Genomic DNA, 72,089 nt, shown 5'->3' on the forward strand with positions numbered 1-72,089 from the left:
AGTGGTTGTCATTCACCCTTTAACCAATGCGTAGGAATCTGGATTTACACAGGGGCCACTGGACTGGAGCAACGTGGTTGTCTGCTGGCCGGTGGTGCAGGCTGGCAGAAGTGGTCAGATCCCCTAGCACCAAGCTGTGTAGATTCTGCAAGTGTGGTCCAGGGCTCCACTTCCACTGGGATTGAATCAAGCACTCAAATAAATTAAGCTCAAATAGGGTGATGTTAAAATGGCCCTTTCATTGCGTCTCCACCTAAAAGTACATAAAGTGCGATAATGGCGACGTTTCAGCCGGCTACTGACCTTTTTCCTGCCATAACCACTATCGTCCACATGTCGGATTTGCGCATCATATCGTAAGAACCACAGTTCACAATTTGAACAGCCGCAGGTCAATCAATGGGGTAATTTGTGTCAGGTTTTTCAAGTTGCTTTTCCTGTGCAGATTCTGTAGAAATGCTGCTTTATCTAACTAATATTTTCCATCCCATATGAATTTCACTGCCAAAGACTCCTTCACATACATAGTTTGCAGATTGTCATCTGTGCTAACAAGGTTTTCAGTTTGGAATCTGTAGTAAAATTTGTGTCATAACCTTGAATTTGAGCATGAAACTATATAAAATCCTTGGCTGGCGGGGTCAGGGTCACACGTTCTTCACAGCACAGGGCCATGATCCTTAGCTGTCGGTTCTGCTCTGTCTTCCTCTCTCTGCTACAGACTGTCGCTCCCCTTCATCCATCTGGAATATCTCATTACCCCCTGTTATTTCTTATCGCCCCATTATTATCCTTTCTATTTAACCTCTTCTCCGCCGTGTGATTTTTCCATTTTTTTAGTTTTTTTCCTCCCTTCTTCAAAGAGACATAACTTTTTTATTTTTCCGTCCACATAGCCGTATGAGGGCTTGTTTTTTGCTGGCGAGTTGTACTTTTCAATGACATCATTCATTTTACCACATAGTGTACTGGAAAATGGGAAAAATAATCCAAGTGCTTTGAAATTGAAAAAAAAGTGTAAATCCACAATTGTTTTTTTGTTTACCATATTCGCTATATGTTGAAACTGACCGGTCAGTATGATTCTGCAGGTCAGTGGAGTACGAGTAAGTGCTGAAAAAAATTCGGAAACTTGTAAAGAAAAAAAAATTGCTTTTGTCCCCATTTTTCAAGACCTGCAACGTTTTCATTTTTAGGGATATAGTGCTGTGAAATGGCTACTGTATTTTTCGGACCATAAGGCACACCCCAAATATTGAGGTGGAAAATAGAAAAAAAATATTTTCTATAAGATGGGGACCCGTCTTATAGTCTGAATAGGTACGGTATCTAACCTGGGGGGCGGTGGAGCGAGGTTCACAGGAGGCAGAGTCCCTCAGAAAGCCGACGGCTTCAGCAGAAGAGGTGAGAAGCTTTGGAGCCTGTGCCGGGCCGGGGCCTGTGCCTGGCTGGGCCCTTAGCCTGGCCGGTTCTGTGCTGGGGCTTGTGGCTGGGGCCGGGGCCTCTGGCTGGGGCTGAGGCCGGGGCATCTGGCTGGGGCTGGGGCCGGGCCGAGGCCTCTGGATGGGGCTGAGGCCGGGGCATCTGGTTGGGGCTGGGGCCGGGCCGAGGCCTCTGGCTGCTGCTGAAAAGAAAGGAAGTATGAGTCTAATACTAAGCCTCTTTGTCAGCGTGAAAATTACAAGATTTCTATTTTTTTTTTTCAAATGTAGAAAGTAATTTGAAAAAAAAAAAATATATATATTATAGGGATTTGTACTCACTGAGCAGCGTTGAAGGTAGGCTCAGGTTCCCACAGTGATGCAGTCCACGGGTTCAAACAAACTGGTGGTTTATTTAGTGTCCATACACCAGTGAAGAAACAAAAGTATCAGCCTTTTACTGGCACAAAAAGGAATAACAGAACAAAGCTCAAAATAACAAGTCCATGCAGCACGGCCTCAGCCGTTTAAACAGAGTGCCTTCCTCTGCCTCCTGCAGAGTCTGAGAAACACATGCAAGGTCTGCTCACCTTGCCCAACACACACAAACTGCCAGAGACAGGCGTATATGTCTTAAATCAGCCTTCCAAGACCTGGACTGGAGGTAAGTGAGCAGCTGTCCTCACCCCCCCCCCCAGGTTTTTCAGGTGCTCGTAAAACCCGGCCCTATAATCCGGGGCCCTTAAATTCCTCTCAGCACTATGTGTGCTGGAGCCTGCTTCTCCGGGACCTACATCACCGAAGCTTGGCACTTTGGGGACATGTGTGGCGCCCTGCTGCGCTTGGTGCCACAGATCCTAGAGGGGTGCATGGACGGATTCCTCCACAAGAGGCCCTCATAGCACACACACACCTCCACCTTCCACCTCAGCCCACCAGAGGGAGCCCGTTAGGGATATAAATAGGGAAGGTGGAGCTAGGCAGTTGAGTCTGGTCTGGAGTCTGAGAAGAGTTCCGCAGTGGAGCACGAGGCTCCTGCAAGCTAGACTCATTGAGCTCAGGTTAGTGAGCCAAAGGCGTGCCCACGACATAAGAGCGGTGAAGCGCGGCAAGCTGCCGCTAGTGTGTATAGCCTAGTGAGGGCCTCGAGCGAGGCCGAAGGCTAAAGGAGTGAGTAGCGTTGGGGGCAGAGGAGCTGTACAAGCTCACCCCAGAAAGCATATACCGGACACCGGGTCCATGTCTACAGAGTCGTATACCCCCTGTAGAGACAACTGGAGACCCCTGGAAGACTTCAGGTCCCAGGATCACCCAAGAGCTGATACGTACCAGAGCCAGGAGTCACAGAGGCGCCGCAAGCTGGGAGCGTGTACTCCAAGAGAAGGCCCTACCACAAAGTCAGCCGGTGCAGGATAGCGACAAAGTTAGGCATAGCTCCAGGCAGGTGAGAAACTTATAAACCTATAAAAAGCGTCACTCAAGGTGACCACAACCCAAATCAATGAGTATACCAAGAAAAAATTGTCATTCCCGAATCTCTAATATAAACAGCAGTATGTCTCAAAACACAGAGAATTAACTAAACTGTGGAGTCAGTTTATGCAAAGGTGATACATTTTATTTTTAATAATACATAATAACAAAAACAGAAAAACAGGTCAGAAACTTACTACACAAAGGCAAGAAACTGGAGGCCCTATACCCGCTCACTGGGGAGGATCCTGATATGCACCATTCACCCTACAGTGCTCCAGGATGTGCCTGAGCTTCCATCAATAAAAGGTACTGAAGTGAACTGTGCGTTTGCCTATCCTTCTGCAGACCCAGCTGGGTCTCCTCCGTCCTGCATCCCTTTTCCTATGCTGCCCTGAGGCCTAGCTCCGCCTGTGGGGAGCTATACCACCCAAGCTGCCTTAACACCGGCCTCAATGGGCTGCCGCAGCGCTGGTGATCCTCACCAGACACCACAGGTGGCGTCACGAACTTCCACATCATTTCCATCCCTTTTAAAAGAGAGGCCCATGGTACGGGCCCGGGAGCCGACAACCACGACATCCCCTACAAAACTAACAACGAGGCCTGGGCGCCGAGTCCTCCCCATCCCATGGGCGCGACATGTGCCTCCCGTCCACGAACTGTCCGGCAGCCACCTTACATATCCCCCCCCTCTGCCCAAAGCCTGGGGGCTTGGCACCTTATGTCACCATACAATAAACCCTTGACAAGGCATCAGCATTCCCATGTTGTTTCCCAGGCCTATGCTCTACCCGGAAATTAAAATCTTGTAGAGCCAGGAACCACCTAGTCACTCTGGCATTGTTCCCCTTCTTTTCTCGCATCCGCCTCAGTGGGGCATGGTCCGACACTAACCTGAACCTTCTACCTAACAGGTAATACCTCAGAGTGTCTAACGCCCCCTTAATGGCCAAACATTCTTTTTCTACAATGGAGTAGTTCTTCTTACAAGTGGAGAGCTTCCAACTGAGGTATATTACAGGGTGTTCTTCTCCGTTAATCTCCTGGAACAAGACTGCTCCCAGCCCGACATCCGATGCATCCGTCAGGACCACAAACTCCTTTCAGAAGTTGGGCGCCACCAAGACTGGCTGTTTACAGAGGACCAGTTTCAATTCCTGGAAGGATGCCTCTGCTTCCGGGGACCACTTGGCCATAGCCGACTTTGTCCCTTTCAGAAGATCCGTCAGTGGGGCTGCTATCAGGGCAAAGTTAAGGACAAATCTTCGATAGTAGCCAACAATGCCTAGAAACGCCCTGACCTGCTTCTTCGAGAGGGGCTGTGGCCAGTTCAAGATCGCCTCGACCTGTTTTATTTGTGGTTTTATTTCCCCTCTACCAACCACATACCCTAGGTACTTGACTTTCTCCATCCCCATGGCACATTTTTTCAGGTTGATAGTAAAACCCGCCTTCCTTAGGGCATCAAGTATCGCTTGAACTTTGTCCAGATGACTTTCCCAGTCCTGGCTGAACATGACGATGTTCTCTAGGTAGGCCGCTGCATACTTTTTGTGGGGTGCTAAGATCCGGTCCATGGCTCTCTGGAAGGTGGCCGGAGCTCCCTGCAACCCAGACGACATCCTGACGTATTGATAACATCCGTCTGGCGTCGAGAAGGCTGTCTTCTCCTTGGCCTCTTTGGACAGGGGAATTTGCCAATATCCTTTGGTGAGGTCCAGAGTGGTGATGTACCGAGCGGGTCCTAGCCTTTCGATAAGCTCATCTACCCTAGGCATTGGGTAGGCATCGAACTTCGAGACCTCGTTCATCTTCCCATAGTCGTTGCAAAACCGCCATTCCCCATCTGGTTTCGGCACTAAGACTAAAGGACTGGACCATCCACTTTTGGACTCTTCAATGACTCCCAGTTTAAGCATTCGCCTCACTTCTTTTGAGATCACCTCTTTCCGGGCCTCGGGGATCCGTTATGGTTTTAGATTGACGCGAACATGAGGCTCTGTGAGAACCTCATGGTCTATGACCTGAGTGAGTCCTGGCAACTCCGAAAACAGGTCTTGATTTCGCTGTAGCAACTCTTTGCACTGTTGCTTTTGGGCACGTGACAGTGACTCTGCCACCTTGACCTCTTTCACATCGGCCTCAGCCACTAAACAGGGAGCTTCCTCAGTGTCTCGCTGTGACGGCATCCAGATGAGCCGAGTTCATGTCCAATGAACTCAGCTCACCTCTTGCACGTCACTGACAGCGTGGGAGAATCCTCCTGCGCATGCTGTAAGCTCAGGAGAATTCTCCCACGCTGGGATGGCATTGAGATGACAGGCTGGATCGCAGCTGAGCGCTGCCATCCAGCTTGTCATCCTTCATAGACACTGCAGAGCGCAAGCAGGCCTGTGCTCTGCAGTGTCTATGAAGGATGGCATGCTGGATGGCAGCGCTCAGCTGCCATCCAGCCTGTCATCTCAATGCCATCCCAGCGTGGGAGAATTCCCCTGCGCTCACCGCATGCGCAGGAGAATTCTCCCACGCTGTCAGTGACGTGCATGAGGTGAGCTGAGTTCATTGGACATGAACTCGGCTCATCTGGATGCCGTCACAGCCAGACACTGAGGAGCGCAAGCATGCCTGCGCTTCTCAGTGTCTGCGGCATGGCAAGCTGGATGGCAGCGTTCTGCTGCGATCCAGCCTGTCATGTGAATGTAGCAGAGCTGGAGCCGTCCTGGGAACCATGGAAAGGTAAGGATGATGTTGGTTTATTATTTTACTTGTATTGCAGAAGACATTGGCTTCAGCTGGAATGGGCGTGATGGTAAGTATGGTTTAATTTAGAACAATAAAGAATTGTGTGTTTATTTCAATTAACTGCTTCCCGACCGCCCACTGTAGATAAACGTCCGCGCTGCCTGGGCTCTGTGCAGTGTGGACGTTTAAAAACGGTGGGTGGTCTCGCAGCGCTCAGGACCCCCAGGGTCCTGCAAGCGCTGTGGGAGCGGTGCAGAGCGATAGCTCTGACAGGGAACATCATCGGGACCTGATTAGATCAGGTCCCAGTGATGTTAACCCTTTGCTGTCTTCTATATACCGCGATCTATAGTGATCGCGGCATATAGAAGACAGCAGGAGGAGAGGGGGTCGTCCACTTACCTCTCCGACGACCCCTGATTCCTTTTAGGACCTTGGGTTGCTATGGCAGCTGGAGGTCACATGACCGCCTCCAGCTCTGCCATATATGGTGTCCTGCCTGGCTCAGCATGCAGCTGTAGCCTGGCAGGAGACTGACTGTGTGAAGATCTCATGTAATGTAATATATGTCTATTACATTACATGAGATTAGGGATCAGAAAAATAAAAATTAATGTCCCATACAGGGACTAAGTAAAAATGTAAAAAAAAGTTAAAAAAATGTTTTGAAACTGTTAAAAAAAAAATACAAAATAAATTAAAATAAATAAATAAAATATTAAACCGATAAATCCATATATTTTTGCAAAAATAAAAAAAGTACACATATTTGGTATTGCCGCGTCCGAAACAACCCGAGCTATAAAACTGTCACAGTAATTAACTCCTTCTGTGCACACCGTAATAAAAGTAAATAAAAAAGGAGCAAAAAACTGCTTTTTCCTCATATCGCCAAACAAAAAGTGGAAAAAAATGCGATCAAAAAGCAAAATGGAAATAAAAATGTTACCACTGAAAACGTCATCTTGTTCCGCAAAAAACAAGCTGCCATACAGCTCCATCAGCCGAAAAATAAAAAAGTTATACCTCTCAGAATAAAGCAATGCAAAAAAAATATTTTTTTCTATAAAATTGTTTTATTGTGTAAAAGCTCCAAAACATAAAAAAATATACAGTACGTGTAGTATCGCTGTAAATGTACTGACCCGAAGAATAATGCTGCCTTATCACTTTTACCACACACAGAACGGCATAAAAAAAACCCTCAAAAAACAATTCCTGAATTGTTGGTTTTTGTTAATTTTACCTCCCAAAAAACGGAATAGAAAGCGATCAAAAAATGTCAGGTACCCAAAAATGATACCAATAAAAATGTCAACTCGTCCCGCAAAAAACAAGCCGTGACATGACTCTGTCGGCCGAAATATGGAAAAATTATAGCTCTCAAAATATGGCGATGCAAAAACTAGATTTTGCAAAAAAAAGCGTCTCTTAGTGTGTGACAGCTGTCAGTCATAAAAACCCGATATAAATCTGGTATCTCTGTAATCGCACCGACCCGAAGAATAAAGTAATCTCATCACTTATACCGCACGAGGAACGGCGTAAAAAAATAAATAAAGCCAATTCTTCACCTGCTACTGATTTGTTTATTATGTCTCCCAAAGATCGCAGTAAGGCTCTGCTCACATTTATCCTGCGCTCTGCGCTGAGCACTTACGCCAGAGTTTCCGTGTAAATCTCTGAAATATGTGATTCAGCCGGAACCCATGACGGAAGATTCCCTGTAATGAGGCAGATATAGGCCACTGTGGATGCCGGCTGGCCTGTGATCCCACGGTGTCATTTGTTTTAGGCGTGCATAAAAGTGCGGTTGGCCACAGTTTTGTGCACTTCTGAAAAAAAGGACACCGCTAAACAGAGGCCAGATGGAGTCCAGAGTAACTCTGCTGCCTCATTACAGTGAATGGATCCCGCAGGGGTTTCATCTGAATTACATCACTTGGAAATTTAGATGGAAACCCCGATGTAAGTGCTCAGCCTAGAGCGCCGGATAAATGTTACGTAAAATGTTCCCAATAAAAGCTTCAACTCAGTCCTCAAAAAAAGCTAGTCCCAACTCAGGTCCGTCATCTGTTAAAAATATAAGGGACTTCCAAGTTACTGGTAGCAGAAAGGCTCTGGAAAAGCGAAATGGCCCTTGCCCCCCAAAAGAAATTCAGAAAATTTTGTGCTCCCAAATCCAAATGCCTATTCTACAATAATTTGTTCTCCAATTGTCAAATAGCGCTCCGTCCCTCCCAGATCTCGCCGTATGGCTAAGCGGTACGATACAGCCACATATGGGGTATTGCCACTTTTAGAAGAAATTGTGTGACACATTTCGGCACCATTTTTACCCATTGCCCTGTGTGAAAATGTAAAATCTGAGGGTAAAACATTTTTTTGTGGTAAAAATATAATTATGCTTTTTTCACTGCCCAATGGTATAAATTTAAAAATTAAAAAATACTCACTACTTCCCTAGATGAATTCCTTGAGAGGTGTAGTTTACAAAATGGGGTCACTTGTGGGGGTTTCGGCATGTCAGCGACTCTTCAAATGTAACATGGTGTCTGCTGCCTATCCCAGCCAACATAGCGCTCCTTTCTCTTCCGAACCCTGCCGTACACCAAAGCAGTGATTTTCACCCACATATGGGGTATTGGCGTGTTCAGGAGAAATTGCACAACAAATTTCATGGTGCAATTTATCCTGTTACCCTTATGATAATGCAAAATCAGGGAATGAAAAACATTTTTTGTGGGAAAAATGTGAAAATTTTATTTTTATGGCTCAATATTATAAACTTCTGTGAAGCAGCTAGGGGTGCAAGGTGCTCACCACACATCTAGATAAGTTCCCTAAGGGGTCTAGTTTCCAAAATGGTGTCACTTGTGGGGGGTTTCCACTGTTTAGGAACATCAGGGGCTCTCCAAACGCAACATGGCGTCTGCTAATTATTCAGACAAATTTTACATTCAAAAAGTCAAATGGCGCTCCTTCCCTTCCAAACCCTGCCGTGCGCCCAAACAGTGGTTTTCCCCCACATATGGGGTATCGGCGTGTTCAGGAGAAATTGCACAACAAATTTCATGGTGCAATTTATCCTATTACCCTTATGATAATGCAAAATTAAGGGATGAAAAACGTTTTTGTGGGAAAAATGTGAAAATTTTATTTTTACAGCTGATTATTATAAACTTCTGTGAAGCACCTTGAGGTTCAAGGTGCTCACCACACATCTAGATAAGTTCCCTCATGGGTCTAGTTTCCAAAATGGTGTCACTTGTGGGGGGTTTCCACTGTTTAGGCACATTAGGGGCCCCCCAAATGCAACATGGCGTCCGCTAATTATTCAAACAAATTTTACATTCAAAAAGTCAAATGGCGCTCCTTCCCTTCCGAACCCTGCCGTGCGCCCAAACAGTGGTTCGCCTCCACATATGGGGTATCAGCGTGTTCAGGAGAAATTGCACAACAAACTTCATGGTGCAATTTATCCTATTACCCTTATGATAATGCAAAATTAAGGGATGAAAAACGTTTTTGTGGGAAAAATGTGAAAATTGTATTTTTACAGCTCAATATTATAAACTTCTGTGAAGCACCTTGGGGTTCAAGGTGCTCACCACACATCTAGATATGTTCCCTAAGGGGTCTAGTTTCCAAAATGGTATCACTTGTGGGGGGTTTCCACTGTTTAGGAACATCAGGGGCTCTCCAAACGCAACATGGCGTCTGCTAATTATTCAGACAAATTTTACATTCAAAAAGTCTAATGGCGCTCCTTCCCTTCCGAACCCTGCAGTGTGCCCAAACAGTGGTTTTCCCTCACATATGGGGTATCAGCTCGCTCATGAGAAATTGCACAAAAAATTTTGGGGTCCATTTTTTCCTGTTACCCCTGTGAAAATAAAAAAAATTGGGTCTAAAGTAACATTTTTGTGAAAAAAGTTAAATGTTATTTTTTTTCTTCCACATTCCAAAAATTCCTGTGAAGCACCTGAAGGGTTAATAAAGTTCTTGAATGTGGTTTTGAGCACCTTGAGGGGTGCAGTTTTTAGAATGGTGTCACTTTTGGGTATTTTCTGTCATAAAGACCCCTCAAAGTGACTTCAAATATGATGTGGTCCCTAAAAAAATGTTTTTGTAAATTTTGTTGGAAAAATGAGAAATCACTGGTCAACTTTTAACCCTTATAGCTCCCTAACAAAAAAAAATGTTGGTTCCAAAATTGTGCTGATGTAAAGTAGACATGTGGGAAATGTTATTTATTAACTATTTTGTGTGACATATCTCTCTGATTTAAGGGCATGAAAATTCAAAGTTTGAAAATTGCAAAATTTTCAACATTTTCGCCAAATTTCCGATTTTTTCACAAATAAACGCAAGTGATCTCAAAGAAATTTTACCACTATCATGAAGTACAATATGTCACGAAAAAACAGTCTCAGAATCAGGGGAATCCGTTGAAGCGTTCCAGAGTAATTGCTTCATAAAGTGACAGTGGTCAGAATTGAAAAAATTGGCCCGGTCACGAAGGCAAAAACAGGCTCTGGCGCGAAGTGGTTAAAGGACTTTATTCTGGGTGTTTGTGTTTTTTTGTTAATTTTGACTATGGGGTTAGTAATGGGGATGTCTTATAGACGCCTCTCCATTATTAACCTGGGCTTGATGTCAGCTGGCATTATAAGCTGACATCAACCCCAGCCCTATTACCCCACTGCCACCGCTACAGGGCAGTGGGAAGAGCGAGGCTAAGTGCCAGAATTGGCGCATCCTATGGATGCGCTATTTCTGGGGTGGCTGGCGGCTGGTTTTTCTAGCCTGGGAGGGGGCCAATATTCATGGCACCCTTCCTGGGCTATTAATATCAGCCCCCAGCTGTTTGCCTAGCCTTTGCTAGCTATTAAAATAGCGGGGACCCCACGTCATTTTTTTTTTGGGTCCCCCATTTTAATATCTAGTAAAGGCTAGGTATTCAGCTGGGGGCTGATATTAGTAGCCTGGGAATCTCCGTGGGTATTACCCCCTTCCCAGGCTTCAAACATCTGCCCCAGCCGTCTGCTTAACCTCCGCTAGAGACTAAAATTACGGGGAACCACACGCCAATTTTTTTTTAATAAATCCTTTATTTTAACACTAAATGACAAGTACAGTAGCCAACACTGTCACTGTACTTATTATACACTCCCTGACAGAAGTTATGTCGCTTATCCATGTTATGTAAATAAAAGCTTATAACCTTACGTTAAATTCATCCATTGGTTTTATAAATTACTCTTTTGAAAGCTGAAACCCTCCCAAATTTGGTTTAGGTTAAGAAAATAAATTGCCATCAATGCTGAAATATTGATCATTTAATGAACACAGAATGGTCAGATTTTGGCAAGACAAAAGTTTTGTCGCCTGGCCATATAATGCACCCAATCCTAGTTTACATCCTCACCAGTGCTCAGTAAAGGATCGGTTAATTAGTGGGAGTGTATAAAAAGAAACCCAGCACCCCAGACCTTCACTTGAACTGCAACCTCTGTCCTGTGTCCTTGCTTGTACCACATTGAGCATGGAGAAAAGAAAGAAGACCAAAGAACTGTCTGAGGACTTGAGAAACCAAATTGTGAGGAAGCATGAGCAATCTCAAGGCTACAAGTCCATCTCCAAAGACCTGAATGTTCCTGTGTCTTCCGTGCGCAGTGTCATCAAGAAGTTTAAAGCCCATGGCACTGTGGCTAACCTCCCTAGATGTGGACGGAAAAGAAAAATTGACGAGAGATTTCAACACAAGATTGTGTGGATGGTGGATAAAGAACCTCGACTAACATCCAAACAAGTTCAAGCTGCCCTGCAGTCCAAGGGTACAACAGTGTCAACCCGTACTATCCGTCGGCGTCTGAATGAAAAGGGACTGTATGGTAGGATACCCAGGAAGACCCCACTTCTTACGCCGAGACATAAAAAAGCCAGGCTGGAGTTTGCCAAAACTTACCTGAGAAAGCCTAAAACGTTTTGGAAGAATGTTCTCTGGTCAGATGAGACAAAAATAGAGCTTTTTGGGAAAAAGCATCAACATAGAGTGTACAGGAAAAAAAAGAGGCATTCAAAGAAAAGAACACGTTCCCTACAGTCAAACATGGCGGAGGTTCCCTGATGTTTTGGGGTTGTTTTGCTGCCTCTGGCACTGGACTGCTTGACCGTGTGCATGGCATTATGAAGTCTGAAGACTACCAACAAATTTTGCAGCATAATGTAGGGCCCAGTGTAAGAAAGCTGGGTCTCCCTCAGAGTTCATGGGTCTTCCAGCAGGACAATGACCCAAAACACACTTCCAAAAGCACTATAAAATGGTTTGAGAGAAAGCACTGGAGACTTCTAAGGTGGCCAGCAATGAGTCCAGACCTGAATCCCATAGAACACCTGTGGAAAGATCTCAAAATGGCAGTTTGGAGAAAGCAGTTCTTTGGGCTAAAGGTTGTGCAACCAAGTATTAGGCTGAGGGTGCCAATACTTTTGTCTGGCCCATTTTTGGAGTTTTGTGTGAAATGATCAATGATTTGATTTTTGCTTCATTCTCTTTTGTGTTTTTTCCTTGCAAGCAAATTAAATGAAGATAATAAGACCAAAGAATTTGTGATTGCAATCATTTTCAGGAAGAAACTGAGTATTATCTGACAGAATTGCAGGGGTGCCAATACTTTTGGCCACCACTGTATATGTGACTGACATGTTTCTATCTATCTAATCTATGTGTGATGCTCTATTCTTTCTGTTGTAAATTGTCGGGTACCGATGCTGAATTGCCGGCCGGCTTTTTTAAAGAGACGGTGCATGAAAACATTTTTTTTAATAAATCCTTTAACACTAAATGACAAGTACAGTAACCAATACTGTCACTGTACTTCTTATATATGTGACTGACATGTTTCTATCTATCTAATCTATGTGTGATGCTCTATTCTTTCTGTTCTAAATTGTTGGGTACCGGTGTATGCCGCTGATGAATTGCCGGCCGGCTTCTTTAAAGAGACGGGTGCATGAAAATCGGAGGGCACTAGTGTGTTCCAAGTGCCCTACTATGTTTTTCATGCACCCTCCTATATACCCTGCTTGCCTGTCTGCCTATATATTCTGCCTGCCTGATGTTTAATTGAGCACCGTTCCCATCGATTTGAGCAATTTTGGCCTTCTGCAGACCGCCGGGGGGGACCACTAGAAAAATGCTTGAGTTTCCCATAGACTTACAAATGTGCTCGACCCGAGCTTCGAGCACCCGAGCATTTTAGTGCTCGCTCATCACTACTTACTCCCCTTCTCTCTGCCATCAATAACATAACTACCTGATTGGTGTCACCATTACCTAAAAACGCATTAAATACCAATATAACTGTTATACACAAAGAAGGAAAAGGCCCTGCTCAATGCTCTAGTTATTGCAAAATCTCTCTACTTAATGTAGATCTTAAACTTAATACCAGGATCCTGGCAACTAGATTGGCACCTCCGCTAGGAGGCATCATTCACCATGACCAGGCTGGCTTCATGGCTGGCAAAGAGGCGAGAGATAACACTACCAAAGCCCTGAACCTTATTCCTAGAGCCAAATCAGATGATACCGCTTTGATGCTGCACTCCTCGGATGTTGAAAAAGTATTTGATAGAGTTAATTGGGTATCATGGAAGAATTACTAAAGATAATTGGATTACAGAGTTCCGTGTTAAAATGGATAAGGGTCCCTTTATAATTCACCTACAGCCTGTGTCCGGGTAAATGGTTTCCTTTCCGATGGCTTTCCTATTATTATTATTTATTTATATAGCGCCATTGAATCCATGGCACAGTACATAAGGAGGGGTTACATACCAAATATAGATATCACTTACCGTAAACAAACTAACAATGATAGACTGGTACAGAGGGAAGGTGACCCTGCCCTTGCGGGCTTACATTCTGCAGTAACGGGGAAGGAGACAGTAGGTTGGGGGTTGCGATAGCTCCGGTGTTGTTGAGGTGGCAGAGGGCAAGGTCATGGCAGGCTGTAAGCTTGTTTGAAGAGATGGGTTTTCAGGTTCGGTCTGAAGGATCCAAGTGTGGCAGATAATCGGACTGGTTGAGGCACAGAATTCCAGAGGATGGGGGATATTCGGGAGAAATCTTGGAGGCAATTGGGCGAGGAACGAATAAGTGTGGAGGAGAAAAGTAGGTCTTGGAAGGACCGGGGATTACGTAAGGGAATGTATCGGGAGATTAGTTCAGAGATGTATGGAGTAGAGAGGTTATGGATGGCTTCGTAGGTCAGTGTTCGTAGTTTGAACTGGATACGCTGGGCAATTGGGAGTCAGTGAAGGGATTTGCAAAGGGGTTAGCAGAGGAGTAGTGAGGCGAGAGATAGACCAGTCGCGCAGCAGAGTTAAGGATGGACTGGAGGGGTGTGAGAGTGTTAGCAGGAAGGCGACAGAGGAGGATGTTGCATTAGTCGAGGCAGGAGGTGATGAGGGAATGCACAAGCAGTTTACTAGATTCAGGGTTGAGGAAAGGATGGATTCTGGAAATATTTTTGAGCTGCAGGCGACAGGAGGTGGCGAGGGCTTGGATGTGGGGATTGAAGGACAGGGCAGAGTCAAGAGCTACTCCAAAGCAGTGGATTTCCAGTACAGGGGAAAGTGTGATGCCATTTATTGTGATAGAAAGATCAGATGGAGAAGATATGTGAGATGGGGGAAAGATGATGAGTTCAGTTTTGTCCACATTGAGCTTGAGGAAGCGGGAGGAGAAGAAGGAGGATATAGCTGCTAGGCATGCTGGGATTCTGGACAGCAGAGAGGTGACATCTGGGCCAGAGAGGTAGATCTGGGTGTCATCAGCATACAGATGGTACTGGAAGCCATGGGATTTTATGAGCTGTCCCAGGCCAAGGGTATAGATTGAGAAGAGTAGGGGTCCTAGTACAGAGCTTTGAGGGACTCCAACAGAGAGGGGGCGGGGTGAGGAGGTCATGTGGTAGTGGGAAAATATAAATGTGTGGTTAGAAAGGTATGAGGAGATCGAAGATAGGGCAACGTCTTTGACGCCAAAGGAAGAGAGGATCTGTAGTAGGAGGCAGTGGTCAACTGTATCGAAAGCAGAGGACAGGTCAAGAAGAAGGAGTACAGAGAATTGTCTGTTAGCTTTGGCTGTAAGTCATTGGTGATTTTGGTAAGGGCAGTTTCGGTGGAATGGTGGGGGTGGAAACCGGATTGTCAGCTGTCGAAGAGATAGTTAGATGAGAAATGGGAGGAAAGTTCAGTGTGAACGTGTTGCTCAAGTAGTTTGGAGGCAAATGGGAGCAGCGATATGGGGCAGTGGGAAATGGCACGCGCCAAGGTCGTGCCCTTTGCCCTCTTATCTTTATTCTTACCCTCGAACCCTTCATCTGTCCCATTAGAGCTAATCTTGACATTTCGAGTTTAAAGATCCAAGATTAATCATATAAAATCGCTGCTTATGCTGGCAATTTGCTATTTTATTTATATCACTAATCCGATCATCTGCCTTCCTAATCTAATGTTGGAATTCAAAAGATATGCATCTTTGAATATTTTAAGATTAATTTATCCAAATCCGAAGTTCTGAATATTAAGCTCCTAAATAAGACCGTTTCCTCATTACAACATACGTTTACATTTTGGTGGTCATCACAGTCTTTAAAATACCTGGGCATTTTCCTCCTTGCAGATCTACGCTCCACTTTTAGACTTAACTTTTTACCTCTACTCCAGGCTATTAGAGAAGATTGTGCAAAATAGTCTAAACATTTCTTTACTTGGTTTGGGAGATGTAAAATATTCAAAATAAATACCCTCCCTTGCGTTTTATATCTTTTCCAAACTCTCCCTTTTAAAATCTCTAAATTCTTTTTTAAAATACATTGATTCTCTGCAGATAGGATTTATTGGCTTTATTTAGGCAAAAAAACCAGCCAGATTACAGATTATACATTTTTTTTGTAGACCTAAAAAAGGGGACGGGTTGGGTCTTCTGGAATTAAGGGGCTAAAATCTGTCTACCCATGCGTCAAGAGTATTAGATTGGTGTAGACATGCTTCCTTGAAGCTGTGGGTGCAAATAGAGCACAGTTTTTCAGAAGTCTCTTTATCAGCTTTGTCTTGGCCAGCCAACATTAACTTTCCCTCATTGAAGTCTCATCTTACTATTAGTACCACCTTCCATTGCTGCTCCAATTCAGAGATATGAAAACTTCTCTTACCCATCCATCACCTCTTTCTCCTATTGTTGGTTCTCCTGAGTTTCCTCCAAGCTTAACAGAGCCATTCTCTTCCAAATTAGGCTCAATATGTACGTAAAACAACTGCATTTGAAAACATCTTTGTGGGAGAAGGTATAATCCGCCATACATTATCTATTGTCTGTTCCTTGCTTGTTAATCCAATGGATCAGCCACCTCTTGGATTCTTGCCCCAGTGGGAGGATGATTTGGGCACTTCTTTTACCTGATCAAAGGGTTAAGGTACTGTCCTCCTTGGCTCAAAAATCTTCAGTAAGCACACATCTTCAAGAATCGAACTATAAAATTTTGTTCCGATGGTATAAGGTTCTAACTAAATAAAATAAAACGTTCCCCTCGATCGATCCTGTGTGTTGGAGATGTAGACTTCATGGGGCAATTTTTGCTATATCTTTTGGTCCTGCCCAGTTCTACAACCCTTCTCGACTGATTTTAAAAGCATAATTAGGCTAGTCACTGGTTACACTTCAGAGATGGGTCCTAAACTGTTTCTCCTTCAGCTCTGCGAGACTCCTGCTTCCTCCTTTAAACGTCCATTCTTAAGATTCTTGGTGATGGCTGCCAGAGCCTGCATTCTTCTACTTTCAAAGACTGCAAATCCACGTAATATGTCCCTCTGGATTTCCAAGGACAGTGGCTTAATGTATATGGAAGACCTGACGGCTTCTCTTTACAACAGATATGATGCCTTTTGCAAAACATGGTACAAGTGGATTTAGTTTCAACGCTCCACAGAATATGGAAACCTAGCGCTCTCAGGCACCTCTCCCTCACTTAACCTCTTAATTGTTATTGATTGGTTGCATATTACAGTCCCCTACCACTCCTTCCCTTCGCTTTGTTTTTTTCTCCTTCCTCTCTCATCTCTCTCTCTTGCTTCTAATTTTTATTTTAGATTTTTACTCTCCCTAAAAAAGAGAAAATAAGCGAGACTAATCAGTTTGTTAAAGAACCTCACTTATATTATAAATCCCTCATCATATTTTTAAGGGACAAATGTTCTTCCAATTGCTTGATGCCATATAATGTTACTGAACTCCCCAGAGTACTATTCAAAGGTGACACATGACTGTAGAAAGGGGGGAACCCTCAACTTCTGGATCTTCTATTATCTATATTTACATTGAGTCCGGTTGTGTGCCTGGTTTCTTATTACTGTTGGGGGGCAGGAGATTAGGAAAAATATAACTTCTTGTCTCACTGTCTCCTCCTCTTTTTCCTACCAGAAGAGATGGCAGAAGAATTTCCCACCCACCCCTTTGTTTGTTTGACACCCAAAAAAATAACGTGTTGTGTTTTCTATTAGGCCATGTAGTTTTGGTTCATGTGCTAATAATGAGGGTCCATGCCATATCCAGAAGTGATGTAATATGATGTTTTATTTCATTGCTGTAAGTGATGGTTGCAATAGTTTTTTAATAATAAAAAATAAAAAAAGGATAGAAGGATGAGGGCCAGATACCAGGTGATAGTAAAAGTCACATCAGGCGAGCAGTATGAATACCGCGGAGCCAGGTGACAGAGGTGATACATGTCCGGGTAGAGATGTAACAGTCTGAAGGCCACAGTTAGTTGGTGAAGGTCCTTCTATACTGGTCCAGCAGTGATGGTGGATCTGCTGGACTTCAGGGCGCTGGATGCGGAGGTGTCCTGTCTTTTAGATGGTTTTAGGGCAACAGTGACAACATGCAAAAGCACGAGCAGCCCTGGATAATCCACGCCGGCAGGATGATAAGATCCGGCGGAAGATGGAACCTATGAGAAGAGAAGTAAATATAATGTAAGTGATGGGACTCCATATTACATGATGCTACTGTGCGGTCACTGTGGTCGGACGGCAGAGGAATCTTATCATACGGAGGTCAGGGATCATTGTCAGCCATCATACATGTGACAATCACATCACTGACAGATGACATCTGCTCCACATGAATTATTCTCACTGACATCACACAACATGGAGCTGATTCTCACACTTACCTCGTCTCTTTTTCCCCTTTTCTACATTTTCTGATTTTTTTTGCTCTTTACTCAGATTTATTGCAGATTTTCCTTCTTCCTGAGCTGGAAATTCTGATCAGAAAGTGAGAAAAAACCTCATTAATGATATATTCTTATGGGATCTGCTTTGTATCTTTCCTGTATATAGTAAAATTGCTCTAGTCCTGTCTCCTATAGTCCTGGTATTCTGGTATTACATCATAATAGGGCATAATAAGTCCTATATACCACACAAGACCTCATCTGAGGGGCATTAGATGTGTCACTAATATAGAGCAGTGAGCTCTTTGTGTGCCGCCATGTGGTGCATCCCTAATGAGCGATATTCTACTATAGGAGATTATGTTACATTATGATAACGTAGGTAACTGGATACTACAAAGAAATTGACAGAATCCATGAACAAAAAACTGCTGTACAAAATTAGGGAAATAGGGACACAGTACGGGTTCATGGTCAACATAATTGGGATCCATGAAACATGGATGACATAGGAGACCTATTGCAGAAAACCATGTGGAAATGTTGGAGCCTTGAAGTCAGCACTCACATTGTTGGTGCTGTAGACATGTACATACCTGATAATGGGGACGAGGGTGGCAAGATGGTAATATCATCGTCTGTATTAGATACAGGAACCGATTCTTCCTCCCTGTTCAGAAAAAGAAAAATGTGTAAATCACAAGTAATCACAGTAAAAAAAGGGGTTGTCTCACAATAAGAACAACGACTAAAAGGTCTAATAGGACATATGACTGTCGTGGTGGGGAAGGTCTTCTGCTCCAAACTACCTTTTATAGAGCGAAGTGGAAAATAACTATCAAGAATATCTGGCATGTAATACTACATCTCTACTATAGCGTGGGCAGCAGTAAAAAATTCATGACCAGTCACAATTGTGGGCTGTTATCACCAGCGGTTTCTAAAGCCAAAAGCACAATGGCCGCTAACCATGGGGCAGTGGATGCTGCATTTGATATTATGGTTTTTATGTCCTTTGTTTGGTGTTGTGCACATGTATCAGTCTGGAGCTCCCAGTAATGACCCCATAATCTACTCACATTTTTGAGGTGTTTGTGTTTGAGGCCGGGGTAAACTCTGGAGGGGACGTGGGATCCTCATCGCTCATCATCCCGGTAGTGTTGGTACAGAGCTAAATGAGGGCAATAATAAGGTTTGAATTATTTATTTTTCCGTTTAGAGGTCTTTTTTTTACATATTTTAGATTTATTGATCACATACTTACTTTACAAACCCCTTCAGAAGATGGTGTGATTTTTAGGGAGAAAAAGCTCTCATTGTTCTCCCTTGTGCCCTCCTCATCCTCTGAGACCTGATGGTTGATTTTATCAGAGTGATCTACAAGACATAGTTAATGAAGTATTATTAGAGGTTGTCAGTATAACAAAATCACCATTTATCACTAGATTACTGGATGTTACAACATAAATCACAGAATGCTATAACAAAAACTCCTGTATAAAATTAGGGAAATAGGGATAGAGGATGGGCCCATGGTCAACATACTTGGGATCCATGAATCATTGATAACATAGGAGACCTATTGCAGAAAAACCATGTGGAAATGTTTGAGCCTTGAATTCAACATTCACATTGTTGGTGCTGAAGACATGTACATACCTGATAATGAGGACGAGGTTGGCAAGATGGTAATATCATCGTCTGTATTAGTTACAGGAATAGATTCTTCCTGCCTGTTTCAAAGAAGAAAAACTTGTAAATCACAAGTAAACGCAGTATAAAAGGGGCTATCTCACTATAATAACACTGACTATAAGGCCTAATAGGACATATGACTGTCGTGGTGGGGAAGGTCTTCTGCTCAAAACTACCTTTTATAGAGCGGAGCAGAAAACAACCACCAAGAATATCTGGCATTCAATACTACATCTCTCCTACACCGTGGGCAGAATTAAAAATGCATGACCGGCCATATTTATGGTCTGTAAGCACCAGTGATTTCTAAAGCCAAAAGCAAAATAGCCGATAATCATGGGGCAGTGAATGCTGCATTTAAAATTATGGTATTTATGTCCTATATTTGGTCTGGTGCACATCTATCAGCCTAGAGCCAAGTAATGACCCCTTAATCTACTCACATTTCTGAGATGTTTGTGCTTGACGCTGTGGTAGACTCTGGAGGGGACTTGGCATCCTCATTGTTCATCATCCCGGTTGTGATGGTACAGAGCTAAATGCAGACAACAACAAGTTTTTTTTTTTTTTTTACTTTTAGAGGGGTTATTTCTGAATATCTTGGGTTTATTGATCACATACGTACTTTAGGAAGCCTTTCAGAAGATGATGTGAAATTTAGGAAGTCAAAGCTCTCACTGTCCTCACTTGTGCCCTCCTTATCCTCTGAGACCAGATGGTTATTTATATCAGAGTGATCTGCAAGACATACGTAATGAAGGATTATTAGAGGTTGTCAGTATAATACAGTCACCATTTATCACTAATATTAATGGGAACCAATGATCACATATTGGGGAAGACAAGACAAACAGTCGCTTAGTCTAGATGACGTCTCATTTTACTTACTGATAAGAAAGCTGGTGTCCACGTTTGACTCAAGCTGAGGAATGTACTCCGGCTTCTGACTTAGAATGTTGTCAAAGTCCAAGTCACTAAGGAATGGATGACCCTTGATCTCAAATGCTCCTCCTGGAAAAATAAAAATAAAAGTGAGGTGGATATTTTCAGAGATTTCTCCATATCTGACGAGTATATCTTAATCTGAACTCAAGATATAACTGAGCCGACATGAAGAAAATAGACTGAAAGTCTTAGTATGGAGAACTAGAAATGGACAAGCTGATAGAGAAGTGCTGGTCCTCATGGACATGAGTGATATGTCCTTGGTGTTATAAGGGAATATTAATACTACTAGATGGTGGTCCGATTCTAACGCATGTGGTATTCTAGAACATGTATGCGGCCGACCAGGCGCAATCAGCACAGCGGTGTTTAAATCTGGTGCCAAGATCGCTGATTGGTCGCGGCCAATCAGCGTCGTATTAGTGAGGACCGGGGAGCGGCGCTGCCTGTGCGGGTACTTCCGCTGCGAGCAGCTGGGAGATGAGTGGCTGCTCGCAGCAGAATCATCCCGACCGGCGGCGCCGCTCCCCTGTCCTCCGTTCACACTTGCCGTCGGGAGATCAGCGGTCCTAGCTGCTGATCTCCCGATGGTAGCTGCATGGAGGTCAGCATCGCCGCCGGTCAGGGTGGTTCTGCTGCGAGCTGCCGGGAGATGACCGGCTAGCGCCGCTCATCTCCCGGCTGCATCACCGCTGACCTCCGTGCGGCAGATGAGCCGCTAAGGGCCGCCATTTTTTTTCTGAAATCCCGTGTCGCTGATTGGCCGCGGCCGGACCAATCAGCCACGCGAGATTTCCTGGACAGAAGGACAGACAGACAGACAGGATAAGACAATTATATATATTAGATTATATATGTTACCTGTCCCAAGTCTATGCACAGGATTTGTTCTTAGCAGCTCAGTGATGAGATTCTGAGCATCCGGGGGAGGAGCGGGATCACTATCCCAAATTATGTCTCCTGTTGTATAGAAAATAACATGTTTTTAATGGACTGTACTATAAAGCAAAAGAAATAACTAAACCAATGTAACCAGTCAAAGTAAAGATCAAATAATTCTACTTACTAATGACAACATTTTTGTAAAGCCTATTAAGGGAATCCCCATCAAAAGGTACACATCCCACAAGAAATTCATATAGGATTATGCCCATTGACCACCAGTCAACAGGTCTTCCATAGCCTTGCTTCAGGAGGACCTCTGGGGCTGTGTAATACAAGGTGCCACAGACCTGGAAACCAATAGAAAAAGGATGAGATTGATGAAACTATAATTATGACAAGTTCTCGCCATAAAATCGCAATTTAAAGAAAATGAAATCAGAGGAAAAGTTCTCTAGAAATAAAGAACGTAGAGAGAAGACAATACAATGACATTTGTAAAGAACAAGCTGAGTTCTTGTAAGTGTTACCAACCTCTCGATCCTGGAACTCTCTGCTGATGTCCTGTGCTAATTCCTTATAGGTGTTGGTTTTTGGTATCATTAGACCAAGTTTTGAAAGCCCAAAATCGGTGACTTTAATGTGTCCCGAAGATGTTATCAGGAGGCTGTGAAAGAGAAGATGGTTTTAGCCTCACACACAATGTGATATTAAGTGATAACTTTACTCCCTTTATTATAATACAGGGGGCACTTACTTCTCCGGCTTCAGGTCTCTGTGCACCACACCGTAACTATGCAGGTATTCCAAAGCAAGAACCGCTTCTGCAAAGTACAAACGGGCCAAGGGGACAGATAAATGACCCCTGGTGCTTAGAAGGGTCCCACAGTCTCCACCTATAGAAGAAAGGAAATATGACCGGTGAGGGGTTAATACAGCAGATCACCATGATGTATAATGAGAAGTGAGAGGAGACATTGGGGCAGGAGAGAATATAGAAAGATATAATGTATAGTGTCATAATATTAGTCTGAAGTGATGGTGAAATGTCCTCCATGTAACTAATAACATAAAGTGATGTGACGTCTACAGCTGGAGATATGGACGTACTCAGTGCGGACATACAGAGGAGATCACACAGATCAATGACTTTCCGGCCATCTTGGTATTAGATCACCTATAGTAAATGCTCTGTGGGGATGTAACCGTTCACATGGACAAGTCTTAATGATATGAGGTGATAAGAAGAAAGCAGACATGGGCTGAATATAATACAATGTAGGTGTCTTACCTCCTGCATACTCCATGACCATACACAGGTGAGATCTAGTAGGGAATGAGCAGAGCATGGAGACCACGAAGGGACAATCTGCGAATGTTAAGATGTCCCTCTCCTGAAAGGCCCATTCCACTTTCTGTGGAGTATCCAGATTCTGCTTAGCCAATTTCTTCATAGCAAAGATCTGTTGGGAGTCTTTATGGCGCACTAAGTAGACGGCACTGGAGAGAAGGAGAATCCATGGGTTATAATAAATCCTTATTAACAGTCCGTCTATAGAAGTCATTATACGATCTTCTGTCCTAATGTTTAATACTTTAATACTAGAAGTCCGGCCGTCACTAGAAATCCACATCTAGAAATCCATGAAATATCACTATATAGATCACCTATGGGAGGTGGGCACAATGCCACGTCTGCCGGGACCCTCACCCCAGCCAATCAGTCTTATCAGCTTCATAATGGAGCCCCGAAAAAAGTGAAGAATGGCCAGAGGAGCGGAAAGCTCTGATGGAGGGGGCAGCATAAGGACAGATGAGGGTCTCGGACAGGCGAGGGTAATGTATTATTGTCATCTCTTTCCTTAACAGTTTGATTTGTTACAGATCAGTTTGGTCATCTCTATATAAAAGACCTGCATAGTGACATTTAGATGTGGGCAGTGATGTGGACTCATATCGTTTCCCTATGATAACACTGAATGGCCGAGCACAGAGGCAGAAGCATTGTCATAGGGAACCCTGAGAAATGTGGATTATGGTAGCAGAAATCTCACCCAAAAGCTCCACTGCTGATCAGTTTAGATGTCTCATAGTCGCTCATGTGCGGCTCTCCTGCCGGGACTAATGATTTGATCAAGTCCTAAAAAAGAATATGAAATAACACTAAGATATAGAAGCTGCAGGAAAACATCTCAGGACGTAAAATCTTCTCTCTCCTATATTATGTCCCAGCTGATTTACACTGATCCGATGTAGGTGACGATACAAGCAGGACGCTCCGCATGGAAGTAATATAAAGGGGATCCTCTATACACCGGTATCATTGTATAGTGCTGGATAATACGCAAGATCACACAGGGGAGAACTTAAAAGGAATCTGTCAGCAGGCTTTTGCTATGTAATCTAAGAGCTGCATGATGTAGCGGCAGAGACCCTCAGTCCAGAGATGTGTCACTTACTAGGCTGTGAGCTGTTGTTTCAATAAAATCAGTGTTTTATCAGCAGAAGAATGTCACTAAAGGACTAGCTGTCTTGTGCCATATAGTCCTATTGTTCTGTGTAACCCCGTCCCCACCACTGATTAGCAGGTTTGTGTCTATGCACAGTTTACACAGAAAACAGCCAATCAGTGGTGTAGGCGGAGTTATACAGAGGTCAGCATTCAGAGCACTGCTAGATCTGCAGCAGAGAAAACTGTGATTTTATCACAATTGTTGCAACCAGTAGTAAGTAAGTAAGTGACACATTGCTGGAAACAGGGTCTCTGCCCCCACTACATAATAATGCTCTCACATTGGGAAGCAAAATCCTGGTGACAGATTCCCTTTAATATAAAACCTAATTTGTAATTTGTAACACAGTAGTGTCATCTACCCTTAGGATAGAGATATCTCATGGTCATATGGGGGATAATGCTGGACGGGACATTTACACCCAGGGGCGTAACGATTGCGGTTGCAGAGGATGCCAATATAGTTGAAAACAATGATGGAAGAGGGAGCTATCAGCTGACGATCTCTCCGCCATCATTCTCCCTCTGCGTCTGAGCTCTGACATCTCAGCGCAGCAGGTGCTATGTCGTCATTACATTGCGGGAGACACACACGCTGAGGAGACCGGAGCAGCGGCGGTACAAAGAGCGGTGAGTATTTTTGTTTTCTTTTTTTGTAAATCAATGGGGACATTATACTGTTTGGAGAGCAGTGTGGGGGCCCTAAAAGAGTTTGCAGGGCTATATGGAGCCATTATAATATTTGCATGGATGGGAGTGGGCCATTATACTATTTGGAGATTTGGAGGGCAATGTTGGGGCCATTAAGCAGTTTGCATGCAAGACTATGTGGGGGCCATTATAGTATTTGGAGGGCTATGTGGGGGCCATTAGACTGTTTGGAGGGCTTGGTGGGAGTTAATATAATGTTTGGAGCTATGTGGGGGTTATTATACTGTTTGCAGGGCTATGTGGGGGCAATATTACAGTTTGAAGGGCTATGTGGGGGCCATGATAAAGTTTGCAGGGCTAGGTGTGGGCCATTATACTATTTGGTGAGCTATGTTGGGGCCATTATGCAGTTCACAGGATTATATGGGGGCCATTATAGTATTCGGGGGGCTATATGGGGGCCATTAGACTATTTGGAGGGCTATGTGGGAGTTAATATACTATTTGGAAGGCTGTATAGATAGGGTCATTACACTGTTTGGGCGCTATATGGGGCCATTATTCTGTTTGCAGGGATATGTGGGGGCAATTATAGTGTTTGGAGGGCTATGTGGGAGTAAATATACTGTTTGGGCACTATGTGGGAGCCAATACACTATTTGGAGCTATGTGGGGGCAATTATACTGTTTGCAGGGCTATGTGGGGTGACTATACAGTTTGGAGAGCTAGTGTGGTTCATTATACAGTGTGGGGGCCATTTTACATTGTGGAGGGTTGTGTTGGGCTACCATACTGTGTATAGGATTGTGTAGGGGCCACCATACTGTGTGGAGGGGAGTAAGGGTCATAAAACTGTATGGAGGATTTTATACTGTATCGAGGGCTGTGTCGGGGCCATCATACTGTGTTGGGGTCACTGTGGGGGTATTATACTTTGCGGGATTCGGGGTAATGTAGGGTCATCAAACTATGCGTCTAGAGGCTGCTGTGAAAGATCTCACTGTGGGGGGTATAACACTGTGTTTGGAGGGCACTTTTGTTGGCATCATACTTTATGGGGGCCATGAAAATGGTATCTTAATGCATAGGAACACTAAGGGGCTTCAACTGGAGGAAAATTATTATGTAAGGGCTACACCGTTGTGGGTTGTGCTCTTCTGTGACCCTTCTGATTATTGTTTTTTTAATTTTTGGGGGGCCAATTGGGATTTCTGCTATGGGGCCCCATGATTGCTATGCATGCCCCTGGATGGGTACTTACCGGGCATTCCAATGAGGGGGCCGTACATTCCAGTACAGACAGGACTTCTTGGGCCAGCTCTTTTATAAAAGCCAAATCACCATTTTGAGATTTTTCTTCAGCCTATAAAGAAAAAAAGAAAAAGTAAAATCCTGAGTTTATGAGAAAGGGCACAATGGAGGCGGCCATTGTATGTGACATCTGCTCCTGTGTCTGCAGATACAATGTCTACATATCTGGGGATTCATCATACTTTACACTGGAGGAAAGAAAAAGCTTCTCTCCCACCATTATTATCTATTATTATCGAGAAGTTTTGTGCGGAGTGTCCGCCATTTACCTGGTGTAGTAATGTCCTGATGTTGTATTGTAAATCCGTCAGATAGTCTGAGGTCAGACGACGTTGTCGGTGTTTGGACAGGCAGTCCCTTACTAGCTCCACCATCAGCTGGTGAGTGAAGCTAAGGACGCCATCGGGTGGTAGAAGCTCAATGTCAGGGCGATTATTGATAACAATCCCCCATAGGGCTTGTACCTGAAGATTGTCCAGAAGTAATTCAGCCATAGCTAGAAATTGCAAGTGCGATCAGTCACTATGGAATAGCGAGAAACTGCAAGTGCGCTCAATCACTATGGAATAGCTAGAAACTGCAAGTGCGATCAGTCACTATGAAATAGCGAGAAACTGCAAGTGCGCTCAATCACTATGAAGCCAACAAAGGCACCCGTGACACAGCGTACATTGTATAAGTAGGGACTGTGAGCCGTGATGTCATAATGGGTGACCATCATCAGTGATGTCATCACGGAATCTTGTGATAGAATCTTAATGCTGAAAAAGCGACAATGTTGAACATACACTAATGATATACTCTGTCATATTATGGGGAATATTGTATATATTTAGTATCTCATGTATTTTTTTTTCACCATAGAACATTTAACTCACTGGTTGCATAGTTTACTATTAAAAACTATAGAAGAATTAATGATATGTGACCTAAGTGATAAATCATTTACATCATTAATATTAATCGTTGTGTCTCTGGAAAGTTCCATCCTTTACCATGTGGGGTTTAGGTGGTGATCGTGCAGCTGCCGGAGCGGAGAGCTGCTGTCAGAGCCGGCCAGACTCCCTATAAAGATGGTTTATTACAGAGGACTGACAATCAAATCAGAAAAAGACGAAAAATGCACGACACAAAGTGATATATTTATTATAATATACTAAACCCACGGCACAGATCAGCTCTGCAGCGGAGGCAGAAGCCTGAAAATGCTAATATCCAGCCCTAGTTACTGGGGAAATCAGCAATAAGAAACGCGTATTATAGTAGTGAAATGTCCCACTCTTATGTCTTTATGGTGAAATAAATGAAAGAGAAAGAAAGAAAAAACAAGTTTGAAAAATGAAAGTCCCTTCCAGTACAAATTGCTGGTTCATACCCCACCATATATCAACCTATATCAGTCCTATATATGTAATGCAATGATATCATAAGTAAATGACAAATCTTCTGCACGTTCTCATTTAAAGCCATTTAGCTGATCTGGCCTTGAATATGTATAACACATCCATATAAAGATAAAATGTAGCATAAATGATTTATCATACGGGGTCCCATGACCCTTGTAAAGATGAAAAGCAGGAAGGACGGATTGGGAGAAATTGCAATAAATAAAAGATCCCTCTCCCAAACCGCGGGCAGCATGAATCAGAGTCCAGCTTCAAAATTGCTGCCAGGTATATTTTTCTCTGAAATTCTCCAGTGTTTATAGATGCGGCCGGGGACCATAGCCAGAGACCAGACTAGTGCCACCTAGGTCCAGCTTTCTCCAGCGCTTCTGCAGGTGATTGACAGGTCTTTCCCTCGTGTGTACATAGGGAGAGACCTGTCCCTTATCTCTAGCAGTGCTGGGAAGAGTCTCATCTGTGGCTATGTTCCCCGGCCGAACCTCCAGACCATATTTGCCCTGAAATGATGGAGAATTTCAGAGAATAGCAGACATGTTGAATTATGCAGCCAGGCTCTGATCCATGCTGCCTGCGGACTGGGCAGAATCAGAAGACAGGTTCCCATTAAGAAAGGGTCTGGCACCTGCATCGGTGTATTATAAGGGATAGAAATCTTACTGCTTTATGTAACAGATAAGAATCTCACAATTTGAAATAGACATTTTGTGAGTCTACGTCAATGCATTTTAGCATCATGGGTCATATTTACAACAATTGTACAGATTGGGGAGACGTTAGGTGCAATTGGTGCCCGACAAACCTTCCAAAGACACTTGACAGTAAGCCCTAGTGGAGGTGTAATCAGTCACACTCTTACAATTAGTGGATATGGAACTTAAAATCTTTATACAACTTTGCAGGATTCATTCTTATTGTTTATTTTCTTGCTAAATGCAATATAAAGCATTTTTTAAGACAGTTTTCATAATAAAACATTCTACTGTTTTGCTTCTGCAGACTGTTTGTAAATCTTTTACCTGGCTGAGTGATCTACAAAAATGATACAAATCCATCAGAGACTGCTCATTCCTGACGGCTGTCTCTGCTGTCGTCTTCCGTTCTCTCCGTGGTGGGGATAGCAGCTTAGAATGGTTCGTACACATATCTCCACACATTTTGGGGAAGTGGCAAAGCATCTACCATCTTAAGGAGGGCAGAGAAACAGGCGGTGGACAAAGAGGAAAGCACTTGTATAAACAATAAGTTCAGGATAGAAGCTGGACACCAGGGACAAAATTGTAGACCTGCACAAAGCTGGGATGGGCTACAGGACAATAGGCAAGCAGCTTGATGTGAAGGCAACAACCAGAGGCGGACACACTGCCGGCGCAGTCGGTGCAGGTGCACCGGGGCCCAGAGGCAAGGGGGGCCCATGGAGGTAGGGGCGTACTGCTCATGACAGTAGACCACGCAACCGCTATGGGGCCTCTCAGTCAAGGGGCCCGATTTTGATTGACCCAATGTCACGCATAGTGTAGGAAAGACAAAGTGCAACACGAAGGGATGAGGGGAAGGGAGCCCAGACACTAAGGAAAGGGGAGATATCACCCTGTCTCCCCTACCATCCCTATATTGGTTCCTCACAAATCGCCGAACAGGAATCCTGAGTCCTGTATATCCCTAGAGCTTGGCCCTGGATAGGTAAGGGTGGGGATGAGCACTAGTCAGTCCCCACTAAACAACTAAAGACAACAAGGAAAACAAACACAGGTGGAAGCAACTTAGCTTGAGCCGACTTCAGAGAGATTTAAGAAGTCGTCTGTAATGTCAAACAAAGTAACCTTCTGCAACCAGCTGCGGAACGACTGTCTGCTGCATCTGACACACCCGTGACACCCATCCACTCCCACCTGCCATACAGTGGTTTCAACATCCACTGTTAAAAAAAAATGTCAATCTTTTAAGTACGAGTTTTACAGGATACTATTGTATGGAATAATGCAGTGTACTACAATATTCCATACTTTAATTTGTAGAATTCTACCAGATACAAGATGGTATCGATACCAGACATATAATGTAATATAATATAATATATACTTGGTTGGGCTCTGCCAGTTCCATCATTAATCACGTAACCACGAGGATGCACTTTGCACACTTGCTGTCATGTGCCAACTAGAGAGTCAGCCACGTCCTACAGTGTTCTAGTCACTGACACTAGCTGTCACTTGACTGCAAGTATGATTGTGCTGGAACCAGCAGAACCGAATCCTAACGGAGATATACACTGCTCAAAAAAATAAAGGGAACACTCAAATAACACATCCTAGATCTGAATGAATGAAATATTCGCATTGAATATTTTGTTCTGTACAGAGTTGAATGTGCTGACAACAAAATCACACAAAAATCATCAATGGAAATCAAGTTAATTAACCAATGGAGGCCTGGATTTGGAGTCACCCCCAAAATTAAAGTGGAAAACACACTACAGGCTGATCCAACTTTGATGTAATGTCCTTAAAACAATTGAGGCTCAGTATTGTGTGTGGCCACCACGCGCCTGTATGATCTCCCTACAACGCCTGGGCATGCTCCTGATGAGGTTGCGGATGGTCTCCTGTGGGATCTCCTCCCAGACCTGGACTAAAGCGTCTGCCAACTCCTGGACAGGCTGTGATGCAACGTGACGTTGGTGGATGGAGCGAGATATGATGTCCCAGATGTGCTCAATCGGACTCAGGTCTGGGGAATGGGCGGGCCAGTCCATAGATTCAATGCCTTCAGGTACTGCTGACACATTCCAGCCACATGAGGTCTGGCATTGTCCTGCATTAGGAGGAACCCAGGGCCAACCGCACCAGCATATGGCCTCACAAGGGGTCTGAGGATCTCATCTTGGTACCTAATGGCAGTCAGGCTACCTCTGGCGAGCACATGGAGGGCTGTGCGGCACTCCAAAGAAATGCCACCCCACACCATTACTGACCCACTGCCAAACCGATCATGCTGAAGAATGTTGCAGGCAGCAGATCGCTCTCCATGGCGTCTCCAGACTCCAGTCACATCTGTCACATGTGCTCAGGGTGAACCTGCTTTCATCTGTGAAGAGCACAGGGCGCTAGTGGCAACTTTGCCAATCCTGGTGTTCTGTGGCAAATGCCAAGCGTCCTGCATGGTGTTGGGCTGTGAGCACAACCCCCATCTGTGAACGTCGGGCCCTCATACCACCCTCATGGAGTCGGTTTCTAACCGTTTGTGCAGACACATGCACATTTGTGGCCTGCTAGAGGTCATTTTGCAGGGCTCTGGCAGTGCTCCTCCTGTTCCTCCTTGCACAAAGGAGGAGGTAACGGTCCTGCTGCTGGGTTGTTGTCCTCCTATGGCTCCCTCCACATCTCCTGGTATCTGCTCCATGCTCTGGACACTGTGCTGACAGACACTGCTACCCTTCTTGCCACAGCTTGCACTGATGTGCCATCCTGGATGAACTGCACTACCTGAGCAACTTCTGTGGGTTGTACTGTAGACACCGCCTCATGCTACTGTACGTCTAGGGGTGAGAGCAATGGCAGAATGAAAAAGTGACCAAAACAGCAGCCAAAAAGGATGAGAACAGAGAAATGGTCTGTGGTCACCACCTGCAGAACCACTCCTTTATAGGTGGTATCTTGCTAATTGCCTATCATTTCTACCAGTTGTCTGTTCCATTTGCACAACAGCAGGAGAAATTGATTCACAATCAGTGTTGCTTCATAACTGGACAGGTAGATTTCACAGAAGTGTTATTGACATGGAGTTACATTGTGTTACATAGTTACATAGTTTATAAGGCCGAAAAAAGACAAGCGTCCATCCAGTTCAGCCTATTTCTTGTGCACTGCAGCTATTCCGCAGCGTTGATCCAGGGGAAGGCAAAAAAAAACCATACGGTATAGGCCAATTTACATCACTGAGGAAAAATTCACTTGCCGACTCCAATCTGGCAGTCAGATTAAATCCCTGGATTAGTTAACTATCACTAAGCATAAGATATAATCTTATTGTTCTCAAGAAAGGCGTCCAGGCCTCTCTTGAACTCATTAAGTGAGTTGGACATCACCACTTCCTCTCCCAGAGAGTTCCAGAGTCTCACAGCTCTGACCGTAAAGAATCCCCTTCTATGCTGGTGCAGGAACCTCCTTTCCTCCAGACGCATAGTGTGCCCCCTCGTCTTTGTCACCATCCTTGGTATAAACAGGTCATGGGCGAGATCTCTGTACTGCCCCCTGATGTATTTATACATGTTTATGAGGTCTCCCCTAAGCCTTCTCTTTTCCAACGTAAATAGGCCTAATTTTGACAACCTCTCTGGGTATTCTAGTCCCTCCATTCCCTTTATTACCTTAGTCGCCCTCCTTTGTACCCTCTCTAGCTCCAATATGTCTTTCCTGAGCCCCGGAGCCCAGAACTGTGCACAATATTCTAAGTGCGGCCTTACCAGCGCTTTATACAGAGGAAGAACAATGTTCTCATCATATGCCCCTATTCCTCTTCTGATGCATGCCATGACTCTATTTGCCTTCGCAGCTGCTGCCTGACACTGGGCACTCCAATTTAATTTGCTGTTAACCAAGACGCCCAGGTCCTTCTCCATGTCAGATTTCCCCAACGGTTTCCCATTTAATATGTATGGGTGACTGCTGTTTTTCTTTCCCATGTGCATGACCTTACATTTATCGGCATTGAACCTCATTTGCCATTTTTTGGCCCAACTCCCCAATTTATCTAAATCCTCCTGTAGCTGTGCCCTATCCTCATCTGTATTAACTACTTTACAAAGTTTAGTATCATCTGCAAATATTGCTATTTTACTATGCAACCCTTCAACTAGATCATTAATAAATATATTAAATAATATAGGGCCCAAGACAGACCCTTGAGGCACCCCGCTAGTAACCCTGACACCCCCTGAGCTTACTCCATTGATAACCACCCTCTGCTTTCTATCACTCAGCCAGCTATTTACCCACTTGCACACATTATCCCCCAGACCAAGCATTCTCATTTTATATACCAACCTTTTGTGTGGCACGGTATCAAACGCTTTGGAGAAGTCAAGGTATACAACATCCACTGACTCTCCCCGGTCCAGCTGTGAGCTCACCTCCTCGTAGAAGGCGATCAGGTTTGTTTGGCAGGAGCGATCCCTCATGAATCCATGTTGATATGGAGTTAGACAGTTATTATCATTAAGATATTCTACAATAGCATCTCTAAGAAATCCTTCAAACAGTTTACCCACAACAGACGTTAAGCTGACTGGTCTATAGTTCCCAGGGTCACTTTTAGACCCCTTTTTGAATATTGGTACCACATTTGCTGGGCGCCAGTCTAGTGGGACAGTCCCTGTTCATAAAGAGTGCTTGAATATAAGATACAGCGGTCTGTCTATCACATTACTTAATTCTTTTAGTACCCGGGGATGTATGCCATCTGGGCCTGGTGACTTGTCTATTTTGATATTATTTAGGCGTTTCTGAACTTCCTCCTGGGTTAGGTGGGTGATATTTAGCGGAGGGTTTACTTTATCACTCTGCATTTCCTCCGATAAATTGTTTTCTTTTGTGAAAACAGTGGAGAAGAAGCTATTGAGTAGGTTTGCTTTACCCTCATCGCCCTCTATGATTTTACCCAGGTTATTTTTCAATGGGCCAACTCCATCAGTTTTAATCCTTTTACTGTTTATATAGTTAAAGAACAGTTTGGGATTCGTTTTACTTTCCTTGGCAATTAGTCTCTCTGTCTCCTCTTTTGCTATTCTTATTTGTTTCTTACAGATTTTGTTTTTTTCCCTATAAGATATTAGCGCTTCCTCGCTGCCTTCTTGTTTAAGTTTACCGAAAGCCCTTTTTTTGTTTTTCATTGCCCTCTTGACTTCCTTATTTAGCAACATTGGCTTCCTCCTATTCCTAGCCCCGTTATTCCCATAAGGTATGTACCTTCTACAGTGACTATGTAGGACTGTTTTGAAAATTTCCCATTTTCTATCCGTGCTCCTATTACTGAAGATACTATCCCAGCCTATAAGGTGAAGGGCATCTCTTAGCTGATCAAACTTTGCCCTCCTGAAGTTCAGTGTTTTTGTGACTCCTTTGCTGGGCACCCTACTGAAGCACATGTGGAATTGTATAATGTTGTGGTCACTATTTCCCAGGTGCCCCCCGACCTGCACCCCAGTTATTCTGTCTGGCCTGTTAGTTAATATTAAGTCTAAAAGGGACGTCCCTCTAGTTGGTTCCTGCACAAGTTGTGACAAATAATTGTCTTTGATAATTGACAGAAACCTGTTTCCTTTCTGACACCTACAGCTTTCGGTTTCCCAGTCTATATCGGGGTAGTTGAAATCCCCCATAATAATCACCTCGTTATTTTTTGCTACTTCGTCTATTGATGTGTTAAGTGTTCCCTTTATTTTTTTGAGCAGTGTATATATATCTATCTCCATCTCATTAAAAAAAAAATATACATATTTTTGTAGAGGTTTATGGGGCTCAAATAGAACTTTTGCTATGTGGCCCTATGATTTCGATGTATGCCCCTGCTTTTGGGCGGTAATTATGAGGGCAATCTGACTTTTTGCTCAGAGCCCGAGGCTCCAGGCGTCCCGTCACCAGATTGCCCTCATCATAAGCGGCATGCAGGACAAGAAGGGGGTCCCAGACACATTTCTTTCATAGGGGCCCCAAGCTGTCAGCGTCTGCCCCTGGCATCAACTGTTGGCACAATTATTAGAAAATGGAAGAAACACAAGATGACTGTCAATCTTCCTCATCCTGCGGCTCCAAGCAAGATCTCGCCTCGTGGGGTGAGGAAAATTCTGAGAAAGTTCAGGAATCAGCCCAGAACTACATGGGAGGACCTGGTCAATGACCTGAATAGAGCTGGGACCACTCTCTCAAACATTACCATCAATAACACACTACGCCGTAATGGATTATAATCCTGCAGGGCACGCAAGGTCCCTCTGCTCACACCAGCACATGTCCAGGCCCGTTTGAAGTACGCCAATGAACATCTGGATGATCCAGAGGAGGCATGGGATAAGTTTATGTGGTCAGATGAGTCCAAAATAGAACTTTTCAGTATCAACTGCACTCACCATGTTATGATGAGGAAGAAGAAGAAGGATGAGTACAACCCCAAGAACACAGTCCCAACCGTGAAGCATGGTGGGGGAAACATCACACTTTGGGGGTGCTTTTCTGCAAAGGGAACAGGACGACTGCACTGTATTTAAAGGAGGATGGATGGGGTCATGTATCGCAAGATTTTGACCAACAACCTCTGTCACGCCAGGTGTGAGTGCAACACAGAGTAACGCCAGGTGTGAGTGCAACACAGAGGGGAAAGCGAAAGGGAGCCCAGACACTAGGGAAAGGGGGTAGAGGTGACCTCCTAATCTGGACTAGCATCACTCTGTCTCCCCCTAACGTCCCTATACAGCCTCCGCAGCTGTCACCGATCACGTGCCTCGTCCTACTATCCCTGGCGTAAGGCTATAGCTGGGGGTGGAAGGAGATGAGCACTAGTCAACCTCCGCTAGCATTCTAAAGACAAAAGGGGAAGACAATACAGGGGAACAAAACTTAGCTTTAGAAGAACTCCAACAGGGCACACGGCCTCAAGACTCCAGAGAGGACGTGATGCTGCTTCAGCCAAGTTCCAAGTAGAAATGAGTATAACCGCTGACCCCCACCTAGACACACCAGGTATATATACACCCAGACTAAAGGGAGGTTGTCGCTGGGTCCTAAAAACAGCCTCCTATCTTGGCAGGTGTCTGCATTGACAAACGTGGAGATCTCCTGCAAACCACTGCAGGACGACTGTCTTTCACTTCTGACACACCCGTGACAGTACTCCCCCCCTCTACGAGTGGCCTCCGGACACTCAAGACCGGGTTTCTCAGAAAAAGAGGTGTGAAAAGAGCGAACCAATCTGGTAGCATTCACCTCGTCCTCTCCTCTGGACCATAGCCTTTCCAGTGCACCAAGTATTGCAGAGAACGATGTTGGAGATGAGAATCTACTATCCTCGAAATCTCAAACTCCAAATTACCATCAACCATTACTGGGGGTGATGGTAGAGGTGAGGGCTCAAGAGGTTCTACGTACCTTTTGAGTAAGGGCCTGTGGAACACATTGTGAACCTTAAGGGCCCGAGGAAGTTCAAGACGAAACGCTGCTAGGTTAATGACGGCAGTAATTTTATAGAGACCAATAAACCTAGGTCCCAGCTTCCAAGAAGGAACTTTCAATCTTATATTCTTGGTAGACAACCACACAAAGTCATTCACATTCAGGTCCGGACCTGGCAAGCGTTTTCTGTCAGCCATACATTTATACCTGTCACCAGTGGTCTTCAAATTACACAGAACATCCTGCCACACCGAGGAGAGCGATGAAGCAAACCGTTCCTCTTCAGGAACTCCTGAAGCTCCTCTCCCACTGAAAGTACCAAATTGTGGATGATAACCGTATGCACCGAAAAACGGTGACCTGCCAGTGGATTCTTGACGATGATTATTGATGGCAAATTCTGCCAGCGGTAAGTAGGATGCCCAATCCTCCTGATTTTCGGAGACGAAGCACCTGAGGTTTGTCTCCAAGTTTTGATTGACCCACTCGGTCTGACCATTCGACTGAGGGTGGAAGGCAGTGGAAAAGAACAGCTGCACCCCCAGTTGAGAACAGAATGCCTTCCAGAACTTGGAAAAAACTGTGTCCCCCGATCAGACACCACATCGGAGGGAACACCGTGAAGCTACACAATCTCATTTATGAACACCTGATCAAGTGTCTTAGCATTGGGAAATGCAGGTAAAGCGACGAAGTGAACCATTTTACTGAACCTATCTAGTACTACCAAAACCACTGTTTTGCCTGCAGAAACCGGTAGGTCAGTTAAAAAATCTATGGACAAGTGTGTCCATGGCCTGCTAGGGATAGGTAGCGGAAGAAGAGTACCAGACGGACGGGTGTGTGAAACATTAGAACGCGCGCAAATACTACAAGCAGCTATGTGTTCAATTACATCCCGATGCAACCCCTGCCACCAAAAACAAAGAGAGAAGAGGTCCGCAGTTGCCTTACCACCTGGATGCCCAGCAAGCACAGAGTTATGATGTTCCTTGATTACTTTACGGTGCAGATCAGGTGGTACAAATAACTTTCCTGAAGGGCAGGAGGCAGGTTCGTCCCGCTGAGCCTCCAGCACCTCACCCTCCAGTTCAAGAAAAAGAGCCAAAATAACTACCCCTTTCTGTAATATTTGGGCAGGGTTTTCATGGTCACCACCACCAGGGAAGCTCCGGGACAAAGCATCAGCCTTGACGTTTTTGACCCCTGGACGAAAAGTGACAGCAAAATTGAACCTAGTAAAAATAGGGACCATCTGGCTTGCCTAGGGTTGAGATGTTTAGCTGACTGGAGATATAACAGGTTCTTATAGTCAGTAATAGCAGTAATAGGCTGGACAGCTCCCTCCAACCAGTGTCGCCATTCCTCGAACGCCAATTTGATTGCCAAAAGTTCCTTATTACCCACGTCATAATTTCTCTCAGCCGAAGACAATTTTTTAGAAAAGAAGGCGCATGGACGCCATTTACCAGGGGACGATCCCTGAGACAACACAGCCCAAACCCCAACATCCGAAGCATCGACCTCCACAATAAAGGGTTGAGAAACATCGGGTTGACTGAGAATAGGTGCAGTGGCAAAATGATTCTTTAAGGAAGAAAAAGCCTGGAGGGAAGCCTCTGATCAGTTGGAAAAACCAGACCCCTTCTTAGTCATGTCAGTAAGGGGTTTCACTACCACCGAGTAATTTTGGATAAATTTCCTGTAAAAATTAGTAAAGCCCAGAAAACGTTGTAGGGCATTCAGGTTCTTGGGACGTTCCCAGTCAAGGACTGCACGGATATTCTCCGGATCCATCCGAAAACCTGAAGATGACAACAAGTACCCCAAAATCTGCACCTCCTGAACAGCAAAAACACATTTTTCTAGTTTGTCATAAAGTTTGCTATCCTTTAATATGTGGAGCACCTGCTTAACATGCCCCCGATGGGTCTCAAAATCAGGTGAATAAACCAATATATCGTCCAGATAGACCACCAAAAACCTCCCCACCAAATGATGAAAAATATCATTTATGAAATGCTGACATACTGCAGGAGCATTGGTCAAACCAAAAGGCATAACCAGACTCTCAAAATGACCTTCCAGGGTATTGAACGCTGTCTTCCATTCGTCCCCCTCTTTGATTCTAACCAGATTGCAGGCTCCCCTTAAATCCAACTTGGAGAATACCTTAGCTCCCACAACCTGGCTGAACAAATCAGGAATCAGAGGAAGAGGGTATGGATCACAGATGGTAATTTGATTTAATTCCCGGAAATCTAAACAGGGACATAGACCGCCATCTTTGTTCTTCACAAATAAGAACCCTGCCGCCACGGGCGAAGATGAGGGTCTGATATGTCCCTTCTCCAGACTTTCCGCAATGAAATCCTTCATGACTTGTCTCTCAGGGCCAGAAAGATTATATAGTCTGGACTTGGGTAGTTTAGCTCCTGGGGTCAGGTTAATAGGACAGTCATAAGCAAGATGAGGAGGCAAATCCTGACACCCCTTTTCAGAAAAAACGTCCTCAAAACCAGACAGAAAACCAGGCAGAATATCCGTAGAGAGAGCCGTAATAGAAACATTCAGACAGTTCTCATGGCAGTAATCTCCCCATTCAGTAATCTCTCCGGCTTGCCAATCCACCAACGGATTATGTTTAAGGCTGAGTTCACACGATGCGTTTTTAATGCGTTTCCGCGGCGTTTTTGCAGTTGCGTAAACGCCGCGGAAACGCATTAAAAACGCATGGTAGAAGGGCAGCTATGTTCCCCAATTGAAATCCGCATGTGCGTAAACGCTGCGCTCAAAAGTTCCCAGCATGTCAATTAATTTTGCGTAAACGCGGCGTTTTCGCCGCCATTGACTTGCATTAGAACGCGCCAATTCCGCAAGACTGCATTTCTACTTGCGCTATTGGCGCGTTCTAATGTGCGGATGGTACCCGAGTGTGGAGAAGATGAGACTCTCCTCCACACCCAGGTACCATTTAAAAAGCTGTAGAACAAGAATAAAATAAAAAATAAAGATATATTCACCTTCTGACGGCCCCCGGTCTCCTTCCCTCTGCTTGCGTGCAAGACTGAAGGACCTTCGGTGACGTCACAGTCAAGTGACCACAGGCCCTTCAGCGCAGTGTCTCGCGATATCCCGGCAGCCAGGAACAAGCCAGGAACGAACGCGGCAGCACACACCGGGGCATCAGAGGGTAAGTATAGCTTTATTTTTTTATTTTTAAACATTCTTATATGGTCACACTATATAAATCCATGCCGGTTGCATGGATTTATATAGTGTGACCTAGTTGTCAAGCACTTTCCAAGTGATGCTAAAATCGCCTGTAAAGCGCTTGTCAATCCGCATGCGGAAACGCATGTGAATAACGCTTCACATCCGCATGTCCCTGGCAGGAAAAACGCATGAACAATCCACATGTACAATCCGCATGCGTTTTTTCTGCCAGGGAGATGCAGAAATGATGCAGACATTTTCTGCTTCATTTCTTTATCGTGTGCACATACCCTAACAAGCCAGGGGATACCTAAAACAATCGGAGTAGGGAGATTTTCCAAAACATAGCAAGGGATGATTTCACAATGAACTGACCCCACCCTCAGTTTTACAATATGTACCATCTGAGTAAATGCTTTCTGTGCAAGTGGCGCCGAGTCAATGGTAAAGATGGGAATAGGTTCAGCTAAAGCACAGCAAGCAAGACCATGAGTTTTCACAAACTCAGCATCAACCATGCTGACCCTGGCTCCACTGTCAACGAACACAGAATTTTTTTTCGGTTTTGCTCATTAGCACCACCTCTGCTGTCAGGACAAAGCAGGAACTGCAGTTTGCCCACAAATGCAGCCCTTGTTTATCCAACTCCAGACTACCGAGAGTTAAACGAGTCTCCTTTTGTTTAGAAATTGAAGGACATGTCCTGACAAAGTGTCCCTTATTCCCACAAAAAAAACGTACGCCTCTTTTCTTGTGACTCTCCAGGGAGATGTATGATGTAGAGACACCCCCTAACTGCATAAGTTCCTCCACCTCCCCCAGTACTGGTTCACCCCTAGACCGCTCCCTTGGCAAAGGTACACAACCCAGACAACAAGGCCTCGGACAAGAAGGTTGCACCCGTCTATCCCGAAGGCGCCTATCCAGACGTATGGCCAAAAATATGGCAGCCTCCAAGGACTGAGGGCATCATATACAGCCAAGGCATCTTTCAACCTTTCAGTAAGCCCCTCACAAAATTGACTTTTAAGGGCTGAGTCATTCCATTTGGAATCCGTTGCCCATCCACGGAATTCCGAACTGTATGTTTCCACTGACCGAATCCCCTGCTGAAGGCGTCGTAGCTTAGACTCAGCCAAGGCGACTCAGTCAGGGTCATCATAGATGAGGGCAGGAGCTCCAAAAAACCCTCCACAGACTGGAGACCAACTGAGTCCTGTGGTAACAAAAACACCCATAACTGAGGATCGACCTGCAGTAGAGAGATCACAATACCAACCTCTTAGTCCTCATTACCGGAGGAGTAGAGAAGAGGTTTGAAGTACAATTTGCAAACCTTCTTAAACACAAAAAACTTGTTCTACCTCCTGAAAACCTGTCCGGGAGGGCAACCTTGGGTTCAGACTGGACAGGTCTACCAGCAGAAACCCCAACATTGGCGGACTGTAACCGGTGATACTGCTGCTGAACCTCACCGCGAAGGTCATCCACCTCCAGAAACAGACAGCGGAACTGCTCTGCGAGCTCTGCAACTGATCCCATACTAAAGGGAGTAAGGAAAAAAAAGGTGCACGCCCAAAAACACACAAGGAAAAAAAAACAAAATGTCATTCTTGTGTAGTTTTTTTTTTTTTCCAAAACGTGCTCGGCCGGTTATAATGTCACGCCAGGTGTGAGTGCAACACAGAGAGTCATGCCAGGCGTGAATGCAACACAGAAGGGAAAGGGAAAGTGAGCCCAGGCACTAGGGAAAGGGGGTAGGGGTGACCTTCTAATCTGGACTAGCGTCACCCTGTCTCCCCCTAACATCCCTATACAGCGTCCACAGCAGTCACCGATCACATGCCTCGCCCTACTATCCCTGGCGTAAGGTTATAGCTGGGGGTGGAAGGAGATGAGCACTAGTCAACCTCCGCTAGAACTCTAAAGACAAAAGCGGAAGACAACACAGGGGAACAAAACTTAGCATTAGAAGAACTCTAACAGGGCACACGGCCTCAAGACTTCAGAGAGGACGTGATGCTCCTTCAGACAAGTTCCAAGCAGAAATGAGTATAATCGGCGATGCCCGCCTAGACACATCAGGTATATATACACCCAGACTAAAGTGAGGTAGTCGCTGGGTCCTAAACACAGCCTCCTATCTAGGCAGCTGTCTGCATTGCCAAACGTGGAGATCTCCTGCAAACCACTGCAGGACGACTGTCTGTCACCTCTGACACACCCATGACAACCTCATTCCCTCAGTAACAGCTTAGAAGATGGGTCGTGGCTGGGTCTTTCAGCATGACAATGACCCGAACCACACAGCCAGGGCAACTAAGGAGTGGCTTCGTAAGAAGCATTTCTAGGTCCTGGAGTGGCCTAGCCAGTCTCCAGACCTGAACCCAATAGAAAATCTTTGGAGGGAGCTGAAACTCAATGATGCACAGTGTCAGACAAATATTAAGAAAATATTAACAATTTCTCCCAAACCCCTCTTCCCTCCTCCCCTATAGTAATTGTCAAAAGAAAAGAGCTGACACTTGGCCAATGTTGTCTATGCAAATTAACACACACATGAGAAGTGCCTTGTAAGCAAATGCTATCACCAAGGGTGCTACCAAACCCAATTAACACAGGCTTGCGATAAATTTACATCTAGTTGAGAAGGTTGTATTCCCATGACGTCAAAAGGAATTTAACAGAAGGGCTGCAGACAGGCCAGAGCCAACACGAAATATGGAATAACTAAAGTTCCATACGTCCGATAATAATGGGGTCCATATTTTTAGTGACAGGGACAGTTAAGGAACAATATGCTTATTTTTTCGTAGCCGTAAGCCCCTCTGGTGATCTGTGGCACAAAAGGAACAACATAACTGACTGCAGCTATATCGTGTGTGGTCTCTAAAGGAAGGTAAATTCATAATGGAAAATATGGTATCACTTTGGAGCTTCTGCAATCAACTAGCGATAAGTTATTGCAAAAGCCAGATATTTTAATAAAAATCTGAAGGCTGGAGACCAGCCCACGTGATATCATCCCAGGGGGTGTGTGGGCAGTTCCTCCCCTTCGGCATAAAAGACCCCACTGAGGATGGATCAGTATTCATTGCCGGGAGTATATATTTATTATAGCAAAGGATCATATTCGATAACGGTCAAATCTGGAGTGCCTCTCCTCCACGTATATTGAATCATCTCAGTAAGTCTTTTTTAATCCTTATTATTTTGTTTAATTGCATATGTATTGTATTGTCCCCTTTTGTAAAATCCTTGTATATTTTTCATAACACTTCCTCCCTTTTGGATTAAATATAAAATGTAATAGTTCTGTTTCTTTTGCTCTGTAATTGTTCCCTCCCCGGAAGCCCTATACGCTACGAGAAATCAGGCGTCAGACCAGGCCTGTATAATAGTTCAAATCTGGCCGGTGGTGACAGCGAATAATAATAATTTGGGTTATTGTGAAGCTGGCAGTAACCATATGGGGAGTATACATATATTCCATGAGTTGAAATCCGGAGTTGTGACGCCATACGCTTTCTGCTCTCTTGCCGATAGCTATGCAGGGAGTAGTCGGGATCATGTACCTGACGAAATCCTGACAGAGTGACGGCAATGGTGAGATATTGTGCGATTTTCCCAGTGTCGTCCCTGACGGTCCTTATTAGTGTTGAGCGAGCACTAAAATGCTCGGGTGCTCGAAGCTCGGGCCGAGCTCACCGTGATACTCGGGTGCTCGACCCGAGCAACGAGCCCAATGTTAGTCTATGGGAGACCCGAGCATTTTTGCGGCGGCACCCCCGGCAGTCTGTAGAAAGCCTAAAAAGTGCCCAAAACGATAGTGACAGTGCTCAAAATACATGCGGGCAGCATGGGGATCGCCCCAGGAAGCATTTCTGACTCCCAGGTCACTGCTGTCAACAACGTGGTCAGAGGTATTAAGCCACTTTTACGGGCTCACAATAAAACGTTCAAAAACAAAACTGAAACGGTTTTCCTGTGAAATATGTTAAGTAATTTCCTTTCCAGGGTAAAGACTTGTGTATAAGGTAAAATAAAAAACCAAAAACGAAAATACTCCTCCACACCTTGGGCTATGTTCACAAGTAGCATTTTTCATGCGTTTTTGCACTTTTGTATTGCTTTCAACCGTGACAAATGCATTCACCGGGAAATGTCATTTTAACATTTTACAACCTTATCTGGCCATGTGCTGTGTGACACATGCATACAGTGCTGAAAAGACATGGGAACAGCATGGGGAAGACCCCTGGAAGCATCTCTGACTCCCAGGTCACTGCCTAAAAGTGTGCACATCAGAAGTGATCCTTGCCGCATCAGAAGATGCAGACTTGCAACTATCCCCGTGCAAGTCCTTGTCCCAGGGCATTGTTCAATTGTACCTCCCCCATTCCTTGCAATGCAAGCGCAAATGTGCAGCCAACCACCCACCCACCCCCAGGCAGCAATGCCATACTGCTAGCTTGCACTTGAAATGGGGCCTTTTAGTTTGGAGGAGACCGAAGCTGGCCACTACCTCATGGCTGCTTCGGCAGCGAGGTATCCATACTCGGTCCCCAGCCGCCCCTATTAGTCCGGTGCGCCTTATACATAAGATTAAGCGCGCATACCAAAACATTACCTGTGCCCTCCCTAGTGAATTTAGTGGGAAGGGCAGCCTATTCCGCTGTAGTGTGTGCATGCCAACCCCTGTTCATGGCACATGCGAAGAAGCCTCCCACCCTGCAGCTGTCGTTGCAGACTTGCAAATATCCCCGTTCAAATCCTTGTCCCAGGGCAGTGTTCAATTGTACCTCTCGCATACCTTGCAATGCAAGCGCAAGTATGCAGCCTGCCACCCACCCACCCCCAGGCTGCAATACCATACTGCTTGCTTGCTTGCACTTTAAATTGGGCCTTTTAGGCATGTGGAGGCAGAATCTGGCCACCACATCATGGCTGCGTTGGTGGCCTGGTATCCATGCTCAGTCTCCAGCCGACCGTCGGCCGGGTGTCCACACTCGGTCCCCAACCGCCAGGGGGCGGCCGGGTGTCCATACTCGGTCCCCAGCCGCCCCGCGGCCGGGTGTCCATACCCGGTCCCCAGCCGCCTGGGAGTGGCCGGGTGTCCATAAACTGTCCCCAGCTGCCCCTATTTCTCCTGTCACCTTCCCACACACTTTTCTTAGCCTGGCCTGCTTTAGGGCAGCATTAGACGAGCCCACCAGAGAAAGAAGACTCCTCCGGTGGGCCCTCGCTTCTCCATCAGGGGAGTTGAGAGTGCCAAGGTGAGGAGCATGATGATGATGATAGAAGTTAGCATCTGCTTTGTTTTCTTGGAATGCAAGCGCATGTATGTAGTAGCGGCTAGGCCTGAGGTGGTCAGCGTTTTGGCTCATATCCTACCTCCTCCGAGGATTGCTGGATGTTTTCCTGCTACTATCCCAGTTCTATGACTCCCGTTAAAATAAAGCTTCAGGTGATAAATGATGGATGAGGTGGTGGCAAAGGAGAAAGAGCAGGAGGAACAGGGACCATTCACATCAATATCAGGCCAGTCAACCACATATGTCTTGTAGGATATGTTTCTGTAACAAAAGGAGCAGTTCGGCTACACAGTTATAGGTCATACAGTGAGTGCAATGCCTACCAAAAATTTCGAGGCGCTCCAATGCCCCTTAGAAATGACATGGAGGTCAGAGGGCCTTAACTAAACCTTTTTTCCATTTATAGCAACTGGGTCTCCTGTACACTGTTGGCTTATGCAGTGAATGGAAGGTTTTCCAAAAATTATGAGGAACTGCAATGCCCCTTGAAACAGACGTGGATTACAGACAGCGTACTAAAAACCTTCCACCCATTATTGGGGAGTGGGTCTCCCTTAGTTTTCGCCTTTGCATTGAAAAGCAAAAGCTGAATAAAAATAGGAGGAGATCCAATGACCGTTGGAAGAGTCGTGGAGGTTAGAGGTAATTAAAAACACCATTTCAATGTCCCTTGGAAGAGCTGTGGAGTTCAGAGGGGTTTAAAAAGACAATTTTAATGCCCCTTTGAAGAGACGTGGAGGTCACAGTAGCTTAACAAGACAGTTTTAATGCCCCTTGGAAAAGTGGTGGAGGTCACAGTAGCTTGACAAGACGGTTTGAATGCCCCTTGGAAAAGTGGTGGAGGTCACAGTAGCTTAACAAGGCGGTTTTAATGCCCCTCGGAAGAGACGTGGAGGTCCCAGTAGATTAACAAGACGGTTTTAATGCCCCTCGGAAGAGACGTGGAGGTCGCAGTAGCTTAACAAAACGGTTTTAATGCCCCTTGGAAAAGTTTTGTAGGTCGCAGTAGCTTAACAAGACGGTTTTAATGCCCCTTGGAAAAGTGGTGGAGGTCCAAGTAGCTTAACAAGACGGTTTTAATGCCCCTTGGAAAAGTGGTGGAGGTCACAGTAGCTTAACAAGACGGTTTTAATGCCCCTCGGAAGAGACGTGGAGGTCGCTGTAACTTAACAAGACGGTTTTAATGCCCCTCGGAAGAGACGTGGAGGTCGCCGTAGCTTAACAAGACGGTTTTAATGCCCCTTACAAGAGCCATACAGTACAGCATTTTAAAAATATTATTCCCATTATTGGGGAGTGGGTCTCCCACAGTCTTTGCTTATGCCTTCCAAACAAAAGCTGACAAAAATAAGGACGGAGGAACTTTCAATAATGGCAACACGGACCACGGTCACCCTGGTGGTATAGTGGTGGTGGACACTGAGGATAAAGAGAAGAACATAAAACAGCCAAAATGAGGAAGTGTATACCCATGTGTGGGTGTGAAGCGGTGCATGTGAGTACACCTCCCGAAATAACACAGTGGATTTGACTTTATGTTACTTTGCTGTCATTTGGTGGTGATGAAAAGTCTGGCCCAATCCAGCCCTTGTTCATTTTGATAAGGGTCAGCTTGTCAGCATTGTCAGTTGACAGGCGAGTGCGCTTATCAGTTATAATTCCCCTCAGCGGCACTAAAAACACTCTCCGATAACACGCTAGCGGCAGGGCAGGCCAGGACCTCCAAGGCGTACAGAGCGAGTTCATTCCAAGTGTCCAGCTTGGATACCCAATAATTAAAAGGCACAGAGGAATCACGGAGGATGCTGGTACGGTCGGCAAGGTACTCCCTCACCATCTTTTGAAACTTTCCACTGTACTGACTGTCACCCAACATTTTGACAACACAAGGGTCACGGTTAAGGCAGCGTAACATAAAGTCAGCCATGCGTACCAGACTGGTAACGGGCAAAATTTCTGTGTCCTCACCAAGATGATGATTTACCATGCTCTCCTCCTCCCACCTGTCTTCAGGCCACCCACACTGAACCGACGGTATGACAGTTGTACAGGTACTACTGTCCACAGTGCATGCTACAAGCTCCTGTTCTTCCTCCTCCTCCTCCTCCTCTCTCTCAGTGTCCCGCAATGCACATTGGGATGAGATGAGGCTGGGCTGTGTGTTATCGCCCTCTACGGCTTCTTGATCCATCTCATCATACTCTGGCTGCAATGCCTCCTCTTTAATTCTCTGCAGAGAGCGTTGCAAAAGACAGACAAGTGGAATGCTGATGCTAATGATGGCGTCATCGCCACTCACCATCTTGGTGGACTCCTCAAAGTTTGTCAGGATGGTACATATGTCAGACATCCAGGTCCACTCCTGAAGTCTTATGTGTGGAGTCTGAACTGAACATCGACGGCATTGTCGATGCTGGTACTCCACAATGCTCTCTTCTGCTCACAAATCCTTTGCAACATGTGGAGGGTAGATTTCCAACGTGTGGGGACATCACACACCAGTCTTTGTGCCGGAAGCTGCAAACGCTGCTGTAACACAGCAAGGGCGGCGGAAGCTGTAGCCGACTTCCGAAAATGAGCTGACAGGCGGCGTACTTTGACGATCTGGCAACTCGTGGTACGATTTAAGAAACCGCTGAACCACGAGGTTAAGCACATGAGCCAGGCATGGTACGTGTGTGATCTTGCCTCGCCTCAGAGCCGCCACCAGGTTACGGCGATTGTCACACACGACCATGCCTGGATATAGTTTCAGCGGTCTCAGCCACAGATCCGCCTGCTCTTTCACAGCTGTCCACAACTCACAAGCAGTGTGAGGTTTATCACCTAAGCTTATGAGTTTCAGCACAGCCTGTTGCCGCTTGGCGGAGGCAGTACTGTAGTGCTTCCAGCTTGTAACTGATGTGGTGATATCTGAGATGGAGGCTGAACATGAGGAGGAGGAGGAGGATGATGCGCAGGAGCTGTACACTGTGGGGGCAACTCTGACTGACATAGAGCCCGCAAGCCTCGGTGTGGGGAGGATGTGTTCCGTCCCAAGGTCCGACTGGGTCCCGGCTTCCACTATGTTTACCCAGTGTGCCATCAGGGAGATGTACCGTCCCTGGCCACAAGCAATTGTCCACGTGTCCGTTGTCAGGTGGACTCTCCCTGTAACTGCGTTGTTGAGGGCACGGCAGATGTTTTGGGACACGTGCTTGTGTAGTGCGGGGATGGCACACCGGGAAAAATAGGCATAAGGTTGCGGAAGGATTCCGTCTCCACCAGCCTAAAAGGCAGCATTTCCAACGCAAGCAGTCGTGAAATGTGCGAATTTAGGACTGTGGCCTGTGGGGCGTTGGCTGCGAATTTGCGCTTTCATTCAAAGGTCTGCGATATGGACAATTGAACGCTGCGTTGGGACGTGGACGTTGATGCTGCTTCTTGAGAAACTGCCATAACAAGTGAAGACTGAGAGGAGGGGGCATCTTTGCAGTATGGACAAGGGATTGCCTTGCATGCACAACAGGGGTTTCTCTTACACGCACAACAGCGGAAGAAGCAGTGGTGACACACGCTGACACTGGTCGTGGACCCTGGGGTTTGCCCCAAAAAGTCGGGTGCTTTGCTGACATGTGCCTGATCATGCTGGTGGTGGTCAGGCTGGTAGTTTTGTAACTCCTGCTGATGCTGGCCTGGCAGGTGGTACAAATGGCCTTTTTGCGGTTATCAACAGAGTCTTTAAAAAAATTCCAGACTCTGGAAGACCTACCGGTTGTACTGGCAACGTCCCTCATGTTGGTGTTACGGGGAACGGTTGCCCGCCTTCTGTCTGCGGCCACCACACTGCTTCTTCCTGCCTGTTGGGGTACTCTGCCTCCCTCCCCCTGTGTGCTGCTGTCCTCGCTCTGCGTGTCCTCCTGCCACATTGGGTCAGTTACTAGATCATCCACCACCTCCTCCTCTTCCACTTCCGCACCACGGTCCTCCTCCTCACTTCGTGGCAATTGTGTCTTGTCATCGTCCACTTCTTGTGACAAATTGCCTTCCTGTGGCCGTGGCTGTTCAAATATTTGGCCATCGCTACATGGGATCTCCTCTTCCACCACTTCAAGCGGAGCAGGCGAGGGGCCCAAATATGGAAATGGACCACTGAATAGCTCTTCAGAGTGTCCAAGTGTGGGATCAGTTGCTGTCTGACGACACTCGGCATGGTGGGAGGAAGGAGCATCAGGGTGAGGAGCAGTATGCGGTCGAGACTCACGGCTACTAAGAGTTGACCGTGTGGAAGACAGACCGGAGGTAGTGGTGCCCAGGTAACTGGAAGTATTATCTGCTATCCAATTAATAACCTGTTCACACTGATCAGTTCGCAATAGTGGTGTTGTTGTGTGCTTCCCTAGTAATTACGGTCAAGAACTGGGAGCGAGAAGATGTGGCTGTTGGTTGTGGCACATTTTCATCTTGGCCACGGCCTCGTCCTTTGCACGCACCATCACCAGAACGTCCAGTTCCACGTCCCTTGCCATGCGCCTTGCCCATTGTAAACGAACTAAAATAGCATACACTAGCACTATCAATGGCAAAAGGGTAATAAAAAGGAGATTAGAACCGTAGAAGAGGAAAACCACAGTTCTAATTCTCTGGTCTACACCAGAATCTTTTAAACAGATATATTTGTGTCTGAACAGTCAGCGAGACACTCAAACTGTTTTTTTTATGTAAAAAATGCAAAAAGGTGGATTACACCCAGATTTGAACTGTGGAAGTGGAAAACCGCAGTTCTAGTTCTCTGGCCTACACCAGAATCTTTTAAACAGATATATTTGTGTCTGAACAGTCAGCGAGACACTCAAACTGTTTTTTTTATGTAAAAAATGCAAAAAGGTGGATTACACCCAGATTTGAACTGTGGAAGTGGAAAACCGCAGTTCTAGTTCTCTGGCCTACACCAGAATCTTTTAAACAGATATATTTGTGTCTGAACAGTCAGCGAGACACTCAAACTGTTTTTTTTATATGTAAAAAAGGCAAAAAGGTGGATTACACCCTGATTTGAACCGTGGAAAAGGAAAACCACAGTTCTATTTCTCTGGCCTACACCAGAATCTTTTAAACAGATATATTTGTGTCTGAACAGTCACCAAGACACTCAAACTGTTTTTTTTATGTGAAAAAGGCAAAAAGGTGGATTACACCCAGATTTGAACCGTGGAAGAGGAAAACCACAGTTCTATTTCTCTGGCCTACACCAGAATCTTTTAAACAGATATATTTGTGTCTGAACAGTCAGCGAGACACTCAAACTGTTTTTATTTATGGAAAAAAGGCAAAAAGGTGGATAACACCCACATTTGAACAGTGGAAGAGGAAAACCACACTTCTAATTCCCTGGCATATACCAGACTTTTTTAAATAGATATATTTGTGTCTGAACAGTCACCGATACACTCAAACTGTTTGTTTTTTATGGAAAAAAGGCAAAAAGGTGGATAACACCCAGATTTGAACCGTGGAAGAGAAGAACCACAGTTCTAGTTCTCTGGCCTACACTAGAATCGTTTAAACAGATATATTTGTGTCTGAACAGTCAGCGAGACACTCAAACTGTTTTTTCTATGTAAAAAGGGCAAAAAGGTGGATTACACCCAGATTTGAACCGTGGAAGAGGAAAACCACAGTTCTATTTCTCTGGCCTACACCAGAATCTTTTAAACAGATATATTTGTGTCTGAACAGTCAGCAAGACACTCAAACTGTTTTTTTATGGAAAAAAGGCAAAAAGGTGGATAACACCCAGATTTGAACCGTGGAAGAGGAAAACCACAGTTCTAATTTCCTGGCATATACCAGACTTTTTTAAATAGATATATTTGTGTCTGAACAGTCACCGAGACACTCAAACTGTTTTTTTTTATGGAAAAAAGGCAAAAAGGTAGATAACACCCAGATTTGAACCGTGGAAGAAGAAAACCACAGTTCTAATTTCCTGACGTGTACCAGACTTTTTCAAATAGATATATTTGTGTCTGAACAGTCACCGAGACACTCAAACTGTTTTTTTTTATGGAAAAAAGGCAAAAAGGTGGATAACACCCAGATTTGAACCGTGGAAGAGGAAAACCACAGTTCTAATTTCCTGACGTATACCAGACTTTTTTAAATAGATATATTTCTGTCTGAACAGTCAGCGAGACACTCAAACTGTTTTTTTTTATGGAAAAAAGGCAAAAAAGTGGATAATACAGAGATTTGAACCGTGGAACTGCAAAACCACAGTTCTAGTAGTTTTTTTTTGGGGGGGGGGGATACCAAAAGGTTAATAGCACGGGTATTTGTACAGTGTGACTGAGGAAAAAAAAAAAGAGGATTTAGATGAAAAAAAAGGATTTTTCCTGGCCCCTGAGACCTGGGGCTAAGTCTAGCAATTTGAGCAGCAGCAGCACACAGGACTGTAATGCAGTGTTTGTTGGTATAACCACTGCGTCTCCTATACAGCCTGCGTGCCTGCCTGCCTGATATCTGGGATGGATATTAGTCCTCAGAAGAACTGTTTGTTTGATTTTGCAGGCTTTAGAGACCCTACACTACCTATTTCGCAGAATAAATCTCTCCCTAGCTCAGCAGCACTCTCCCTACACTGTCTGATCCGGAGCGACTATGTCCAAGATTGCGGCGCCCGGTTTTAAATACTCGAGGTGACGCTGTGCGGCCAGCTAATCACTGTAATGCCCACAACCAACATGGCTGTGGCTTTACAGTGACTGGCTGGCAATCCTTGCATGTTCATTGGCTCTGTAAAGAGCGCCAAACATGCAGGGCGGAGACCCGAGCTCCCGCCCGAGTAACCCGAAAATGCTCGGTGCTCGCCGAACATCCTGAGTAGTGAGATGCTCGGGCGAGTACCGAGCAGTGTCGAGCATGCTCGCTCAACACTAATGAACATCAATTGATACTTGGCGGCGTCTACATTTTGAAGACAGAGATTAGATGTACTGTTCATCTCTTCACAACACATATTCCCATTTGGGTTACTTCTTTATCAGGCACAGTGATCGACATTAACTAATAGATATCCTGTTCTCAGACCAAGCTCTGGTGATTTTGTCTCTCTTTCTCCATTCCCAGACAATGGCAATGAAAATTGAATTCAATACTATTAAATGACCTGATAGTTGTCCAAGAGGTTTAAAATACTCTGTTTGACTATTTTACTACTAACTCTACAAAGGGTATGTCCCCCAATATAATCCGGAAGGGCCACAAATGTGTAATTATGAGGTTCTTTATTAATCATGGGTCACACATAAAACGAAAACGGGTCTCAACAAGCAATGCTCTGTTGTCAGATACGATGGTGCTTGAAACATAAGGGCCTCCATGATTACAGCACTAAGACATCTGACATTCAAAAGTCCTTCCGTCACACAAAGCTAAGGGTGCACTGGCCAAATTCAGAAGACATTTTTCTGAATTTGGAAATAAAATCAGCAGAACACTTGCTAGAGCACTTAGGATCCAAAGATCCATAGGTTTCATATCGTTGATCTGCACTTCTCGGGGAGTAAAGTTAATATGCCTGGAAGCATTGCTTCCTCCTCCAAGGAGTATTATACCTCATTGATTTTCCATTGATAAAACAAACTCTGAAACCTCGAGTGTTGATTTCTAAAACTGTATACAAGAATATATTAGGAACTCAGGCCTTCCATCTTTGAAGGGTGATAATTTTGCAGACCTAAAAAGACATATATCTCAATTGGAGCTTAAGAATTCCCCAACAGGCAAAGCCCCCGGCCCTGATGGCTTACCTCTTATGTAGTATAAAAAATGTAGTGACTCATTGCTTATGTGGCGCCCAGCTATGCTTGGTACCACAGATCCTATAAGTGTGCATTGATGGAATCCTCCACAAGAGGCCCCCATAAACATTCACACATCTCCACCTTCCACCTCAGACCAGCAGAGGGAGCCCGTTAGGGATATAAATAGGGAAGGTGGAGCTAGGCAGTTCAGTTCCTCTGAAGAGTTCCTGCAGTAGAGAAGCCTGTGAGAGGTCAGTCTGCAGTGGAGCTCAATCTAGTCTAGAGAACTCAGTTAATAGTTCAGCAGTGGAGCACGAGGCTCCAGCTAGCTAGATTTAGGGGAGCTCAGTTAGAGCTTAAGGTGTGCCGGCGCCATAAGATCGGTGAAGCGCGGCAAGCTGCCGTTAGTGTGTATAGCATAGTGTGGGCCCGAGTAGGCCAAAGGCGAGTGGAGAGTTAGTAACATAGGGGGCAGAGGAGCTTAACTAGCTCACCCCGAAGAATTTACCGGACACCGGTTCCGAGCTTACCGGGATCTCCAAGACCCAGTAAGGCATAACCGGAATCCCTGGAAGACTACAGGTCCCAGGTTCACCAGAGAGCGGATACGTAACAGAGCCAGGAGACACATAGCCCCCGTAAGCTGGGAGCATGCACTCCAAGAGAAGGCCCTACCACAACGTCAGCCGGTGCAGGACAGAGACAAAGTTAGGCCTAGCTCCAGGCAGGTCAGAAACTTATTACGCAGAGGCAAGAAGCAGGAGGCCCTACACCCTCTCATTGGGGAGGATCCTGATATGCACCCTTCACCCTACAGTGCTCCAGGATGTGCCAGTAAAAGGTACTGAAGTGACTACCGTGTCCGTCCCCGTTCTTGCTGTGACCCGGCTGGGTCTCGCCTGCCCTGCATCCCCCGGTCCGTACGCTGCCCTGAGGCCTAGGTCCTCCTGTGGGGAGCTATACTATCGAGCTGCCTTGTCACCGGCCTCAGTGGACTGCCGCAGCGCTGGTAATTCTCACCAAAAACCACAGGTGGCATCACGAACTTTCATAAAATTTACAAACAATCCCCTTTTAAAAGCTGACCCCAGGGTACAGGCCCAGGAGCCGACCACCGCGACATCCCCAAAGGCCAGGCAAAGGCCCGGGTACCGAGTCATCCCCATCCCCTGGGCTAGTCATCCTTTTCTGGCGTCACGAACAGGATCCCGTGCCCGCTGCAACGCCGCAGTGTTCTGCCAGTTGCCACCGGGTACTGTGCGCCTTTATTGAAGTGAACTGTATATTTGACTGTGGTGAAGACGGCCGCCATTGCTGGGCCGCCGAGCAAGAAGAAGGGCGTAACTGCAGGAAATTAAGGGGCGTACCTGCAAAAGAGCGCGAAGCCCCGGCCACGCCCCACGCCTCGACGTCAGACCAGGAAGCGCCAGGTCCTGGAAGGAGCCGCGGTGAGCGCTCTGACGTAGGACGCAAGCGACGCAAGGTCCTGAAGACGGCCGTCACCTGCGAAGCTGCGCCCTACTGGAAGAAAAGAAAAGAAGGTAGGCCATGGTTTGCTAGGGGGGTGCCAGAATGTCCGAGGAACAGCACAACGCCGGGATACCGGTTAACAGCCCTGATGTTCAGCCCGCGCCCGACGCCGAGCAGGCCGAAGCGGCCGCTTCACCAGCAGCGCCTGTAACCCCTGTCATTCCCATAACTTTACCGTACATTCCTGGAGCAAAGTGGCTCCCCCAGTACAACGGCAAACCAGATACCCTGTCTGGATTCAAACTGAAGATATGCGGTATTTCGGACATGTACTCTATGACAGGCAAGCAAAGAGCCGCTGTAGTATTAGGACAATTGACTGGTGCTGCGGAGCGAGAAGTGGAAACATGGTCAGCCGCAGACCAGGAGTCAGTGTCCGCAATCTTTAAAAAGCTACAGACTGTTTTTGAGGACCATACTGAGGCGGACCTCCGGATGAGGTTCTACAACTGTTCTCAACAGCCGGAGGACAATGTTTGGGACTATGCCAGGCGTCTACAAGGGGCCCTGCGGGCTCTGAAACAGGTTAGCCCAACCAGCATCGAAAATGAAAACAAAATGCTGAAGGAACAGTTTGTCTGGGGACTGAGGTCTCCAGAGGAAAGCAGGACTGTACGTTGGTGGTCCTTGAATCATCCAGATGCCACCTTTGACAATCTTAAGGACATGGCTATAAAAGGACTGCAGCCCCTGGAAACAAATGCCATCCAATGTTACCAGGGTGGGGCCACCCCAGTGCCTGCAACACCCACCTTTTCCCCAGTGGCTGCTGAAGCCAAGGTTCCAGCAACGTCCCCTAGAGAGCTGGACAGTCTGCGCTCTGAAGTGCGTCAGTTGAGCAAAACCCTGACCACTGTGCTGAGTGCCCTGCAGCTGCGGACGGAGCCCGAGGGAGGAGGGAAAATCCTGTTAGCCGATAGCCCTGAGGATGTCCCCTGGATGCGAAGGAGGAGGAGGACAACACCACCCTCTATGAGGATCAGTGACCAGCGCCATCCACAGAAGGACCCTACCTGCTACCGCTGCCGCAAGACCAGACACACCGACCAGAATTGTCCTTTATACGAGCAAACCCTGGGGCCGAGGGCCGACACCCAGGAGTAAATTCCCCAGGCCCTTCAGACTGGTACAACAGGTTCGTCGGAGGAAGACCTTTCCTGTCCATTGTGCTGGACGGCATCCCGACGCATGCCCTGCTGGACACAGGATCTCAGGTAACCATCATGCCTGACGTCCTCTACAAGAGGTTCTGGTCCAAGGACGACCTAAGGCCGCCAGCTCCAAATCTTTCTGTTTATGCCTCAAATGGACTCCCCCTTAACCTAATCGGGGTTAAGAATGTGACTGTAAAGGTGGGGAGAGTGGAGCTGAAGGACCAGGGGCTAATTGTAGTAGAGACTAATCCTGATGACACCAATCCATATATGGTACTAGGCACTAACATTGTTGGTAACTGTTTGGGAGAAGTTGTGTTCTTGCTCCAACAGATAGCTGACACTGCCAGACCAGGACAGAGGAAGGTGCTGCAGAAGGAAATCCGGGTCCTGATGTACCAACAGCAAGTAAGGTTAACAGACGGTGAAATCGGTAATGTGCGGGTGACGGACCCCATACCCATTGTGATCCCCCCAATGAGTGAAATGCTTATCTGGTGTAGAGCTGCTATAGGTGTTAGAGGACAGAGCTACCAGGCGGTAGTAGAACCCCTTTGCTCCGAGCACAGACCCACGCTCTTAACCGCCAGAGGAGTGGTAGATGTACGCAATGGGAGGGTGCCCGTCCGTCTTCTCAACTGTGGGGAAGATGAGGTCAGATTGCCACATTATGCCACTGTTGCCAAATTACATGCTGTAAATAACAACTGCATTCACAAGGCGGAGTCCTTAACCTCACCAGATGAAGTGGAGGATAATGACCCTGCAACCCAGGTGGAGGATTGGTGTCAACAGCTCCATGTTGGGACAGACACCACTCCTGCCCATCAGAAACAGGGTGTACACCGGGTGGTTCAAGAATACACGCAGGTGATCAGTAAACATCCACTTGACTTCGGGAGGATTAAGGGGGTTCAACACCATATCCCCACAGGCGACCATCCCCCAATAAAAGAAAGTTACAGGCCTATATCACCAGCTCACTACCAGAAGGCAAAGGAAATGCTGCAGGACATGAGAAAGGCGGGGGTAGTAAGGGATAGTTATAGTCCCTGGGCAGCTCCCCTAGTGCTATTTAGGAAAAAGGACGGGAGCATGAGAATGTGTGTAGATTACCGACAAGTAAATCGCATTACACATAAAGATGCATACCCTTTACCACGCATAGAGGAGTCCCTAGCTGCCTTAAAGTCTGCAAATTACTTTTCCACCCTTGACCTCACTAGTGGGTACTGGCAAGTAGCTGTGGCTGAGGAGGATCGGGAGAAGACGGCCTTCACTACCCCGATGGGACTCTGCGAGTTCAATAGTATGCCATTTGGACTCTGCAATGCCCCCGGAACGTTCCAGAGATTGATGGAGTCCTGCCTGGGACACCGCAACTTTGAGACTGTGTTACTTTACCTGGACGATGTAATAGTGTACTCCAAAACGTACGAGGACCACTTGAAGCACCTGGCGGAGGTATTTGAGTCACTGTCCCGGTACGGGATGAAGTTGAAGCCCTCAAAGTGCCACCTGCTCAAGAGAAAGGTACAGTATCTGGGGCATATTGTCAGTCCGGAAGGAGTAGCACCAGACCCGGAGAAAATCACTGCCATCCATAAGTGTCCGAAGCCAAAGAACCTCAAGGAGGTGCGTCAGTTCCTGTGACTAGTAGGATACTACAGCAGGTTTGTAAAAGACTACACTAAGAAAGCAGCCCCTCTGCAAGACCTCCTGGTAGGACAGTCCCCCAAAGGCAAGAATCCACCATTCCACTTGGGTAAGGAGCAAGCCGAGTCGTTTCAGGAGATGAAGGAGATCCTGACAGGTGATGAGATCCTAGCCTACCCTGACTACAGCCAACCGTTCCTGCTGTATACAGATGCCAGCAATGAAGGACTGGGAGCTGTCTTAAGTCAGAAGCAGAATGGCCAAGAGAAAGTGATCGCATACGCAAGCAGGAAGCTCCGCCCGACCGAGAGAAACCCAGAGAACTATAGCAGCTTTAAGTTGGAGTTCCTGGCCTTGGTCTGGGCCATCACTACCTAGCCTCCAGTAAGTTCACTGCCTTCACTGATAACAACCCCTTGACCCATCTTGAAACAGCTAAGCTAGGGGCACTGGAACAACGATGGATGGCTCGGCTGTCAAACTACCAATTTACAATTAAATACTGGGCGGGCCGCAAGAACGCCAACGCCGATGCCCTGTCTAGGATGCCTCACCAGTCAGACACAGAAGAAGAAGTGGATGACCTGGAGGAGATTGAACTACCTGCCTTTCACCGGAATGGGATGATCCAGGAGCACCGATCCTCCAGGAGGCAGCATGGAAAGACGTTAAACCCCCTGCCTCACCACAGCTGGAAAGAGACACAGGACAGTGACCCGGTTGTCAGCCGCATCAAGGAGCTGATTACCCAAGAAGGTTCCTCCCTGGAGAAGGAAGCGTCTCTCCAAGCAAACCAGCTGTGGAACAAGAGAAGCCGGCTGTTTATCTACCGTGAGAAGCTGTGCCGGAGGTACGTCAATCCAAAAACCCATGAGATGGTATGGCAGATAGTGGTCCCCAAGACAGACATCCAAATGGTGTTGGAGGCCTACCACGATCAGGCGGGGCACTTTGGCTGGAAAAAGCTAGAGACCCTGCTGAAGTGTCGATTCTACTGGGTAGGAATGCGCAGCTCCATCGAGCGGTGGTGCCGGGACTGTGGACCCTGTGGCCTCAGAAGAAAGGACTACAGCAGCCAGAAGGCACCCCTGCAACCCATCAAGACGACTCGACCCCTGGAGATCGTGGCCCTGGACCATGTCAAGTTGTCACCCAGCTGGTCAGGGTACTCCTACGCACTGACCATGGTGGATCACTACTCCAGTTTCCTGGTGGTCGCCCCCGTCAAAGACCTGACGGCAGAGACAGCAGCAAAGACGTTCCAGGCGTATTTCTGTAGACCTCATGGATATCCTGAGCAGGTGTTGACGGACCAAGGCCCGGCCTTTGAGGCTGAGTTGTTCAAGGAGTTCTGCCATCTATACGGGTGTAAGAAGATAAGAACTACACCGTACCACCCACAAACCAATGGTCTCTGTGAAAAGATGAACAACATCATCATCGACCTGCTAAAGACCATACCACTTGAGGAGAGAAATCAGTGGCCAGACCTACTACCCGACTTAGTGGATCTGTACAACCATAAACCAGTAAGTTCCACCAACTCCATTCCGGCATATCTCATGCGAGCAAGACCTGGGAAGCTGCCCATGGATCTGGAGCTTGGTGTTGTCGAGCCTGAAGCTGATATGACCACTGAGGATTGGGACACGACCAGACAAGAACAATACAGAAGGGTACAAGCCTGTGTCGAGGACAGTCTCACTCGGGTGAGGGACAAGCAGGATGCTCAATACAACAGAGGTGCCCAAGCAGAACCTTTCACACCTGGTGAAACAGTATTGAAAAGAAAGAGAAGAAACCATAAACTTGATGACCAGTGGGAGAAAGAACCCTACACTGTGTTGAATTCAAGATTTGATAATAAAAAGACCTGCATAATTAGTAGAGATGGAGGAAGGACGACTGCAACAGTGTCCAGGGATCACCTAAAGTTGTGTCCAGATCTACTGAAACCCCAAAAAGAAGTGCCTCTCACCGTACCGGAGGAGCCTAAAGAAGCAGTGATACACACTGAGTTAGGAGATTTCCCGGCAGATTGGCCCCAACTAGGAGGAGCAGTAATCATCACTGTAATCACCTTCTACCCACAGCAAGAAGAACCTGTGAGTGCTGCAGAAGAGCCTGCTCAAGCAGAATCCCTGGAAGAAGGATCCCCGGTTGGAACAGAGCAAGAAGGCCCAGCCAATGGTATGCTTGCTAGTCCAGTAGGGAGGTCAATACAGTCATGTAGCCCCTCCACACCTAGTACTGACACATTGGGAGGTAGTGCACCTACTAGTACTTCACGCATCCCGGTGCTACGCAGATCAACACGTAGCATGCGAGGTCAACCCCCTGACAGGTACAGAGAGTAAAGTAAAACTCTGAAAATGTAGATAGTTACCCCTGGGGTATTATATAGCATTGAATTAAATTGTACTGTAGTATTGTGTGTTTTCATGCATATGTATATTATTTTGTGCTTTGCTTTATTATTGAACAGTTTAAGTTATATGGACACTTTCCCTAATGACATCCTTTATTGTTTACCTAAGAACTGCGTGGCTGAGGACTGTGTGCAGCCCAAAAACTGCTTCTTGTATATAATTGCACTCCCTGGAGTGCCCCTTCAGGTGACCTCAGAAGGAAAACCTGTCTGGAGTGGCTCTACTGGAGGTCCAACTCGGGATCTTCATGCCCTGAAGCCACCCCAGGGCCTACGTTGAGGGTTTGGGACAGGTCCCTCAAACCACCAAGTACTCTACCCTGTGAGATGGACATCCTGTCTGGGAACCTCACCATAAGAGACTTGAATTCTGAGGACGCTTTGTACCTGTTTATGTTATTATGCAACGTTTAAGAAATGTGCCTCCCATAAAGGGAAGAGTTATTGTATTGTTCATGTTTACTATTGTTGTTTTAAAATGTACTTCAGCCCGGGAGGGCTGAGCTTTGCTAGGGGGGAATGTGGAGCCCAGCTATGCTTGGTACCACAGATCCTAGAAGTGTGCATTGATGGAATCCTCCACAAGAGGCCCCCATAAACATTCACACATCTCCACCTTCCACCTCATACCAGCAGAGGGAGCCCGTTAGGGATATAAATAGGGAAGGTGGGCAGTTCAGTTCCTCTGAAGAGTTCCTGCAGTAGAGAAGCTTGAGATAGGTCAGTCTGCAGTGGAGCTCAATCTAGTCTAGAGAACTCAGTTAATAGTTCAGCAGTGGAGCACGAGGCTCCAGCTAGCTAGATTCAGGGAGCTCAGTTAGAGCTTAAGGTGTGCCGGCGCCATAAGATCGGTGAAGCGCGGAAAGCTGCCGTTAGTGTGTATAGCATAGTGTGGGCCCGAGTAGGTCGAAGGCGAGTGGAGAGTTAGTAACATAGGGGGCAGAGGAGCTTAACTAGCTCACCCCGAAGAATTTACCGGACACCGGTTCCGAGCTTACCGGGATCTCCAAGACCCAGTAAGGCATAACCGGAATCCCTGGAAGACTACAGGTCCCAGGTTCACCAGAGAGCTGATACGTAACAGAGCCAGGAGACACATAGACCCCGTAAGCTGGGAGCGTGCACTCCAAGAGAAGGCCCTACCACACCGTCAGCCGGTGCAGGACAGAGACAAAGTTAGGCCTAGCTCCAGGCAGGTCAGAAACTTACTACGCAGAGGCAAGAAGCAGGAGGCCCTACACCCGCTCATTGGGGAGGATCCTGATATGCACCCTTCACCCTACAGTGCTCCGGGATGTGCCTGAGTTTCCACCAGTAAAAGGTACAGAAGTGACTACCGTGTCCGTCCCTGTTCTTGCTGTGACCCGGCTGGGTTTCGCCTGCCCTGCATCCCCTGCTCCATACGCTGCCCTGAGGCCTAGCTCCACCTGTGGGGAGCTATACCATCGAGCTGCCTTGTCACCGGCATCAGTGGACTGCCGCAGCGCTGGTGATTCTCACTAGAAACCACAGGTGGCGTCACGAACTTTCATAAAATTTACAAACAATCCCCTTTTAAAAGCTGACCCCAGGGTACGGACCCGGGAGCCGACCACCGCGACATCCCCAAAGGCCAGGCAAAGGCCCGGGTACCGAGTCATCCCCATCGCCTGGGCTAGTCACTTACTCCCCTTCTCTCTGCCATCAATAACATAACTACCTGATTGGTGTCACCATTACCTAAAAACGCATTAAATACCAATATTACTGTTATACATAAAGAAGGAAAAGGCCCTGCTCAATGCTCTAGTTATCGCAAAATCTCTCTACTTAGTGTAGATCTTAAACTTAATACCAGGATCCTGGCAACCAGATTGGCACCTCCGCTCGGAGGCATCATTCACCATGACCAGGCTGGCTTCATGGCTGGCAAAGAGGCGAGAGATAACACTACCAAAGCCCTGAACCTTATTCCTAGAGCCAAATCAGATGATACCGCTTTGATGCTGCACTCCATGGATGTTGAAAAAGTATTTGATAGAGTTAATTGGGTATCATGGAAGAATTACTGAAGATAATTGGATTACAGAGTTCTGTGTTAAAATGGATAAGGGTCCCTTTATAATTCACCTACAGCCTGTGTCCGGGTAAATGGTTTCTTTTCCAATGGCTTTCCTATTATTATTATTATTTATTTATATAGCGCCATTGATTCCATGGCGCTCTACATAAGGAGGGGTTACATACCAAATATAGATATCACTTACAGTAAACAAACTAACAATGATAGACTGGTACAGAGGGAAGGTGACCCTGTCCTTGCGGCCTTACATTCTGCAGGAACGGGGAAGGAGACAGTAGGTTGGGGGTTGCGATAGCTCCGGTGTTGTTGAGGTGGCAGAGGGCAAGGTCATGGCAGGCTGTAAGCTTGTTTGAAGAAATGGGTTTTCAGGTTCCGTCTGAAGGATCCAAGTGTGGCAGATAATCGGACTGGTTGAGGCACAGAATTCCAGAGGATGGGGGATATTCGGGAGAAATCTTGGAGGCAATTGGGCGAGGAACGAATAAGTGTGGAGGAGAAAAGTAGGTCTTGGAAGAACCGGGGATTACGTAAGGGAATGTATCGGGAGATTAGTTCAGAGATGTATGGAGTAGAGAGGTTATGGATGGCTTCGTAGGTCAGTGTTAGTAGTTTGAACTGGATACACTGGGCAATTGGGAACCAGTGAAGGGATTTGCAAAGGGGTTAGCAGAGGAGTAGTGAGGCGAGAGATAGACCAGTCGTGCAGCAGAGTTAAGGATGGACTGGAGGGGTGTGAGAGTGTTAGCAGGAAGGCCACAGAGGAGGATGTTGCATTAGTCGAGGCGGGAGATGATGAGGGCATGCACAAGCAGTTTAGTAGATTGAGGGTTGAGGAAAGGATGGATTCTGGAAATATTTTTGAGCTGCAGGCGACAGGAGGTGGCGAGGGCTTGGATGTGGGGTTTGGAGGACAGGGCAGAGTCAAGAGCTACTCCGAGGCAGCGGATTGCCAGTACAGGGGAAAGTGTGATGTCATTTATTGTGATAGAAAGATGAGGTGGAGAAGATATGCGAGATAGGGGAAAGAAGATGAGTTCAGTTTTGTTGACATTGAGCTTGAGTAAGCGGGAGGAGAAGAAGGAGGATATAGCTGCTAGACATGCTGGGATTCTGGACAGCAGAGAGGTGACATCTGGGCCAGAGAGGTAGATCTGGGTGTCATCAGCATACAGATGGTACTGGAAGCCATGGGATTTTATGAGCTGTCCCAGGCCAAGGGTATAGATTGAGAAGAGTAGGGGTCCTAGTACAGAGCTTTGAGGGACTCCAACAGAGAGGGGGCGGGGTGAGGAGGTCATGTGGTAGTGGGAAAGGATAAATGTGTGGTTAGAAAGGTATGAGGAGATCCAAGATAGGGCAAGGTCTTTGACGCCGAAGGAAGAGAGGATCTGTAGTAGGAGGCAGTGGTCAACTGTATCGAAAGCAGAGGACAGGTCAAGAAGAAGGAGTACAGAGAATTGTCTGTTAGCTTTGGCTGTAAGTCATTGGTGATTTTGGTAAGGGCAGTTTCGGTGGAATGGTAGGGGTGGAAACCGGATTGTCAGCTGTCGAAGAGATAGTTAGATGAGAAGTGGGAGGAAAGTTCAGTGTGAACGTGTTGCTCAAGTAGTTTGGAGGCAAATGGGAGCAGCGATATGGGGCAGTGGGAAATGGCACCCGCCAAGGTCGTGCCCTTTGCCCTCTTATCTTTAATCTTACCCTCGAACCCTTCATCTGTCCCATTAGAGCTAATCTTGACATTTCGGGTTTAAAGATCCAAGATTAATCATATAAAATCGCTGCTTATGCTGGCAATTTGCTATTTTATTTATATCACTAATACGATCATCTGCCTTCCTAATCTAATGTTGGAATTCAAAAGATATGCATCTTTGAATATTTTAAGATTAATTTATCCAAATCCGAAGCTCTGAATATCAATCTCCCAAATAAGACCGTTTCCTCATTACAACGTACTTTTACATTTTGGTGGTCATCACAGTCTTTAAAATACCTGGGCATTTTCCTCCTTGCAGATCTACACTCCACTTTTAGACTTAACTTTTTACCTCTACTCCAGGCTATTAGAGAAGATTGTGCAAAATAGTCTAAACATTTCTTCACTTGGTTTGGGAGATGTGAAATATTCAAAATAAATATCCTCCCTTGCGTTTTATATCTTCTCCAAACTCTCCCTTTTAAAATCCCTAAATTCTTTTTTAAAATACATTGATTCTCTGCAGATAGGATTTATTGGCTTTATTTAGGCAAACAAACCAGCCAGATTACAGATTATACATTTTTTTTGTAGACCTAAAAAAGGGGACGGGTTGGGTCTTCTTGAATTAAGGGGCTAAAATCTGTCTACCCATGCGTCAAGAGTATTAGATTGGTGTAGACATGCTTCCTTGAAGCCGTGGGTGCAAATAGAGCACAGTTTTTCAGAAGTCTCTTTATCAGCTTTGTCTTGGCCAGCCAACATTAACTTTCCCTCATTGAAGTCTCATCTTACTATTAGTACCACCTTCCATTGCTGCTCCAATTCAGAGATATGAAAACTTCTCTTACCCATCCCATCACCTCTTTCTCCTATTGTTGGTTCTCTTGAGTTTCCTCCAAGCTTAACAGAGCCATTCTCTTCCAAATTAGGCTCAATATGTACGTAAAACAACTGCATTTGAAAACATCTTTGTGGGAGAAGGTATAATCCGCCATACATTATCTATTGTCTGTTCCTTGCTTGTTAATCCAATGGATCAGCCACCTCTTGGATTCTTGCCCCAGTGGGAGGATGATTTGGGCACTTCTTTTACCTGATCAAAGGGTTAAGGTACTGTCCTCCTTGGCTCAAAAATCTTCAATAAGCTCACACCTTCAAGAATCGAATGATAAAATTTTGTTCCGATGGTATAAGGTTCTAACTAAATAAAATAAAACGTTCCCCTCGATCGATCCTGTGTGTTGGAGATGTAGACTTCATGGGGCAATTTTTGCTATATCTTTTGGTCCTACCCAGTTCTACAACCCTTCTCGGCTGATTTTAAAAGCATAATTAGGCTAGTCACTGGTTACACTTCAGAGATGGGTCCTAAACTGTTTCTCCTTCAGCTCTGTGAGACTCCTGCTTCCTCCTTTAAACGTCCATTCTTAAGATTCTTGGTGATGGCTGCCACAGCCTGCATTCTTCTACTTTCAAAGACTGCAAATCTACCTAATATGTCCCTCTGGATTTTCAAGGACAGTGGCTTAATGTATATGGAGGACCTGACGGCTTCTCTTTACAACAGATATGATGCCTTTTGCAAAACATGGTACAAGTGGATTTAGTTTCACCGCTCCACAGAATATGGAAACCTAGCGCTCTCAGGCACCTCTCCCTGACTTAACCTCTTAATTGTTATTGATTGGTTGCATATTACAGTTCCCTACCACTCCTTCCCTTCGCTTTGTTTTTTTCTCCTTCCTCTCTCATCTCTCTCTCTTGCTTCTAATTTTTATTTTAGATTTTTACTCTCCCTAAAAAAGAGAAAATAAGCGAGACTAATCAGTTTGTTAAAGAAACTCACTTATATTATAAATCCCTCATCATATTTTTGAGGGACAAATGTAGTTCCAATTGCTTGATGCCATATAATGTTACTGAACTGTTGGGGGGCAGAAGATTAGGAAAAATATAACTTCTTGTCTCACTGTCTCCTCTTTTTCCTACCAGAAGAGATGGCAGAAGAATTTCCCACCCACCCCTTTGTTTGTTTGACACCCAAAAAATAACGTGTTGTGTTTTCTATTAGGCCATGTAGTTTTGGTTCATGCGCTAATAATGAGGGTCCATGCCATATCCAGAAGTGATGTAATATGATGTTTTATTTCCTTGCTGTAAGTGATGGTTGCAATAGTTTTTTAATAATAAAAAACAAAAAAAGGATAGAAGGATGAGGGCCAGATACCAGGTGATAGTAAAAGTCACATCAGGCGAGCAGTATGAATACCGCGGAGCCTGGTGACAGAGGTGATACATGTCCGGGTAGAGATGTAACAGTCTGAAGGCCACAGTTAGTTGGTGAAGGTCCTTCTATACTGGTCCAGCAGTGATGGTGGATCTGCTGGACTTCAGGGCGCTGGATGCGGAGGTGTCCTGTCTTTTAGATGGTTTTAGGGCAACAGTGACAACATGCAAAAGCACGAGCAGCCCTGGATAATCCACGCCGGCAGGATGATAAGATCCGGTGGAAGATGGAACCTATGAGAAGAGAAGTAAATATAATGTAAGTGATGGGACTCCATATTACATGATGCTACTGTGCAGTCACTGTGGTCGGACGGCAGAGGAATCTTATCATACGGAGGTCAGGGATCATTGTCAGCCATCATACATGTGACAATCACATCACTGACAGATGACATCTGCTCCACATGAATTATTCTCACTGACATCACACAACATGGAGCTGATTCTCACACTTACCTCGTCTCTTTTTCCCCTTTTCTACATTTTCTGATTTTTTTTGCTCTTTACTCAGATTTATTGCAGATTTTCCTTCTTCCTGAGCTGGAAATTCTGATCAGAAAGTGAAAAAAAACCTCATTAATGATATATTCTTATGGGATCTGCTTTGTATCTTTCCTGTATATAGTAAAATTGCTCTAGTCCTGTCTCCTATAGTCCTGGTATTCTGGTATTACATCATAATAGGGCATAATAAGTCCTATATACCACACAAGACCTCATCTGAGGGGCATTAGATGTGTCACTAATATAGAGCAGTGAGCTCTTTGTGTGCCGCCATGTGGTGCATCCCTAATGAGCGATATTCTACTATAGGAGATTATGTTACATTATGATAACGTAGGTAACTGGATACTACAAAGAAATTGACAGAATCCATGAACAAAAAACTGCTGTACAAAATTAGGGAAATAGGGACACAGTACGGGTTCATGGTCAACATAATTGGGATCCATGAAACATGGATGACATAGGAGACCTATTGCAGAAAACCATATGGAAATGTTGGAGCCTTGAAGTCAACACTCACATTGTTGGTGCTGTAGACATGTACATACCTAATAATGGGGACGAGGGTGGCAAGATGGTAATATCATCGTCTGTATTAGATACAGGAACCGATGCTTCCTCCCTGTTCAGAAAAAGAAAAATGTGTAAATCACAAGTAATCACAGTAAAAAAAGGGGTTGTCTCACAATAAGAACAACGACTAAAAGGTCTAATAGGACATATGACTGTCGTGGTGGGGAAGGTCTTCTGCTCCAAACTACCTTTTATAGAGCGAAGTGGAAAATAACTATCAAGAATATCTGGCATGTAATACTACATCTCTACTATAGCGTGGGCAGCAGTAAAAAATTCATGACCGGTCACAATTGTGGGCTGTTATCACCAGCGGTTTCTAAAGCCAAAAGCACAATGGCCGCTAACCATGGGGCAGTGGATGCTGCATTTGATATTATGGTTTTTATGTCCTTTGTTTGGTGTTGTGCACATGTATCAGTCTGGAGCTCCCAGTAATGACCCCATAATCTACTCACATTTTTGAGGTGTTGGTGTTGGAGGCCGGGGTAAACTCTGGAGGGGACGTGGGATCCTCATCGCTCATCATCCCGGTAGTGTTGGTACAGAGCTAAATGAGGGCAATAATAAGGTTTGAATTATTTATTTTTCCTTTTAGAGGTCTTTTTTTTTACATATTTTAGATTTATTGATCACATACTTACTTTAGAAACCTGTTCAGAAGATGGTGTAATTTTTAGGGAGAAAATGCTCTCATTGTTCTCCCTTGTGCCCTCCTCATCCTCTGAGACCTGATGGTTGATTTTATCAGAGTGATCTACAAGACATAGGTAATGAAGTATTATTAGAGGTTGTCAGTATAACAAAATCACCATTTATCACTAGATTACTGGATGTTACAACATAAATCACAGAATACTATAACAAAAACTCCTGTATAAAATTAGGGAAATAGGGATAGAGTATGGGCCCATGGTCAACATAATTGGGATCCATGAATCATTGATAACATAGGAGACCTATTGCAGAAAAACCATGTGGAAATGTTTGAGCCTTAAATTCAACATTCACATTGTTGGTGCTGAAGACATGTACATACCTGATAATGGGGACGAGGTTGGCAAGATGGTAATATCATCGTCTGTATTAGATACAGGAATAGATTCTTCCTGCCTATTTCAAAGAAGAAAAACGTGTCAATCACAAGTAAACGCAGTATAAAAGGGGCTGTCTCACTATAATAACACTGACTATAAGGCCTAATAGGACATATGACTGTCATGGTGGGGAAGGTCTTCTGCTCAAAACTACCTTTTATAGAGCGGAGCAGAAAACAACCACCAAGAATATCTGGCATTCAATACTACATCTCTCCTACACCGTGGGCAGAATTAAAAATGCATGACCGGCCATATTTATGGTCTGTAAGCACCAGCGATTTCTAAAGCCAAAAGCAAAATAGCCGATAATCATGGGGCAGTGAATGCTGCATTTAAAATTATGGTATTTATGTCCTATATTTGGTCTGGTATACATCTATCAGCCTGGAGCACCAAGTAATGACCCCTTAATCTACTCACATGTCTGAGATGTTTGTGCTTGATGCTGGGGTAGACTCTGGAGGGGACTTGGCATCCTCATTGTTCATCATCCCGGTTGTGATGGTACAGAGCTAAATGCAGACAACAAGTTATTATTTTTTTTTTACTTTTTTTACTTTTAGAGGGGTTATTTCTGAATATCTTGGGTTTATTGATCACATACGTACTTTAGGAAGCCTTTCAGAAGATGATGTGAAATTTAGGAAGTCAAAGCTCTCACTGTCCTCACTTGTGCCCTCCTTATCCTCTGAGACCAGATGGTTATTTATATCAGAGTGATCTGCAAGACATACGTAATGAAGGATTATTAGAGTTTGTCAGTATAATATAGTCACCATTTATCACTAATATTAATGGGAACCAATGATCACATATTGGGGAAGATGAGACAAACAGTCGCTTAGTCTAGATGACGACTCATTTTACTTACTGATAAGAAAGCTGGTGTCCACGTTTGACTCAAGCTGAGGAATGTATTCCGGCTTCTGACTTAGAATGTTGTCAAAGTCCAAGTCACTAAGGAATGGATGACCCTTGATCTCAAATGCTCCTCCTCGAAAAATAAAAATAAAAGTGATGTGGATATTTTCAGAGATTTCTCCATATCTGACAAGTTTATCTTAATCTGAACACATGATATAACTGAGCCGACATGAAGGAAATAGACTGAAAGTCTTAGTATGGAGAACTAGAAATGGACAAGCTGATAGAGAAGTGCTGGTCCTCATGGACATGAGTGATATGTCCTTGGTGTTATAAAGGAATATTAATACTATTATATATGTTACCTGTCCCAAGTCTATTCACAGGATTTGTTCTTAGCAGCTCAGTGATGAGATTCTGAGCATCCGGGGGAGGAGCGGGATCACTATCCCAAATTATGTCTCCTGTTGTATAGAAAATAACATGTTTTTAATGGACTGTACTATAAAGCAAAATAAATAACTAAACCAATGTAACCATTCAAAGTAAAGATCAAATAATTCTACTTACTAATGACAACATTTTTGTAAAGCCTATTAAGGGAATCCCCATCAAAAGGTACACATCCCACAAGAAATTCATATAGGATTATGCCCATTGACCACCAGTCAACAGGTCTTCCATAGCCTTGCTTCAGGAGGACCTCTGGGGCTGAGTAATACAGGGTGCCACAGACCTGGAAACCAATAGAAAAAGGATGAGATTGATGAAACTATAATTATGACAAGTTCTTGCCATAAAATCGCAATTTAAAGAAAATGAAATCAGAGGAAAAGTTCTCTAGAAATAAAGAACGTAGAGAGAAGACAATACAATGACATTTGTAAAGAACAAGCTGAGTTCTTGTAAGTGTTACCAACCTCTCGATCCTGGAACTCTCTGCTGATGTCCTGTGCTAATTCCTTATAGGTGTTGGTTTTTGGTATCATTAGACCAAGCTTTGAAAGCCCAAAATCGGTGACTTTAATGTGTCCCGAAGATGTTATCAGGAGGCTGTGAAAGAGAAGATGGTTTTAGCCTCACACACAATGTGATATTAAGTGATAACTTTACTCCCTTTATTATAATACAGGGGGCACTTACTTCTCCGGCTTCAGGTCTCTGTGCACCACACCGTAACTATGCAGGTATTCCAAAGCAAGAACCGCTTCTGCAAAGTACAAACGGGCCAAGGGGACAGATAAATGACCCCTGGTGCTTAGAAGGGTCCCACAGTCTCCACCTATAGAAGAAAGGAAATATGACCGGTGAGGGGTTAATACAGCAGATCACCATGATGTATAATGAGAAGTGAGCGGAGACATTGGGGCAGGAGAGAATATAGAAAGATATAATGTATAGGGTCATAATATTAGTCTGAAGTCATGGTGAAATGTCCTCCATGTAACTAATAACATAAAGTGATGTGACGTCTACAGCTGGAGATATGGACATACTCAGTGCGGACATACAGAGGAGATCACACAGATCAATGACTTTCCGGCCATCTTGGTATTAGATCACCTATAGTAAATGCTCTGTGGGGATGTAACCGTTCACATGGAGAAGTCTTAATGATATGAGGTGATAAGAAGAAAGCAGACATGGGCTGAATATAATACAATGTAGGTGTCTTACCTCCTGCATACTCCATGACCATACACAGGTGAGATCTAGTAGGGAATGAGCAGAGCATGGAGACCACGAAGGGACAATCTGCGAATGTTAAGATGTCCCTCTCCTGAAAGGCCCATTCCACTTTCTGTGGAGTATCCAGATTCTGCTTAGCCAATTTCTTCATAGCAAAGATCTGTTGGGAGTCTTTATGGCGCACTAAGTAGACGGCACTGGAGAGAAGGAGAATCCATGGGTTATAATAAATCCTTATTAACAGTCCGTCTATAGAAGTCATTATATGATCTTCTGTCCTAATGTTTAATACTTTAATACTAGAAGTCCGGCCGTCACTAGAAATCCACATCTAGAAATCCATGAAATATCACTATATAGATCACCTATGGGAGGTGGGCACAATGCCACGTCTGCCGGGACCCTCACCCCAGCCAATCAGTCTTATCAGCTTCATAATGGAGCCCCGAAAAAAGTGAAGAACGGCCAGAGGAGCGGGAAGCTCTGATGGAGGGGGCAGCATAAGGACAGATGAGGGTCTCGGACAGGCGAGGGTAATGTATTATTGTCATCTCTTTCCTTAACAGTTTGATTTGTTACACATCAGTTTGGTCATCTCTATATAGAAGACCTGCATAGTGACATTTAGATGTGGGCAGTGATGTGGACTCATATCGTTTCCCTATGATAACACTGAATGGCCGAGCACAGAGGCAGAAGCATTGTCATAGGGAACCCTGAGAAATGTGGATTATGGTAGCAGAAATCTCACCCAAAAGCTCCACTGCTGATCAGTTTAGATGTCTCATAGTCGCTCATGTGCGGCTCTCCTGCCGGGACCAATGATTTGATCAAGTCCTAAAAAAGAATAAGAAATAACACTAAGATATAGAAGCTGCAGGAAAACATCTCAGGACGTAAAATCTTCTCTCTCCTATATTATGTCCCGGCTGATTTACACTGATCCGATGTAGGTGACGATACAAGCAGGACGCTCCGCATGGATGTAATATAAAGGGGATCCTCTATACACCGGTATCATTGTATAGTGCTGGATAATACGCAAGATCACACAGGGGAGAACTTAAAAGGAATCTGTCAGCAGGTTTTTGCTATGTAATCTAAGAGCTGCATGATGTAGCGGCAGAGACCCTGAGTCCAGAGATGTGTCACTTACTAGGCTGTGAGCTGTTGTTTCAATAAAATCAGTGTTTTATCAGCAGAAGAATGTCACTAAAGGACTAGCTGTCTTGTGCCATATAGTTCTATTGTTCTGTGCAACCCCGTCCCCACCACTGATTAGCAGGTTTGTGTCTATGCACAGTTTACACAGAAAGCAGCCAATCAGTGGTGTGGGCGGAGTTATACAGAGGTCAGCATTCAGAGCACTGCTAGATCTGCTGCAGAGAAAACTGTGATTTTATCACAATTGTTGCAACCAGTAGTAAGTAAGTAAGTGACACATTGCTGGAAACAGGGTCTCTGCCCCTACTACGTAATAATGCTCTCACATTGAGAAGCAAAATCCTGGTGACAGATTCCCTTTAATATAAAACCTAATTTGTAATTTGTAACACAGTAGTGTCATCTACCCTTAGGATAGAGATATCTCATGGTCATATGGGGGATAATGCTGGACGGGACATTTACACCCAGGGGCGTAACGATTGCGGTTGCAGAGGATGCCAATATAGTTGAAAACAATGATGGAAGAGGGAGCTATCAGCTGACGATCTTTCCGCCATCATACTCCCTCTGCGTCTGAGCTCTGACATCTCAGCGCAGCAGGTGCTATGTCGTCATTACATTGCGGGGGACACACACGCTGAGGAGACCGGAGCAGCGGCGGTACAAAGAGCGGTGAGTATTTTTGTTTTCTTTTTTTGTAAATCAATGGGGACATTATACTGTTTGGAGAGCAGTGTGGGGGCCCTAAAAGAGTTTGCAGGGCTATATGGAGCCATTATAATATTTGCATGGATGGGAGTGGGCCATTATACTATTTGGAGATTTGGAGGGCAATGTTGGGGCCATTAAGCAGTTTGCATGCAAGACTATGTGGGGGCCATTATAGTATTTGGAGGGCTATGTGGGGGCCATTAGACTGTTTGGAGGGCTTGGTGGGAGTTAATATAATGTTTGGAGCTATGTGGGGGTTATTATACTGTTTGCAGGGCTATGTGGGGGCAATATTACAGTTTGGAGGGCTATGTGGGGGCCATGATAAAGTTTGCAGGGCTAGGTGTGGGCCATTATACTATTTGGTGAGCTATGTTGGGGCCATTATGCAGTTCACAGGATTATATGGGGGCCATTATAGTATTCGGGGGGCTATATGGGGGCCATTAGACTATTTAGAGGGCTATGTGGGAGTTAATATACTATTTGGAGGGCTATATAGATAGGGTCATTACACTCTTTGGGCGCTATGTGGGGCCATTATACTGTTTGCAGGGATATGTGGGGGCAATTATAGTGTTTGGAGGGCTATGTGGGAGTAAATATACTGTTTGGGCACTATGTGGGAGCCAATACACTGTTTGGAGCTATGTGGGGGCAATTATACTGTTTGCAGGGCTATGTGGGGTGACTATACAGTTTGGAGAGCCAGTGTGGTTCATTATACAGTGTGGGGGCCATTTTACATTGTGGAGGGTTGTGTTGGGCTACCATACTGTGTATAGGATTGTGTAGGGGCCACCATACTGTGTGGAGGGGAGTAAGGGTCATAAAACTGTATGGAGGATTTTATACTGTATCGAGGGCTGTGTCAGGGCCATCATACTGTGTTG

This window comes from Phyllobates terribilis, unplaced genomic scaffold, assembly GCF_046119375.1.
Source record: "Phyllobates terribilis strain yellow unplaced genomic scaffold, ASM4611937v1 Scaffold_9__5_contigs__length_417890890, whole genome shotgun sequence".
Lineage (NCBI taxonomy): Eukaryota > Metazoa > Chordata > Amphibia > Anura > Dendrobatidae > Phyllobates > Phyllobates terribilis.